At 32.3% G+C, this 65,367-nt stretch overlaps 5 protein-coding genes across 8 annotated transcripts; 2 read left to right on the forward strand and 3 right to left on the reverse strand.

Moving 5' to 3' along the window:
- Positions 1–1,066: 1,066 nt before the first annotated feature.
- Positions 1,067–19,376, reverse strand: LOC127067011 (metabotropic glutamate receptor). Of its 3 annotated transcripts, none has more exons than XM_051001440.1 (6): positions 18,871–19,339; positions 13,737–17,124; positions 9,846–10,669; positions 5,961–6,073; positions 3,318–4,449; positions 1,067–1,471 (listed from the first exon to the last, which is right to left on the reverse strand). In XM_051001440.1, the coding sequence occupies exons 2-6, from the start codon at positions 14,327–14,329 to the stop codon at positions 1,323–1,325; spliced, it is 2,811 nt and encodes a 936-aa protein (XP_050857397.1). In that variant the 5' UTR covers positions 14,330–17,124; positions 18,871–19,339; the 3' UTR covers positions 1,067–1,322. The 3 variants fall into 3 exon arrangements, with proteins under 3 accessions (XP_050857397.1, XP_050857396.1, XP_050857398.1); XM_051001439.1 differs by having other exon boundaries at positions 18,751–19,339; XM_051001441.1 differs by lacking the exons at positions 1,067–1,471; positions 3,318–4,449 and having other exon boundaries at positions 4,465–6,073; positions 18,751–19,376.
- Positions 19,377–23,167: 3,791 nt separating this feature from the next.
- LOC127067014 (cysteine protease ATG4D) lies at positions 23,168–26,334 on the forward strand. Its single transcript, XM_051001451.1, has 6 exons — positions 23,168–24,222; positions 24,519–24,692; positions 24,767–25,111; positions 25,185–25,466; positions 25,561–25,961; positions 26,129–26,334. Exons 1-6 carry the CDS (start codon positions 24,186–24,188, stop codon positions 26,327–26,329), a joined length of 1,440 nt encoding a protein of 479 aa, XP_050857408.1. The 5' UTR covers positions 23,168–24,185; the 3' UTR covers positions 26,330–26,334.
- Positions 26,335–26,758: 424 nt separating this feature from the next.
- Positions 26,759–33,082, reverse strand: LOC127067019 (GTP:AMP phosphotransferase AK3, mitochondrial). Its single transcript, XM_051001458.1, has 4 exons — positions 32,284–33,082; positions 29,178–29,297; positions 28,902–29,074; positions 26,759–28,631 (listed from the first exon to the last, which is right to left on the reverse strand). The coding sequence occupies exons 1-4, from the start codon at positions 32,453–32,455 to the stop codon at positions 28,425–28,427; spliced, it is 672 nt and encodes a 223-aa protein (XP_050857415.1). The 5' UTR covers positions 32,456–33,082; the 3' UTR covers positions 26,759–28,424.
- A 148-nt stretch (positions 33,083–33,230) lies between these two features.
- Positions 33,231–38,106, reverse strand: LOC127067017 (inactive selenide, water dikinase-like protein). Its single transcript, XM_051001454.1, has 6 exons — positions 37,486–38,106; positions 36,514–36,618; positions 36,109–36,370; positions 35,788–35,978; positions 35,402–35,646; positions 33,231–35,166 (listed from the first exon to the last, which is right to left on the reverse strand). Exons 1-6 carry the CDS (start codon positions 37,769–37,771, stop codon positions 35,014–35,016), a joined length of 1,242 nt encoding a protein of 413 aa, XP_050857411.1. The 5' UTR covers positions 37,772–38,106; the 3' UTR covers positions 33,231–35,013.
- A 2,371-nt stretch (positions 38,107–40,477) lies between these two features.
- Positions 40,478–56,975, forward strand: LOC127067013 (ceramide kinase). 2 transcript variants are annotated; one of them, XM_051001449.1, is made up of 9 exons: positions 40,478–41,294; positions 49,860–50,111; positions 52,722–52,915; positions 54,734–54,914; positions 55,150–55,344; positions 55,700–55,852; positions 56,051–56,247; positions 56,367–56,536; positions 56,777–56,975. In XM_051001449.1, exons 1-9 carry the CDS (start codon positions 41,168–41,170, stop codon positions 56,859–56,861), a joined length of 1,554 nt encoding a protein of 517 aa, XP_050857406.1. In that variant the 5' UTR covers positions 40,478–41,167; the 3' UTR covers positions 56,862–56,975. The 2 variants fall into 2 exon arrangements, with proteins under 2 accessions (XP_050857406.1, XP_050857407.1); XM_051001450.1 differs by having other exon boundaries at positions 49,864–50,111.
- Positions 56,976–65,367: the final 8,392 nt, after the last annotated feature.

The raw sequence follows: 65,367 nt of genomic DNA on the forward strand, positions 1-65,367 counted from the left end.
GATTTGTATTGCTCGTTTTTCGATAATTTCTATTCTTCTTTTTCTCTCACAGTATAAATTACAAATATTTTGTAATATTAAATAAATATATAAATAAATAAATAAAAATAACTGTATAAAGAAGTATAAATAAATAAATAAATAAATAAATATTTATAAAGATTATCACTCGACTATGTATATCTAACATAGATTAAATATCTAGAACATTGCTTAGATTAAATTTCTAGAACATATCGTAAAACCGATAACATTCGAATTAATTAACATTTGAATTAATTAAAAAGGAACTTTCACACCACTCTTTTCTTTCCTATCAGGATTTTACTGTCTTCCGATAGTTCTGAAAAGTATTTCGAGATTGAATTTATCACATAAACGATCGAACGAAACTTTCGAGTATGTACTTTTATATTACATTTTAATAGAATTTCTTTAAAATAATGTAAAGTATTTCGATAATAAAACGAAACACGTTGGTTTCGTTCGTTATTTCCTCGTTTATTTATACTCGTTTGGTTGAATCATTCGTTTTTTTTGCGAATTATTCGAATATAATTAATCTTATTTATGAATTTTTTGTAATACAACACGATCGTTTTAATGCATACTTTTTACGTACATAGATATATATCTATCTTTTTTTTACATACGCACGCATATTCATATTCATATATATATAAATATATATATATATATATATATATATATATATATATATATATATATATTTATACCAAGGACAACGTTAACAGTAACAATAACGACAACAATGATCGTGGTTGATTGATCGATGATCTTGATATACATATATATACACACGGTGTTTTGTAATACATTGATAAGTATAGTATTAATGAATTTAGGACGCAAAACACAACAAAGCATTTGTACGAACGTCGTCTGTTAAGTTAATCGATTATGCAAATTATTGTTTTAACATTATCTCGATAAAGGTATAGTATTTGCACTCCAACACACACGCTCGAAATATTGTATATTATGAAATATGTACCTTGTACATGATTCACGAATGAAATAACATCGATCGATATTGTATCTGGTCTTTTTTTTTATCTTCTTTTTTTATTTTTATATTTTTCTTCTAATGCACACAGTCTCGTAAAATTTCTCCATCCTTCTTTCTATATTCTTCTTACTCGAAAAAATTAATCTACGATGGAATATTACATTATTATTTTTTTTTTCCTTTTTTTTTTCCTTCAGTAATTCACACTTATTCACTTCGTCGAATATGTCTCAAATTTATCGAATGTGTCAAAGATATTATATTCGTACGTAGAAGTAATTGGCGGGTCAATTTACAATTGAGCCACCTGTTCGTTATTAGTTGTCATACTAGACGAGATCGGTGCAAGTGAGATCTCCGTTACGCCCACCGAAGTTTGTACAGCCGCTGTGAGTGCACTCTGCAAAGGTATACTTTCACTGACTAATTCACAGGCAGTATCTGAAACATGAAATAATAATATGATAACACTGATTTTTAGGTTTTCAATGATACACACCCACGTCGATATACATATGTATCGGATATTATATTATATATATCGGAATCGAGTCTTTCATTGTGATATAAATAGATGAGTTAAATTCGTACGAATGATTCATTTTATATCAATGGAAATTGATAAAATTAAGTAAATAATCTCAATTTTACCAAATCATTTCTATCTTACAAGATAACACTCGGACAGCTTTAAATTATCTTTCACCTAAAAAGTCACCAGAAGATCCGATACATATTCATGAAATCTGTGATGAAGAAAACGATGAGGTAGAAATCCTCTCTCTATACATGTGAGTATAATTTAATAAATTCATTACTATCACATGTCACGATTTCAACCGAATATTTCATTACACCCATAACGTCAGTAGATAAATTATAATAGAAATTGAATAGTATCTAATATTTTATCTTCGTTGATGTAAATAAATAAATTGAATCGAAGCGAAATTAATAAAATTTTATAAAATTATTATTAACTATTTTTGTCCATCATTACGCTACTTTTTCAATATTAATGTATATTCAACGTGAACGATTAGAATTAAAAATTAAATTGTACAAGGGACCTAAGGGAAGAAGATTACGAGCCAGATAAAAAAGAAAAGATAACTTTGCATATTATTGTAAGTTTCGCGTAAAACCATTGTCATCATTTTCTCTTTACTTTCTTCTTTTTCCAAATTTTTTCAGCGATTAGAATAATTTGTCAATGTTTATGAAAAAAACTTAATGAAATTGCGATCTTGATAGAGTGAACGTATCCTTCGCATTTAACTAAAATTATCAATGCGTATACGTCGTGGCCGCATTTTAACGAAGAATTTTACATCGGAATATGAAATGGAACGCGTAGAATGCGATCGCGATAATATACGAGCTGGCCAAGTACGTATGTACATAGTACGAGAGCGAATGTACTCTGTACAGTCTAATTAAAGAGTGCCAGTTACAAAGCGCTTTGGCATCGTGCCGAGTATTCTCATTACCGTTTCTGTCTCCTCATAATTCGCAATTCATCCTACTAATTTTTGTCAATGTCTTCGCTTTAAATCGCGTCCATTACATTTTCCCAATGGCGATAATTATTATCAAAATAAATATGAATAAATTCGGTTTAAGAAAACGGAAACGAAAAGGAAAAAAAAAGAAAAAGAACTTTTGGAAGACATTATAGAAAATGCGCTAGATTTGTCTTGACAGAAAAAAAAAGAATCGTTGAGTCTAAAGCCGCATAAAAAATGGGTCACGCTTATTGACAAAACCGTGCGTCGTAGCAAGGCATTAAGATTATCATTCGTTGTTACGTTTTAACACAGAATGTGATGTTTCGTCATTATTAAAATTCTCCTTCTATGTACGTACATATTATTATTATCATTCATGTATATTTAGTTTAAGACGAAACTTCAATATTTCGGAAATACTGCAAGGTATTATCGTAATGAAACGAATTTGAAGGAGTGATCGTAGAGTTTATAATTATCCTGTCACACGTAGAAGTCTGAGTTTATTGCGACGTTGTAAACGTCGCTGTTCTTTGTTAAATCGAATAATTGGAATAATAAAAGATTAAGCTCCCTCAAGATAAACGATCGATTGACCTAAAATGGCTTTGTATCGCGTATTGCGATCTCGAATAAGAAGAAAGGATATTGGATAGCGATGTTCGTATGTCTAATTCGAGATAACGAAATACGAATAAAAGGTGAAAATTGAATCGAGTCGATTTAAATCGAATCTAATCTAATCTAATCGAACAACTAATCGATCTATATTCACTCACATTTCGTGACCGAAGAGGTTCCAGCGCTGCTACCCTGTTTCTTCAAAGTGTTGCCCTTGATGAAAGTTTTGCCTCGTATATTTTTATCCGGTTGGAAGACGATAATGTAGACTTTGGGTGCGTAGAGACATACGAGGGTAACCGATGCGCTAAGACTAATGGCGACACAGAGCGTCGTGATTTGGGTCTCGTGAGCGTTTCCAGTTCCGAAATAAATGGGTACAAAGCCAAGCCAGATGATACAAGTCGTGTACATAGTGAAGCCGATGAATTTGCTTTCGTTAAAGTTTTCGGGTATCTTTCGTGTTTTTACGGCATAAACGGTGGATACAAGGATCAGAATAGCGTTGTATAATTGAGAGAAGAGAAAACTCATGTCTTGGATGTTACATTTCAATATGACTTGTTTGCGATCGGGATAATAATATCGCGTGCCTGGTGGCTCGACGACCATCCATATAAGAGTCAGGACAATTTGGAATGCTATCAAGGCGGCCGCTATACAAACTTGCGAGGTTGGACTGATGTATCGAGGTCTCACCGCAGATCTCGAAGCTGCATCGAATATCCTGGCGATACGATTGGTCTTGGTAAGAAGGGCACCGTAGACGGCGCTGAAACTCACGCCTACGCCAAACCTTTGAAGAACACAGGTAACCGTCGTTGGTGTTATCAGTAACAAAAACGTGTTCAAGTAGCAGACCAAAACACCGGCTAAAAGAACAACGGTCAGCTCTCGTCCAGAAGCACGAACTACTGGAGTGTCTCGATGTTGAAAGAGAAGACAAGCCACTGCCAAGGTCGCTGCTATTCCAAGACAAGAAATCACAGCCGGTGCTATCGCAAAGGCGCTGCTCCACTTGATATGCTTCACTGGTAAATGGTAGCAACCTTTTTTGTCTGTGTGAGGCCACAAGCCTGGCCCGCAATCCATGCAGGTATACTCATCGTACACGAACTCGTACTCTTCGCACTGATCGCACACCCAGCAACAAGTGTCACCCTGTTGCTTCTTTATCATACCTGACTCGCAGGGTAAAGAGCATGCTGAGATCGGTATGTCTTTTGTACCTCGTGCCCAAACCATCTCGTCCGTCTTAATATCCAAGGAGTTGTACCATTTGCCTACGACCTGAAATCTTTTGCGTTTTTATTTTCTTTCTCTCTCTCTCTCTCTCTCTCTCTCTCTCTCTCTCTCTCTCTCTCTCTCTCTCTCTCTCTCTCTCTCTCATATATACAAACATACATACATATATATATATATATGTATGTATGTATGTTTGTATATAACTCACGCCTACGCCAAACCTTTGAAGAACACAGGTAACCGTCGTTGGATGTATATATATATATATATATGTATGTACATACATATATATATATATATACATACATATATATATATATATAACTTGCAACATGTTTTTCTTTCAAATGCTTTTAAAAGATACTTGCAATTTATAGTAGATCGGATATATGAAATTGAAATAACTACATTTTCTCGTGATGCAATAACGTTAAATGGTCAGATAACTATCTGTTTCTCTCTTTCTTTTTATCTCTTTAAATCCAGAAATGCAAATATTCGATTTTACGTCTCAGTGCAATTATAAATTTATCTTTTCGATGATATTTTATTTAAACAAGAATAAAAACAAATAGAAAAAAAAAGAAAGAATCAATATATGAAATAAAACATGGGCAAGTTCTGATCCGATATCTCGCATAAAAAGATATTACAGAACGTTTATACTATAAAATATGCAAATAAAAAGGATTCTTGTGCTTTCAACATCACGTTTTACTAACGAAGCTTGGTTCTTCTCTGGAAAATCATTTGAGGGCTAGTTAGTTAGATATATTCCATTCGAGAGTATGACTAATTGGAAAAACGAAGAAAATTTTGTCCATGTTCTTTGCTTACATGCTTTTGTGAAATATTTGTTTCAACTGTAGCAACATTTAATTATAAATTAATTGATGCTAATTCAATAAAATAATCAACAGATCTGGGCCATGCACGGTTTTAAACGGAGCTAGAGGAAGAAATCTGATATGATTAAACGATTCATCACCGTTCACGGTGAGAACATTTCTACGAAATATTGATTGAGGCATATTTATAGATATAAATATATATGTTAATAACGTATTATTGATACACACGTTAATATATATGTTATAGCATTAATATAGATGTTAATAATATATTTAGAAATTATTATTTGTCGAAAAGAACAAGAATTCGTAAAAAGATGGTAAGTGAGAGAGAAAATAAAAGAAAATAAATGAAAAAAAGAAAAGAAAAAAAGAAAAGAAAAGAAAAAGAGAGAGAGACAATTTGTGGAAAGTTCCCGACGGAAACAATAAGAGAGGATGATAGCTTTCGTGACGGTTCGAACTTTTACAAAAGTAATTCGAAGAAAGCAAATTAAACGGAGGTTCTACAAATGCGATTTTTCTTTTTTTTTACGGATTTGCACAAACGTTAATTAATTGTGTAGAAAAAAGGAAGGAGTGAAATCTGAGAGAAAACTCGTTTCTTTCTTCTCCTTTTTTCTATGTTATTTTGTTCTTTTATTTTTTTTCCTTGTTCTTTTTCTTTATTTTATTGTTTGTTTCTCTTATTATCTTTGTACTTGCCCGATAGTGATAGCCATCGGTACCGCTGAGATTCGACTTCCGGAAATTCAGGATCTCGTATCTTGCCAGGCCGTCACCATGTTCGTCAAATTTCACCTCGCTGCCAGCGGAGTCTAGAAAATGACTGAAAATCTGAATACCCTCGAGGCTTGGCCCGTGAAATGGCTCGTAATATCGCGAAGGTACACTCGGTGAAGCTGCAACGAATGGGTTTTGAAAGTATATCGGTTGGGAGGGCCGTGAAAAGTTATCCTTTTCCAAGAACCTTCAGTAGAGATAACTGCCACCAAGAATTTCCTTTTCGAATTTTGTTTTCGAAGAAAATGCATACAATTGGTCCTGAATTTTTGCTCTTATAATTTTGTTCTAATCGAATATCTCATACGTTAGAGTACGCCCTAATCTCAATCATTTAATTTCAATTTCAACGACATCTATTAGAAAGTTACAAAATTCAACAGATTTTTTTCTTCTCAATGTATTTTTCTCCTAGAAATCTTAATAAAACAAATCAATATGGAATAGTTTCGTAAAAAAATTATTTTCAAATTATGTGAAGTATTAGAAATAGAAAAAAGTCGTCAGAATTGGTCGAAAAGAAATTAAAAAAATTATTATGGTAAAGAGTTGATGAGTTGTATTTAATTACACGAAGAAATCGAAATTTTTTAATTGTAGATAACAAAGCAAAATTTAATCAATAAAATATTGTTATCAAATATTCCAAATTTCTTAGAAAGAGAAAGATCGTATTTTTCATTGACATCATCATATCGTTGGAGATACGAAAAGACTCGAATTTTTTTCCAAACGGTTAAAATTGATTAGATGATTTTAACGAATTTGAGAGCACTAAGATGAATTTATATTCGACTTAGATCATCGTTTCAATACTTGATACAAGTGTTGAGAACAAAGAGATATGAAGAAATACTTGCGTGAATCGAGAAGAATTTACTAATGTATATCAGCTACTATCAATAAGATATGACGAATTGGTGATTAATCACACGCGATGAATGCGCGATGAATACATGAAAAACGTTTGATCATTGAGACTATAAGTCTTAATTCGTTTCTTATTGTCGGACAATATCTTATCTTACACGTGCTATAACCTTCGATCTTCTTTGTAAATAAAAAGTGATAACGTACTCTTGATACTAGGTATTATTAAAGTAATGCGTTTTGTTTTACGTTATTTTCGCCTCATTTAAAAAAATAGAGAATAAAAAAAAAATAAAAGAAAGAAAGAAAATTTCATTTAATCCATCCATTAAAAATATTATAATTGTCAATTAATTTTGTGACGAGAAGATGAAATAAGATCAAAAATACAGATATATAAGTGTATATTTTAAAAATCACATGGCTTTATGACGAAGAACCGATGAAAAAGATGAAGATCACCTGTGTTTCTTTGGAAATTGTACGATTCTGATAAAAAAATAAAAGGAATAATAATAATAATAATAATAATAATAGTATTAATAACAATAATAAGTTTGTAGAATACGTAGATCAGAAAAGACACGATCGTCTTCGATGGCTCATGGAGTATTCTCTTTATTCGAAAATATCGTCGAGAGATCTTCTTGTTCGGTGACCTAAATAGACGGACATCGCGTAACGCAATTTCCTCGTTCTATTGTATTACCCGTGAAGCTAATATAATAGCGAGCGAGTCACGCTATGGGACTCAAAGTAAATCGTCGCTTACTAATTAATCGGTGTGAAATGATTGGCTGAATTATGTATATAGGTATACATTTCTATCTTATTCTTCGATTAATCGATTGAGTGATCGATCGACACGCTTCTCTCCTAATTCCCAATTATCTTACATAGTTATAACGAATGATAAAAAAAATGATGTTGCAAATTTCAAAAGACCTGTGTATATGATTGACGCCATCGATCCATTAGTAATTTCGGAATTTTCTTAAAAAATGATGACCATTTTAAATAAATATTTTTTACGAACGAGACTCAAGATATTGTCGCGATTCACATTCGATGTATGTAAATATATCAATACTACCGACGTTAAATTTATCCTCGAATATTTTTTCTTCTCAACAAAGATTTGTCTGAGAAAAGAAAACAACAAAGGAAAAAGAAACGTTGCTCAACATCGTCTATTTAAAATTTATTCGTAACCTAAATACTAAATACTAAGAAAAGATTTCACAGTACATTCCCTTTGTAACTTAAGTAGTAAAATACATAGATATTAAGAAGATCCATCTGTTCGCGAAGGAGATTACCGAGATTGAAGTTTAATAATAATAATATGAATTTCAACGCAGTTATCGAATCGGGAAAGAGATCAAAGAAAAGAGACTCCACGAAGAAGGATCGTATTCCCTTTATCACCGAAAGTACCTGCAACGGCGTGACCTTAATATTTGAGCCGATGTTCTAGGCTGCCGCTAGCCTAAAAACGCAGCCGGCGAGGAATAAACGCGAGAGCCATTATCTCCTGCGCATTTCGTGCGATATCGTCGCGTGTACGTTCGTGACACGAATCGATAGTGGTACGCCCGTCGGATGAGTCCGATTCAATTCGAGATATTCCGTTTAATAATACACGTATCGTCTCATCGCGAACTCATAGAATCAACGAAAGTTCTACTTCCTCCTATCTAAAAACAGTCCCCATCCCCAGACCCCTACCGCCACCCTCTTCCTTCTCCATCCCACAGTTTCTCTTCATTCGATCTTTTTCTCACTCAAGAAATAAATTCGAACATGCTATAAATATTTCTGATATGTGTTGCGTCTATCTATCGAAGTTCTGACCTCGATAAATGTTTTTCTTAATCTAACCTCGTCCTGGACTGTACCTTTCCCCTTATGATATATGAATTCTACTCTGTCTGCGATAATTTCCATTCGTATCTATAGAGTATTTCCTTTAACGACTCTACACCTTCAAGGACGAAATGATCGATTACTAACGCAAAAGGAACTCGAGGGATATCCAACTATGTATACGTTCGTTTTGTTTCTCTCGCACGTGATCGATCCATCTTTCAAAGTGTTCCTTATGATTTTCGGATTATCGATTATAGAATGCGTTATTGTGATACAAGTTAAATGCAAATCGATGTCACGTTGATTCGACTTAGAAAATTTCGTTTGAAAATATTTTTATCCTTCTTACTTTATCCTCGACTAAATGTCATTTTATCGGAAGGAAAAGAAAAAAAAAAAAAAAAAAAGAAAAAGGTAACTTCGCTGAACTAAATGCTTTCGATCGATAGTCGTCGCGTTCTGCGATATACAGTCAGTCGCAGAAATATTCGGACAGTTTTTTTTTGATCGAGTAACTTTTTCTATATCGAATTTTTAAAGAATTTTGAGATTTTGGTAGAGAGTATGCGAAGAATCGAACGTTTTGTTTTCAACGTTCGTTATCAAGTATTTTCCACTAACAAAACAAGAAAAAATCTATAAACAATTTTTTCGCATCGATCTTGTCTCGTATCTCTACGTGGATACAATATTTATAATTAGAATCGAGCAATCAATAAGGAAATTGAGAATTTCTAACGATCCTTTCATCCGTACTTTTATATTCGATATTCGATTGTATAAATTCTTGAGAATTTATCGGTGTTACTTAGCCATCACATTCAGTTTACTGCGTCTGAACCTATTAAATAGTCATTGCTTTTCTCGCTCGCATAATAACAAAAAATAAATTTGATTTACGTTGGATAGGATGATCGTTTCGTAATACTCGAATATATAAACTACGTACATAGGTACGATACATTTCGTTATAGACAGGAGTTAGATCAACGTGATATCGATCAAGACCCATTCGTTCGAATAAGAAAATAAATAGAAAAAATGAAGAAATATAAAAATCGAACTTACCTTTGAAGGAAACGTTTAAGAGATAATTTCTGTAGAAAGCACCGCGATCATAATTGGCCATCGCAGGACATACTCCAGTCTTACCACAAAGATCACGCTGAAGATTATGAAGAGCCAATGCAAACGCATAAACAGCATCAACAACGAATTGGACTTTAGATTCTTGTTCGTATCCTCTGCTCGGTGTTAATCTATATTCAGGACTACAAGTCTTTCTTGCACCATTCGCTGGTGAAATCGTAGTATGTGCTTGATGTTGAGTCCTAGCGTTTTTCTTTAAATTGCAACTAAAAACCTCTTCCCAATATTCGGCGAACCAAGGATTCCTATGGTTGTTTTCTGGCGTTAAGGTTGCCATATATTCGTCGAATCCTGGAATATTTTTCGATTGAAGTTCAACGGTAATCGCTCCTTCAGCTTCTTCTTCTAAACCTTCGACGAGCTTTATTTGTCTGCCCCAACCATCGCTGGCTAACCACTGAAACGCTTGACTGAGGTTCGATCTCCTCGTTGCTTCGAGAATTCCTCGGGCATCTTCGGCTCGAGTGAAGAGGACGACTGCTCGAGCATTCGACTTCTTTATCAATCTCTGAATAATATCGTCAAAGACCTTGTCATCTGCTGCACTCGGTACCTTTACTGCTGCTGCTATGCAAACGTTTCTCTCGATTGCTTCACGCGTGAACACTTCGATCCCATATTCGCCGTAGCTACCCTCTGAATAGACGGTCGATACGTAAGACCAGTTAGCACTTTTCACCACATCGACCAGAGCAATCGACTGGAACGTATCCGGTGGTACTGTCCTTGCAAAATAATCGAACCTGTACAAGAAGACAATTTATACGTAACAATAACAAATATTTACATTCAACCTATCAACACGATTTATAGTATATCGTATATATAAATGCCTACGCATACTTATATACTATAAAAGTATAAATTAAGAATGAAAAGGCTTGAAAATCATGAAAACTTATGTATTGTCCTATACGTCATTTTGAAAACTAAAAAAAATGTCCTCATCGGCGAAACTTTAATTAGAATACGTTTCTGGAGCACTGATTACGTAATCCTTTATTTTCTTTTTTTTGTCTCTTCAATTTTAATAATACCAGGATTTCAAATGTTTCACTGAAATGGAATAAAAGTTGTAAGGCTCAATTTACCAAGAGAATCCCATGAGAAATCAAATAAATCAACGCGGCTTTCGTTTCGGAAAAATAAAAATCATTAACATCTGAGAATCGAAATAGTATATCATCTTAATGATCAACACGTGCCGAAAGTATCAACGGTCTACACGCAATTCCGTTCGATGTCTCGAGGGTCGACATCGAAGTTTCTCTAGAGAGATCCATAATCGAGCCCTTGGGACAAATTGGGTTACGCAGGATACAGATAGAAGCCAGTATCTCTGCCAATCGATACACTTCGACGATACTCTCGATTTCAGAGAAAAAGAGTCGGTTGTAAGAACGCAAGTTTGCAAGCAATATCGTGATTCTAAGAGGGAAGGAAGACCTTTCCGGGTATATCTTTTTTCCTTTTCAGCAGAAAAGACGACATTACAAGTTTTTTTCTTTTTTTTTTTTTTTTTGTTAATGAACTGTTTAGATCTAATAATATCCGACATTCGTCGAACGATCAATGACTTCTTTTATTCTTTCATATTTTACAGATAACGAAAAAATTACTTGGAAATAAAGAACGAGAATAGACAAAGAAAAAAGAAAGAAAAAAAATTGGACAGAGAAAAGAAAGAAAGAAAATATGGCTAGGAGAATGAAAGAGGTGGAACGGTAAAAGCAGAGAAAAAAATATTACAAAAGATATGTATGTACGAATAAAAATAAGTGGGAAAAAGAAACAATGATAAAAATGGGTGCGAAGAGAAAATCTTCACCTTACACAGATACACGAGAACACATGCACACATTTTCGTTTAACTAAATACTGCTTGGTTAAATGAAAATGTTCTTTCTTTTCTTTCTTACTATTACATATTTAATATTACTAGTGACATATATACACATACATCTTCCTTTCTCTTTCCTCTTAACTATTCGTTTCGAAACAAAAACCGGTAGAAGTACAAACGGAATAGAAACAAATGGAAAAGTTGGAGGAAAAGCTTTTTTAAGGAATACCTAATGAAACCGAAAGCAATATCAACGTTACAAAAGCAGCCTTTTCGGGACTTGCGTTGAGACGAAAATGACAATTAAGTGTGCTCCAATTGGGTACAAAGCATAGGAAAAAGAATATAAGCGAACCAAAGTATGTAGTTATTCTTATTTCTATTGTGCTATCGCTACTACTACTACTAATACATCTAAATGCAAAAACAAGTATAAAATTTCGATTTCGTCCTCTCTCGATCAAACGAAGTCCTAAACTTAATCCTTGAACAATCGAATGTAACATTGAAAGGCAACTTGATCGATTTACTACATGTACCTTCCTGATTACTTACCACGATTCGAGAGAATCCTTTGAAAGAATATTCGTTGTTAGTATCGTTTTCTAACAAGAACTGTAACTTCGTACGAATGTTTGACTCATTATGCAATCCTTTCTAAAGGTAAGTATAGTTACGCAACAGTAGTAGTGGCTCTCTCTTTCTCTTTGAAATTGGTCATGGAACAACGTAACTGTTCGTAATTAGTTCGAAAGTTTCACGAATCGAGCAATTACAAGATCTTTTTCATTTTTAGGCACGTGACCACAGGAAGTTCCTTATGCACCGAATAAAACGAAAATTTTGCCGGATAATTATCTCTGAAACTATTTGAAATATCCGAAAACCTTAGTTTTCGATCATATAAAAATCTTAATGTGTATGTGTGCGTGCTTGCGTGCATGCGTGCGTTCATGCGTTCGTGCGTGCGTGCGTGCATCCACTCTACCGTTGAAACGGATGGTAGAATTAATTTAAAATTTATACCGAAAATAAAATTACTTTCAACAAAATATTTCGATTCAATACGATTTCTGCTTTTAAAAAATAGCGGCAATTTTAAATATTTATAAATTCAGCAAAAAACGCACACATGCGACAAAAAATATTCAAACTCCGAAGATATATTGAAAAAATAATATTTTTAAACATATCACGAATTTTTTTCACAATTTTATATCAAGAATAGTGGGGCGATTTAAAATTACAATTTTTGAACTTAGTTTCTTCTATCAGAACTTATGTGTAATATATTTCTACCCATATTTCTAAACATACAGTGATTCATACCTATCATATCGTATTCACATATCATTTTCGCGATCTAGATGGTTAAGCGAATTAATTTGATATTCATACCAAAAATCGATGTACCAAATATGTGCTAAATATATCAAATATACGTTATAACGGTTCATAAATAATTCTAGTTCAATCCAGTTTTGGAAAAATTAAAACATTTATAACTGATCATAGACGCAATGGAAAAGATAGAAATTGTGCAAAAATATTTGAGATATCGTTAGCCGTTAACGCAAATAGCGTTAACGAAAACGTGCCTAATGCAAAAATGCAAAAATATTCATTCACACGGAACTGGTAATCTTTCTTCAACCTTCTATAACTCAATTTAGTACTTTTTGTCGTGTCTAAGAGAAGAAATGATATTATGTAACATGAAATTTATAGTATAACTGTAATGTACCAATACAAATATAATCTTCGAATCGAACTATCGATCAATTTTATGGAAAAAAGAAAAATGAAATAAAAGAAAAAATGCATACAAGGTACATGGTCTTATTAAAGATTAACATATCTGTGGAAAAAAAAGAACATGAAAATTGATCTCGTCATCTTCTTCTTATTTACCTTCGTATTACTATAAACGAAAGAAAGAGATAATGTGAAAAAAAAAGCAAACAAACCTGGTTTTGTCACTAAGAGCCTTGGCCGTGGACGCTGGTGATATTTGTGGTATGTGAAAGAGGCGCAACAGATTGGCGACCTGAAGCGATACGGAACTGTAGGATCCACCGATGACGCCAAAGATCGGTCCAGCACTAGCCGTCTTCTTTACTCTGGGCGTCGATTGATCTGCACACTCGAGCACGCTTATATCCAAATTTGAAAGTGAAGCGCGAACGAAGTGTAGACTTTGATTGAGAGCATAGGTGTCTCTTCCACAAGTGTCCAGGATGTGTACACCCAACATAATGTCCGGCAATATCCTGGTCTCTCTGTTGATTTGATCGACCGCAAAGAGCATCGCCTCAAGCCGTTGAACGCCACGATTGTAGACGTTTGGTCCGCAAGCGGAACCGCCTTTCTCGTGGACGGGAAACAAACCACCGAGGACGATATCGCCTGGTATCAAAACGGACTCCCTCTCACTGTGTATTCGAGATCGACTGATCGACGGTAACTGCTGAAGCGTCATCAAGAGGATCACCGTGTGTAGCAAAGAGCGTTTCATTTTGACGAGAATAACAAAGCGTCGAGCGCTACTTTTCCGAATCATATGAAGATCGCATCTTTTAGATCAGCTAATTCTCTTTCGATCGATTATTTATTCGTTGCTTTCTCTTAAGATTAACATTTAGCTTCTCTAACTTTCGTAATGCTCGTTATCGTTGTTTTCAACGTTTTTAGGCCTTTCGCACGTTCTACAACTCGTAGGCATGTTCTTCGTTTATTCACTTATCGAATAAAAGTTCAAAAAGTTATTAGGCGAGACACTTCAAAGACACGTGTCGAGTATCTTGAAATCTTCGTTGAGTTTCCTAAGAATTTATACCTTTCGATCGATCTCGAAACATTTTCCTTCCGTTCTAAACGGAGGCAAAGAACGATCCGAACTAGAGATCATCTTGTTTATTCGTTAGTTCGTATTCTTCCGTCAAGATTGCGCAGTCGATTTTCTTTTAAAATAGATCGAAACGCACGCAAGATGCCGCCTCGACTGGCATATCTTAAAATTCAACCTTCTTCCGTTATCTTTTATCGAAAAATTTGAATTTGTCGATCGTTATAAACGTCTTTCATTGATCAAATAAATAAATACAAAGCGTTTCTATCGATCGATAGATCTTGATCGAGATATAACTTGTTCGTGAAACTTCGAATCTGATGTATGAAGCTTATATAGGTCGTGGATGCATTAGCTATATCCAAGTTTCCAATCACAGGGCGGAAGTTGTCCGCAAAATTATTCATCTAAAAGCCGGATATGCGGAGCCGATACGTTCGACGAAGAACGACGTTGTTAACTTGCCGATCGCTTCTCGAAAGCTCCAAGCATGAAACTCGATTGCCGTTGGACCAGCGCCATAACTACTGAGCCATCGTTTGCCATGAATTTTCTATCGATCTCGATCCCGAATCGATTGGATCGATTACTATTCGAACTAGCCCTTTACACAACTAAATCTTTCTCGTTTCTAAAAACTCGAGATACGATATACTCTTCGTCTTTCTTCTTCGATGATTCGAGTTCTCGTTCACGATCCCTGCATTCTTCGTTCAACTCCGGACGTCTAATTTGCAAGCAACCTCGGCATTTCCGTCGCCGCCGGAACTTTTTCTTCTTATTCTTCTTTTTTCTTCTCCAGAGTCGGAAGGAGCCGTCCTTTCCTTCTTTTCTTTCCGTCGCTTCCCTTACTTCTTGAAACTACGTCCTCTTCCTCCGAATAAAACTTTTGTAGGAATGTTGAACTTTTATCCAAAGTCGGGCCACCCACTCGATGTCGTATGGTTCACTTCGATTCGCCAAGAAAATGTGTTTCGTTTCCAACCTCTTCTCTCTCTCTCTCTCTCTCTCTTTTTTTATACATACATACGTACATACATACATATACATACATATATATATAAATATATATATATATATTGATCAAAAAGTGTTGCTTTCTCGGGTAGCCCGACGAACCGACCCGTTTTCTTTGACAGAAAGCTCGTAACAGTGAAGTGGCGTTCTCTTCTTTCCTTCGCTTCCCTATTTCTCTCTTTCTCTCTTTCTCTCCCTTTTACCCCCAACCTTTATCTTCTTCCTCTCTTCTCCACGCTGCAATGGATTTGGATTTCCGCGATACGTTTCAGCACTTCCTCTTTTAGCGTGCTTTCCTCCTCCTTCGACGCTTCCTCCCACGACTTTTTCCTTGTTCCCTTCATCGCAAATATCGCTTTTAACTCTCAACCCTAATTTCTTCTCGTTTAAACGAAAAACAGCATCATCGCAAGCTCCCTCGTTGTGGTCCTCTTAACGTTGCTTCTCTTCTTGGTCTTCGGTCACTGCAAAGCCCTTTTTCGATGTCGTTTCTCTCTTTCTCTTCTCTCTCTCTCTCTCTCTCTCTCTCTCTCTCTCTCTCCCTTTTTCTTTTCAGTACACGACCCCTTCAAACGAGCGACACTTTACTAAATGAGTTCTAATTCGTGTCACGTTCCCTGTGATCCCTCAAACTCGGATTTTACTAGCTTAACGTGCTCGAGCCACTTCGAGCTCAGCTCGAATCCTAAACGAAGTACAGCTACGGACGTGTACCGAACAATTTTTTCTCACAGTGCTCGCTGTATTAATGGCCTCTTTCCCGTCGAAAATTTTCGTCTCGACGAAATTATTCGGTTAGAAGCAAGTTCTTGGGATGACGATAATAGTAATAATAATGATAATAATAACGATGATGATGTTAATAATAATTTCTCGGTGAACTCGTGGCTTTGAGTAACGTCAATCGTAAACTTCAAACTGATCGATCGTTCTCTTGATCGAAGTTTGAAAGCTCGAAGCAGAAGAAAGAGAAGTGTCTCCGAATGGGTTCGGTGATGCGAGAACGAGACAAGACAACGAGAATCGATAATCGTCGATCGGTTTCCTTCGCGGTGCTCGCAAATCGATGTTATCCTGTCGAGATATTTCTTTCTTGGTTTCGTTCTCATCCTTCGAATTTCCGGCTAGTCCTGACGATAGCCGGGAAGCTAACGTTCTTCTATTTTTTTCTTCTCTTTCGTCTTCTTTTCTTCTCCAGTCAACGTTCGAACGACGCAACGCAACGTATGTAAATACATGTCTCTCTATATATATATAAATATATATATATATATATATATATATATATATATATATCTTTCTTTCTCTCTCACTCCAACTTATCCTTGGTCCAGTCACGAGAGAATCGTTGAGTATCGAGTGTCCTGACACACATTCCTCTTCGACGTGCTACTCCCCTCTTCCTGGTTTTTTTTATTTCTATTTCTTTCTCTCTCTCTCTTTCTTTCTCTTTCTCCCTCTCTCTCTTTTCCTTTCTCTCTGGATTTTCTCTGTGTTTCAACAAAAACAAATCAATATCACGTCACCGTGTTGAACCTCCTCGTGGTTCACTGGAAACTTGTTATTTTCCCATGCAAGGAGAAAGAGAGAAAGAAGTCCTTTCAAACCTTCCTTCTCTTCTTTCCTTTTTCCACCACAGAAAAAGAAGAAGAAAGGAAGAGAAAAAGAGAGAGAGACAGAGAGAGAAAGAGAGAAAGAAAGAAAGAGAAAGAAAAAAGAGAAAACTTCTTTCCGAGGATAAAAGTCTCACATCCGTATCAGCGCTCGTTCAATCCGCTAAATTACCAGCTAAAGATTCAAGCTCGAAAGTCGGTGCTCGTCGCTGCGATATTTTCTTCCAAAGAGAAGAACGAGAATAAAAGAGAAATCTATATATACATACATTTATATATATATATATATATACATACATATGTATGTATATTATATGTGTGTATATATATATACATATTATATATTTGTAGATAATATATATAATATATATGTATATATACAAACACACACACACACACATATATATATATATAAAGAGAACGGTACGTTTTAATTGTGCTACTTTTGATAAATCTCAAAATACACACGTGTATGCATATCAAATTCATCTACTTCTACTTCGAGATATGTACATACGTTATAACAAGAAGGTGAGAAGAGCGCATCGTGAGGCGTGAGAAGAGTGAATGAAAGTTCGAAGGTCACTCTCTAAAAGAGGAAGAGAGAGATAGAGAGAGAGAGAGAGAAAGAGAGAGAGAAAAGGGCGATAACCACAAATGCGAATTTCTAACGTGCGCTACTGCATCTCTCTCTTTACCAACGTCCAGCTTCTTTTTTAAAAAACACCGTTCACTTCTATCTTCGAGTTTCTTTTACTAAAGTCTCGCACCCTTTCTCCTTCTCTTTTTCTCTCTCTTTCTTCGAAGGGTGGACGTTCAAAGGCTCGGGCACGAAAATTGCTGACTGACCTAAATAACGCGTTCCCTTTTCATCCATCTCTCTTTCTCTCTCTCTCTCTCTCTCTCTCTCTCTCCCTTTTTATCTCTTTTTCTCCCACCCTCTCCCTTTCTCTCTCTCTCTCTCTCTCTCTTCTCTATTTTTCTTCTTCTCTTTCATATGTCAGAGATGTATAATACTTTCTATTGCCTAATAGATCTACACACGCACGAAATCACACACGTTAAGTTACAAGAAGAAAAATGAATCGTCGAACGAACACACGCACTCACGCATGCAGAGATTCGAAAATAATCGTGATTTGCTCTGCCTCTCTCTCTCTCTCTCTCTCTCTCTCTCTCTCTCTTTCTCTCTCTCTCTCCATCTCTCTCTCCCTACATATCTATCTGTCTATCTATCTATCTTACTCCAAAAATGAAAGTCGAAATAACGAGCTCCGACGATAGCATGTTGGAATATGATACGTATCGAATCGATAATCTCGACGATGCTTGCGCGAGGAGATGACTCGACGCTCGGAAAAACAAGTTACTCTCTTCCTCTCTATATATACATATATAATATATATATATAATATATATCTATATATAATATATATATTTCTATATATCATATATATATGTATATAATATCTTTTTCTCGCTCGCTCTGTTTTCTATGTTTACCAAGCAAGCCGTCGCGGAAGGTAATCGCGCGATTGCCGTGCAACTGCAGTCTCTGCGAAGATCATCCCTCTCTCTTTCTCTCTCTCTCTCTCTCTCTCTCTCTCTCTCTCTCTCTCTCACTGTTTCACGTAGGCGTGGACTGGAAAATCGGCAACCGAGATTGCGAGAGAATAAGATCGACTCGAAAAGACAGAGAGTCGTTGTTCTCTTCTCCTCGTCGCGTTATTCTCTCTCTTCCTCTTCCTTTTCCTCGTTCTCCTTGTCCTGTCTCCTCCTAAACGGCGACAGTAGAGAAGAGGGTGGCTGTTCGGTGAGGCTCATCGAGCGTCCATCGAGGTGCTTCATCCCTCGTGATTTCGACGATCCGTCCTCGAAAACTGTCGATAGGACGAACCAAAGAATCGTTGTTTGAAAACATCGTCGTTCGGGGTAGAGTGCGGATAAGCGACGATCTCCAAGTTGCCGCCACAGCACGACTGGCCGGCCGGCCTTTCCTACCCTCTTGCCCCTTTTCCATTCCCCACTACTGCTCTATCCTCTTGCCTACCCTCTCGGCTACCCTTTCGGCTACCCTCTCGGCTACCCTCGTCACTCTCGACGCTATTTTATCGTCTCTCTCTCTCTCTCTCTCCCTCTTACCTCTCTCGTATTCCTTCTTCTCTCTCTCTCTCTCTCTCTCTCTCTCACCCTCTTTCCTCTCTCACCCTCCCTCATTCCTCTCTCTCTCTCTCTCTCTCTCCCTCTTTCCCCTCTTTTACTCGTTCTCTATCGCAGTACCGAGCTCACTCTCGCGCCACTGTTTCGCGCTTCTATCTATCCCCACTCCATTCTGTGAGCTACTCTACCCCCTCTTATCATCACCACCACCACCACCACTAACTCCGAGTGCCAGTGCCATCCAACGTATATCTCTCACATTCGTACGAACGATAGGTTAAACGCCGTGACGTGCCTCACCGTCGAAGAAGAACCTTCCCTCTTTCTCCTTTCACCCCTGTTCACTCGTTTATTCACTCGCGCTTCTTTAGCTCCAGTAAGCGCAAGGATAAACGTTCGTGCCGTGGCGAGGACGATACCTTATCGAAACTTCAAACCTGTTGTTGTTACAACCTTTCCTCTTCTTCTCCTACAAACAATAAAAAAGGAACAAAATAAAATTGATAAGATCAAAGATTGATACAGTCCTTTTAAGAACTTTCAGACTTGACAATTTTAACGGTTGTTACCTTACGTTCAAAATGTTTGCCTGGATCGATCGGAATGAACTTACCTATTTGTAGTACATACGATCCATCAAATATCGATCCATCGAACTTGATTTAACGAGATCAGGCAGCCGTATCGGTATTTATCTTGCAATAGAACAGAAATATTCCCGGATCGTTTTCGAAGCGTCCGTTTCATATTTCTTCTTTCAAAGCATATTTGAAATTATACGAGAAATTGAAAATTCGTTTCTGGCTATGCTATCTAAATAGGAAAAAGGGATTCGCGTATTTTTATATCATATTTTTTTTCGAGCTTTAAAACACAGATATATGGAATTCTAATTGTCGTCGAATTGAAAATATTCCATTATCGTGTTTTATTTTTTTTTTCCAGTCCTTGTTTTCTTTGGAAAAGAATTTCTCGTATTTTTAGCATCGATTTTCGAGTACGACGCTTTGACGTCAGCATATCCGAGCGCGAAGCGAGTTCCTTCATTGACATTTGAAAAACGAAATTCCACTCGGCCCATCCTTAAAAGCTCGGGTATATTTTTCTTCTTCTCCAAGTGCTTCTCTACGTTCCTTTTTCTTTATTGTTTTCTTTTTTCTGTTTCCTTTTCTTTCCTCTTCTTCTATTTTCCATCAAAGTTCTGTTCGTTTTCTGTGAGCATATCCTCGCTTCTATAAAATAACCATAGCAATCATTAGAATCTGCCTTATTATACGATCGACCTTTGATGTCTTTGATGTCTTTGATCTGATCACGTGACTTAAATATTTCTAGTATCTTAATCCAAAAAAAAGAAAAGAACGAAAAAAGAAAGAAGAGATTTCTTTCATCGAAGCGATATGAAAAGCGATTTCAATATGGCATCCTCGAATTTTTTTATCGTACGTGTAAAGCGTGTGCATCTATGTGCGTAAGGCTGCTTCAAAAGTGAATATCGTACTTGAAAAGGAAGAATTAGTATTATGCAATACTAAAGTTTGTAATTATTTCAAGAGAGTAAAGTGTTTAAACACATAAAATGTCATTTATAATTATTTATAATTAGATATGCATGAACAAAGAGAAAGATAAACAAAAATGTATTGATCGTTAATGTAAATTCGCACATTTAAAAACGTAGATATACATTTCTACTGTGCGAATACTTCAGTCCACACGCTACATATATGTATATACGTACGTGTATTGTGTGTACACATCGATGATACATACATATTTTTAACTTTACTCGTTTGTTCATTTGTTCACATACGTAAAAACCTATTGTTGACATCGTACAAAACAAATTTGTTGATGCAACTAAGCACACTTTGCATACGCAATTCAACAGACTTTTCTATTCATTCACATCTTTTATATGCCTCTTATATATAAGTATAAAATAAAAGATATATGTTGACCTCAAATTTCTAAAATATTCAATTGCGAATAGTTACATATCTGAAGTTTTTCTAATAGTATGGTTGAACATTTTTTCCCATTGAAAGTTGAGATTACACTTGCAAGGTACTTTCATTGTTTATGATCGTACATCGGGATATTCTCATTATAAAGGTACAGCTTTATTGTTTAGAAAGTGAACGTTTCCTAGCTTATTTTATTATACTATGTCAACAAATATTAAATTAAATATAAACGAAGAATATAACTCAAACCTACGAGCAAAATAAATTTCGACCCAACAGGATACTTATGCCTACGTATTAGGATAAGTATACCCATAAATTATAATGAACACAAAGGCGAGCCGAAAAATTATTGTTATACCTAAATTACTACGATTTCTCTTTCTTTCTTTTTCTCTCTCTTTCTCTCTCTCTCTCTCTCTCTCTCTCTCTTTCTCTCAATTTATTTATATATAAAAAATAAGTATAAAATTGATTCCGAAAGCAGAAAATTATAAAGTAAGACGGATATTATCTATTTTGAATTTTGATACGTCATTGATGCAGTCCGTTTTTGTATATTTTTATAGTATAAATTTTCTAAGATGTTTATGTATTCAGACGCATGCATACGTATATATAGATGCATGTGCATAGAATTTCTATTGCGATATTTATTAAACGGGGGTTAACTAATATAGCCTTCGAGCTTTCAATAAAGACCGGTCGTCCATTGTCGCGAAGACCGACACGGGCATGGTGAAGACGATTATTGTCCGCATGATTACACCGTTCCATTTCCTTCCATCAATCTCCTTCACCATGTAATGTCTCGTATAAAGCTGATTCATATTTCGCATCAGCCGCGGCTGCACAATGCGAAATTTAGAACGAGCGCGAGCGTGGGTAATCAATGAGGTAGGTGTGAAAGAGAGAAATAGGAGAACAGTGGGAAAGAGAGAGAGAGAGAGAGATATTCTGGTGAGAAAAGCTTACCGGATATTTCGTGACAAGAGGCACATGGTAATTCTAGATTCGTCTCATCAACGAAGACCGAAGTAAGTAGTACTTATATATGTAAAATTAGCAATGCGCAAGCAAACATGAAGAACTCATATCGTTTGCTTAACATTAACATCGCCTTTCTTTAAAGTCTTTTATCAACAAGCAGAAACCTTCGATTTTGTTTTTCACATTCTAAGAAAACGTTGATCTTTCTTCTTCCTTTAAATATTACAAATATTCATTGTGTGTATGTGTAAATATTTAAACTATACTTAAAATTTCTTCTTAAGAAGTTGCACCGACTTATACTCCATCTTTTTATAAAATCGAAAAGATTTATGTGACATTAGAATCACATATAAACACTTTATAAATATGTAGATATAAAGGCACACGGAAAGATCGATAGTTATTCGTAAGATTGAAGAAAAAATAAAACAAATAAAGTAATCAAATTCCCATCGAATAAGTTATATTAGCGTCTGGAAAATCGACAAGAAAAAGAGATATATATTTACCAACCTTCTTGGCAAGTTGCTACGAAATTGCAAGTACACGTGCATTGAATACAAATGTGTGATGTCGATGTTATCGTAAAATTTATCTCACGTATTAACGAATTTTATTTCTTTCCGAAAGATAACGTGTTTACTTCTTAGCTGCACGAACGAAAAAAAAAAAATTAAATAAAACTGAATAAGTCATCTTTCTAACCGTTTTGAAACATCGTTTTTGAAATAAAAAGATTATAAAGAACATATCGTAATTTAAGATAAGATAATAATCATAATGTTATCGTATGGTCATCGATGTGAAGATCATTGAAACAACGAAGGATTTTCGTATTACATATGTCTTATTATCGTAAAACGTCCCAGAAATCCATCAGTTGCGTCAATTACGTGGCGCGCCAAATGCATTACGTCCTGTCGGTCTTTATCTCGAATGATTAACGACCTTTGGTAAAAAGATATTTCCGTAACCAAGGAAAAGGGGGTCAACGGTACGTATTTTTAAACTGCGTTATATTTCTTCTTTCTCGCTTCTCCCCTACCACGGCACAAATATTTCATGAACTGACTCGACTAATTGGGGAAAAACGGGTGAAGATGTCTGGTTCGTCGAACTTATAAATGTCTTCCTGTTTTCTTCTTATTGAAACTAATTTTATTTTTCACATACCGGTCATCGATAAGATAAAGTCGAAGATGTGTCTCCTAAGATCAAAAATCCCGCGTTTTCTTCGTTCGGCTTGGATCGGCTTCGATCGAATATAACGAAGCGCTGATAGTTTCCGAATTAGCTACAAGGTGGCGCATAACTCGAAATAACGGACACTTTAAATTTACACGGTTTCTTTGTAAGAAGCGTTCCTTCAATCAGTGCGCTTTTGATCTGTAATCGGAGAAGTGTGGCTTTGTGTGTCTCCAATTTCGATCGCGTCTATGCGACCATTTAGCGGAAGGTTTATTTCGAAAATTCATTGTAAGAACTGCTTGAATATTGCCCATTGGTTCCTATGTACCAAGAGAGATATAATAGTTCATTGTTTGAATTTTTCTCGGTATTGTATTCCTTCTACGAGCTATTATCTATGTGCTAGACGCACATTGAAATAATCCTTTTACTGTTAATTTCCCTTTTGTCCTTGACAACAAAATGGCATTTTCCTTATAACAATGCGATAAGAAAGAATGATACTTCTTATATAAATGTCAGTTGTCAGTGCTTATCAATTGAAAATGTAAATAGCTGAGTGCTAACAAGAACACAGAATAGACACGATTTTTTGGTGTGTGACTTATCAAAGAGTTTTGCTTCTTGGATATGAAGGGACAAGTACAAGCCGCACGGGAGAGGTTAGGTAAGTAATCGAATAGAATCTTTTATTGATTCTTTTACTTGATTCTTTTAACGCTTGATTCATGCTCGGTGCGTCGGGAAAAAATTGTATACTTTTTTCTTTTTTGTTTCCTCAAGGAAAATCTTTAATGTGACGATCCGATTTCACCAGTAATCATACATAAGAAAACAATTTTTTGATTAATTCTGTGTAATATGTTGGTTACCTTATAATGCGATTATCAAAGCTTTCTTCATACGATCCAAACTATGCACCTTTTTAACTTAAATAAGTAACTATATTATATTGTTCTTTAGGTGGCTTCAGCAATAACAGCTACTATCCTAGTTCAGCAGACCATGTTCCTGATATTCAACGTATTGTCCCAATTTCCAATTATGAACTACAATTAGATGATTCCGCAGTTGTAACAGAGGTCGATAATAAAGTTAAAACAAAATTGCTCTCTATTTGGAATAATGTGAAATATGGTATGTATTTAAGAAAATAGTCAAATAACGTATTATATCGTTCGAAGTATTATAAATTTCTTTTTTTTTTTTAGGATGGACTGTGAAAATAAAAACAAATTTTTCAAAAGAATCTCCAGTATGGTTGCTCGGACAGAGATATCCCAAACAGTTGGAAGATACTTTAGAAAAAGCGTCAGAAGCTCTCTCTGGATTAGGAACTGGAAGCGAAGTGTCGTTAGCAATAGATGCTGCTAGTTACGAAGAAGGAATTGAAGGATTTAAGAGAGATTTCGTCTCTCGCCTATGGTTAACTTATAGGAGAGAATTTCCAAATTTAAGAGGATCCACTTTTACTACAGATTGTGGCTGGGGTTGTATGTTACGTAGCGGACAAATGATGATGGCACAAGCATTAGTTTATCATTTTCTAGGACGAGGTATTGATTTTATTTTTATTAATATAAATTTCTTATTATAATTCAAACATTTAAATAAATATGTTCTGTACAGATTGGAGGTGGTATCCGGATCAAACAATTAAAACAGATGAACAGAATGAAGAAGAGAAAAAACATCGTATGATTATAAAATGGTTTGGAGATCAACCGGGACCTCATTCTCCTCTTTCTATTCATAAATTAGTGTCGCTTGGCGCACAATCAGGGAAACAAATAGGAGATTGGTATGGGCCTGGATCAGTTGCACATCTTTTAAGCCAAGCGGTAAAATCTGCAGCTGAGATTCACAAGGAATTTAGTAATTTGTGTGTGTATGTTGCTCAAGATTGTGCAGGTAATGATTAAATATCGTATTTATGATTCTACTCTAGTGCTATTTATAATCGGACATGTTATCTTATCATTGTATTTCTATTTTTGTTGTACAGTCTATCTGGATGATGTTAAAAAGTTATGCGAAACTCCAAATGAAAGCTGGAGATCTCTTGTACTATTAGTACCTTTAAGACTTGGTACTGATAAGTTAAATCCAACTTATATACCATGTTTGACAAAGTTGTTGGAGTTAGAATTTTGCATTGGTATCATTGGTGGACGTCCGAGACATTCTCTTTATTTCATTGGTTATCAAGAAGATAAATTAATACATTTAGATCCACATTATTGTCAAGAAAGCGTAGACATGTCGAAAGAAATGTTTTCCCTATCGACATTCCATTGTACTTCGCCTAGAAAAATGGTACTTTCCAAAATGGATCCTAGTTGTTGCATCGGATTTTACATACACGATAAAAGTTCCTTTGACGAATTTGTAACTAAAGTCGAAAATGTAAGTTTAATTTAACAAGTTTGAAAGAATGTTATGTAATTGCTTCATTTATAATTACACTCTTATTCTTCACACATGAATAAACAACAAAAAATAATGAACTTAAGAATAGCTGGAAATATTTGATATGAATTTGTTTGTGCTGAGTGACTTTCTGTTTATTATAGATATTGATACCGCAAACCCAGAAAACGGATTATCCAATGTTCTTATTTTGCGAAGGAAGTGGGGAGGAATTAAGAGAAAACATAGAGGTCGGAGAAAATCCACTGCCCTCGACAACGCTATTTGTACGACCCGATGCATTCGAAGATCATTATGAGTTCGAGGAATTTGAACTCATATGTATAGGAAATAAAAGCAAATAGAGAAACTCAATGTACTTATAAATACTAACAACGTATTTCTTACGCAATGTACGTACTACGTTCAACATTTGTAATCCTTCGTTCATTCGTCCAATATTCGTAAGTGAAAAATTCAACAATACTAGATTACTTACAAATCGAACACACATACCGTTGTGTTTTATTATATAGTTAAGTGTTATTAAGGTTTTTAAATGTAATGCGCCAAAAAACGTGGCGAATTTTTGAAAAAGATCTCATAGTATGTCTTAATGGGAGACTGATGTCAATACGTTGACTAATTATTTCTAAGCGTGGAAAAGATAGAAGTTTAAGCCGACCATCTTTTCTGTGATGGTTACGATAACGATGCAGTGATCTTTAATAAGTATTAAACGAAGGCACAATTTTTTTTTTACTTTGTTACATGATCTCAAAATCATTGCTTCCTTCTTATTTTCGTTTTTTTTTTATTTATTTTTTTTTTTTTTGCAACGAAAGTAGGACTTAATTTTGTAGGAGAATTATAATCATCGAAGTTGTATTAAATATATGAGAGAATATTTATTCATTTCGTTGTTATAAACAGATATCCTCAATCTTGCGTAGATCGCAAGTACGAATACATTTTGCTATTAATAGCAATTTGTATGCATAAGCGTTTCTCAATTTCTTGAGTAAACTGTTCCTGTAAAATGCAACACAAGAAACATACATATTAGCTTTTAAGTCCACACAAGTAAATACACTTGTATATATATGTATGATTTCTTTTATTGTTCTTATCTTTTTTTTATCGATTATTAAGTAATTTCTCAAATATCAACTATTTAAAACTATTTATTTATTTATTATCTATTATTTATTCCAACATTGGAAGTAATACAATTAATGATTAATTATTATTATTAAAATCAAATCATTAAATAATTTATAGTGTATTTTTAAAATAGTTTGTCAATGATTAATAAGATCTAGAAAGAAATTCATCAATAATTAAGAAATTCACATATTGACGATATTTCATATATTTATTTTCTATAATTCCAAATTTTTATTCATTAATCGAATTAAAAATTGGCTTAGGTCAACTCATTATGATAATTAATCTATACATAGCACTAGTTTTAAGTTTTCATTAAGATTTTGCACGTACCACATTTCGGTATATAGATTAAGTAATTACGTTATGGAAAATAAATGATGTATCAGGAGAGTCTGTTGATCTTTTATAATGTTGAGGTGATGGCTGAGAAAGAGAAAGATAAGTTGTACGCGAGATTAGAAAACTGTGTGCATGGTATATATATATATACATATATATTACACTGTTGAATATGTATATTCATTGGAAATGATTTGTTAAGAAGATTATAAATAAAACTGAGCGAGACATATAAACTTTGTTATCTAATTTTTTTAATGGCACTCGTTGTGTCGATAATATTAAGTTTCTACGTAACTATAAATTTATTTTTATCATATCTCATGAATACAATAATACACGAGTGTTAAAACTTATATACATACATACATACATCATACACATACACACACTAGGAATAATTTTAATGCTATATACATAATATATATATGTGTATTCGGATGTATAACATATATATATATATATATATATATATATATATATATATATATATATAAAATTGTCATCATCATCAGTTTATTTACAATTAAAACTAAAAAAAAAGGCTTACAAAAAAGATTCTAGTTTTGACGCAGTTGACAATATTTTTCTACTTGTACTTGTGTGTTTAAATCAAATTTGGCAATGTCAAGGCGCACGACTTGCTATCGACGCACGACCTATTTATCTCATCTTTCAATCTATGTTCATTATCAGATGATAAGTGACATAAATGAAAATATATATATATATTATATCGATAATTATCAACGATATATAATATCGAGAATACAATTAATTTGTCATAGACGTATGATAAATGTATATACATACATACATACATTGGCAAATATTTACAAATGTGCGTATATTTTTTATCGAATGTAAAAATGTTAAAACGTAATGGAAACTACATTTTTCGATGCAATTATTTCACTAAAAAGTCCCATTTTTCTTTGGTGTCAAGGAATATTATAAAAATTGTTCAATACATTCATTGATCGAAGGCCATATTTTATCGGTAGTGTTACCCCGAAAATTCTTTAGTATTCCAAGATTACTATAAAAGTCTATCACCGGTTTGGTCTTTGCAGAATATTCTTCTAATCTTCTATGTACTACTTCCGGTTTGTCGTCCTCTCTTTGGCTAAGTGGTTCACCAGTCACATCGTCTTTACCCTATATATACATACGCACGCGCACACACACATACACACATATACATATTAGAAGATGTTAATAATAGATCACCTTGAGTATTATTTCGATGCTAAACGTACGTATGTGTAGATATACGACAAGGAAAAGCATAAAATCTCTTCTTATATAATAGAAAGATAAAATGATATAAAAACAAGTGTATACTATGATTATTATCTTTCTATTAATACTATTAGCACGAAAGCAAGATCCATTTTGGATGTACGGCTTTTTCGTTGTTTAACTTACCGGTACTTTGGGATCATTAAATCCTATATTGTAAATTCTTCCGCTTGGCAAATGGACCCACCTATTCTTCACACGATTTAAAATCACGGATGTAGGTACGATTAGATTCAGGACAAGATTCACCGGTTGAATTCTATGCAGCATTTCCGCCTGAGTCAACGTTCTTGGGAATCCTGTAAGCAATGCCAAGCCGTTGTTCGAATTTAGATTTCATCGAAATTGCTAAAAAAGTACGATTAATTTCAAGGAACATCTAAGCTACTATGTTTCACTCACCGTCTAACAGCCAATTACGATTTCCTACAACTTCAATTTCTTTCTCGATTAAGGAAATCATCGTTTTGTCTGGCACGAAACTTCCACTGTCTAAATATTTCTTCACCTCTTTGCCCAATTCTATTCAGAAGAAAATATACAATTTAACAGTTAGCACGTTCGTAGAAATTAACTGGCGATTATGAAGTGAGTACATATATACATAATATTATATAAGTATATATATTTGTATTAAATCGATTTACTAACTGTTAAAACATATATATATATATATATATATATATGCTCTAATACTCTTTATATATTATTCTATCCTATACAGATATGCTCCATATAATTTATATACAATAATATAATATATATATACAGGATAGTTCATAAGTCATTTGACAAAAATGTATTATTATTGTAAACAGTTTTAATGTACACACATACACACACACATATATATATATGATAATTATATAATTATATTATATAATTTTATTATATTGTTATAGTAAATATATATAACTTTTTATTAAATAAAAATATTAAAATTATTAAAAAATATAATTATTAATTACATATTAATATTAAAACAATTATATATAACAAATATTATAGAAAAATATTAAAATTATTAAATAAAAATATAAAACTATTAAAAGAAATATATATAACATTTTTTAATGATTTCATAATATTATAACCTAGATCGATATAACAAAAATATTTTGTTAACTTGGATCACTTTTATTATTACTCAGCTTATACAATACATATGTATTGTATAACAAGTACCCTTATACAAGTAGAAAAGTCACGCGACATGTATGACGAGAAGTAGAAAAAGACGTCGTATAACCAGCCATCAGTATGAAACATAACCACAATACGTTAATCGTTAAATCGTAAAAAAAATATGAAATAATAGACGATTATTGTTAAATATCATTATTAGCATAGAAAAGTTTAGATTTCTTATGGATGATCTAGCTTTGTTTTTCACAATGAGATGATTTCGTAACGTTATAATAATGAATTATATTTTTCCTCCATTTCATTTGAAATCATCGATATGTATTTTACGAAGGTTTTTATACGAATTATCAAAGCGACCTTTGCTATCAACTTTTTATTTTCGTCGACAGCATGATGCGGTACAAAGTATAAAAAAAAAAAAAAGATAACCAATCGTACGAATATTCTCTTTCTCTTTCTCGATGTCAATGTCATTTCATTTCCTAGATGGGAATGATTAATGTCAAAGAAATCTCGAAAACTGTTACGAAACGTTTTAATTAACGAATATACAACGACACGATTTCAGTTTGTCGAAATCGAATTCAATTCACGTGTGTATATATATACTACTGTATGTGTGTGGCTGTGTAGTACACACCAAATATATATATATATAACACACACAGGAAATATATCCGTTCACATGCACACCGTACGTCTCGTGTTACATTGAAAATAGATTGACATGCTGTGCCATTGATTACCCTCTCGCAACTTTTAATGAACGAACTTGTTACGATCGAGAGCGCAGCATTTATAAGGGCGACGAGCTAACGAATAGGTATCTATATATAGAATATTAAAAAAAAAGATAAAAAGGAATATTGAAAAAAAGAAAAGAAAGAAAGAAAGAAAGAAAATATTTTTAATTTCATATCGAAAATATGGAATAGTCATTAAGTCGATCAACAAAATTGTTTATCGTTTACAATAAGTGGATAACTTGATATCTAATTTTTATGCAAACGAACGAATGGGAAATCGATTACATCATCGAAATGATTAATTATTATTCACTTTGTTTATAAACTTTTTAATTGTCAATTTACAATTACAGCTTATATATGTTTATTTTTTTTTTTAAACTTACACAGAATATTAAAACACCACTACTACTGTACTGTTCAGAGCTGGAAAGAAGTTCCGCGGAAGGAATATGGATCTAATTGGTCAGAATGAAAGGAGACGCTCTTCTCGTAGACGCATTTTCAGCTCTATCGTGCTATTTGCGGAAAAAGTCAAACATACTAATTAGATCGGGTGTCGATAATGACGTAGCCAATGAATAAGATGTATCAAGAACAAATGTAACAGAGTGAACGATGAATTGAACATCAAACCATTGGCATAATCCTGAATCATATAGTTATTAACATAAGGAAATGATATTCTTACTTTTTTCTTTGTTTTCATTATTTAATTATAAATACGAGAATCTTACTACTATGTCGTAGCGTATCGTAAAAGACGAATAGTAGGGATTATGGGAGTATCAAAGGTGCGTATGGGATGGACTTCCAAAGTACCCCTCTTGCCCCTGTCACGTCTCGCGAGCTTCTTTCCAGCTCTGAACAGTACATAAAGCTAGAAAAAAAATGATTGGTAAATATCGACGATCGCGTTATGTAACAACGAATAGTTAAAATACCCACGTGCGAACGAATAAAGATGCAATTTCTTGATCAAAAGCCAAGATCAACGAATAAAGATCGTCGTCCATCGACCCACTCTTAGCTCATTAAACATTTCATTCCTTTAAGGTATGTATTGTTTCTTACGATATCTCAAGGTTACACGCTCATTGATCTTGCGAATCATTTCAGTTCGATTCAAAAGATTACGACGAACGACATCGATAGTAACGTAACGGTAAAAAAAAACTTATGTTATTTCTTATGATGATATATATGTTATAGATACTATAATGGCCATAAAGAAGAAATGAATGATGCAATATCATAATCGACTTTTTTCCTCCTTAAAGAAATGTTTTCGAATACGCAAGAGTCGATAGGTCGATGGTTAACCTCCAAAAACAAAAATGAGGAAAAATTAAATTTTCTAAAATGTCCAATGAGAGGAATAAAAAAGATTGATTAAAGAGAATTCGAAATACGAAGAAGTCAATATAAACTCGAGTCGATTCGTATCCTTTGTGATTTCAGTTGGTAAGGAAGGGGATGAACGATCGATACGAGAAAAGTAGTCGATGGGGGTAGTTAGAGCGGCTCGACGATTGAACTTTATTTTTTCGTTTCGTTCATCTCATTTATTTTTCCTTTTTTTTCTTCCATATACACAGAAACTTACGGATACGTACCTGTACCATTCTTCACGTGCAAACGTAATTTGTCCCCACTGGAAATATGTATTATGTTGAATTGTTCGATGATCCTTAAGGAGATCGTACCTTTTCCGGAAGCAGGGGCACCAAGTATGACGGCCCTGAAGGCCGCAGCCTTGGAAAAACAACACGTGGATAACGCTACCATTAAATCTATCCTCTCGAAAAGTCGTTCCTAACGTCGACGTTCCTTCTCCTTCCTTGTTTTATAATACATCGTGTCTTCGCGTTCGCTACGGTTCGTTCATACTCGTGAAAACTCGGTCCATTTCGTTATAGACTCGGCTCTAGCTTCGTATCGTTATCTTCGGCTAACCTCGTACACGTTCCGACATTTTTTCCTTCTTTCTCTTTCTAACCTATGATATGCATGTTTTCTATATAATTCGTTGTTCGATCGGCATCGATGAGCTCTCATAAACGCGAAACACGATTGATGGACGTAGTAAAAACACATATTCTCACCATTGACCAATTATTTACGAGAGTTAGAGTTTAGTGGTATAGAGCAACAATTCATTCATACGTAATACAGTTGTTACGTATCGTTCTCTCCCACATCGTCGTCGATGTACTATGATCAAGTATCGTCTACAAATTTTTTTTCCCAGGAATAAGATAAACGTGTACATTTAATTATGACGTATTTTGTTTTTTCTAATTCGTGATTTCTTTACTATCGATATGATCATGATCTTTGTAATATTTAAACGTTGAATATTTTTTCTCTTTTTTTTTTAATTATTGGATTTCTGTTGTCACTATACTTAACTCTTTTTATCATTATCATATGCATGGTCAAGAATTCGTCTTTGAAATATTTTGGATCGCTGCAAATAATTGCTATTGAAATATAAACGAAATAGGTAAGATAACAATTCGAAATGTGCCATCTGGGAAATATTGCAAAAATATTCGATCGATTTATTGACAAAGTAGCACTTTATTCATATGAAAAAGTAATACAACGTTAGGGCCTGTGCCGGATTCCTCTTTTTTCTTTTTTTTTATTTTTTTTTTTTTTTTTGAATTTATCAAAAGCGTGTATGTATAACGAGACAATAATTAAAAGGCCTTATCCATTAGAACAGAGGTCATTCGATTGGCCTTTCCAGGGCCGTTTTTCCCAACTAACACCACAGCGATCGTCTCTCCTCAACTCAATGATGCAAATTTTTTCTTTTTATATTCTTCACGTACTATGTTTATATACGTGTTTAAATTTATTCTTCATTATTATTGAATAAATTTTATATATATAAGAGTACTAGCGAGCAAGGACGAACGTTAGTGGGAGAGGGGGAAACAAATTTCTCCTCTTCTCATAAGAGAACCTCTCTTCGTATTTGGACAGAGACGTTCAAAATTAGCTTGCGAATTGCTCCTTTATCTTCACCTTTTTTTTATTATTCCTTTCGCTCTCATCGTATCAACATTTTCCCTCCAGCGTTTATTCACTCTCGTTACATTGTTCATGATAATATTTGAAAACGCTGGAGACACATATTCGAGTAAGGATCAATCGAATAACAATAATGGGAACAGTATCCATCATTTTTTCTTCGACAAAAAGTTTGCACGTCTCTGCATTAAAACACCATATATGTATGAACCGGGCATACTTATTTATTTATAAACTCTCTCTAACTTTGTAAGCCCATCCTCTGTATGCTACAAGAGTAGTATGTCCCATCATTCCAAACTTCTTTCTATATATCTATTTTTGTAAGATTCTCTTACAATTTGCCAAGTACAAACATGTACAACAATCTACGAATATAAATTCTTACATCGCAATAGAGACTCTAGGATTTAAGTTTTGATTTTAAACCGTATCTCGGCTGAGGAGGATATCTTCTCCTTCAAATTTATTATTCATGTCAGGATCATAATTATTTTGAAACCTGGTCATCGAATAATTTCTCGAACACGATGTTTGAGAGATATTATTACCATAAAATTTTCCATTTAAATATCCCATTATATAAAATAAGTAAATTACATTACAACAGCCTTTCGTCTTATATTATCGAGTCTCTATTGTATTTTATCAATCTTAAAATATACATATCTATACATTCTGTGATCGTGATTTATCATTCGTGTGCTTTAAGAATCCTCTCTAACGAATACTCAATATTCCTCTTTCTTTTCACTCAATATATTGCCAGTTTGATCAAATGCAATAAAAGCATTGTTAATCTAGTGCTACCTTAAGCTATACTTATGTATGTATACTTAAATGTAAACTAATTATAGCAAAGATGCGTTCTCTTTTGTCCTTAATTTGTCTTTTTTTACTTTTATAATAATCCAATTTAAAATTAATTATTTTCTCAGCAAGTATTAATGATAAGTCTGGAAATGTTATTTATTGAAACATTTGGTCGACTTTTATTTAAAACAAAAATTTGAAGGAAGCTTTGCTTCATTGCTTTATAGAAAGAAACTATGATTTATAAATAAAAAGATAAAAAAAAAAAACCCTTTTATCATATTTATAAAATGCCATTATCGCAACAACGAGATAACGATATTTTTGTCAAGCAAAAGCAAAAGTGAAATAAATTGAATAAAGTGGAGGCTTAGATTTCTTAAATCCTGCACATGTGATTCGATTGTGTTATTAATTGTATGTCGCGTGTTCCTGTGTGCCATCTAAATATATAAATGTATAGAAAGAACGAATGAGAATCTTCGGCCATTTTACCAGAGTTCTCCATCCTTCTCCTTGGCTGGTACCTCGATTACTCGAGGTTTGTCGATTATTCTAGCAGTACGATTTCCTTTTTCCACAATACCAATTATCCACGCTTGATATCCCTCTTGTTTCTCTATATCTTTGCAATATGCAGCCGCCTAATAAAAGAAGTAATTTGTAAAAGTTAAGATAAGTCAAAAAATATATAACTTACTATGCAAAGAAAAATTATGATTTAATTTGTAAGAGAATTGACAACACTAAAATGCTACAATAGCAAATTAGCATGGGTATCTCTAAACGTTTATCTACCTGCCTTTCTTTAGAGTATTAAACGAAGAATAAATACTCTACTGTATTAGCAGGTATATGAGAAATTCTATATAAACATACCTGTTCTCGAGGAAGGCATATAAGAAGCCCGCCGCTTGTTTCAGCAGAATGTCCTTGAAGTAATTGGAACATGTTACCACAAGCTTTAGCCACCGCTGCCATCTTCGCAATAACAGGTAAATTATGAATAACGAAAGAGACTTCATTTTTCTGGTGTTTCGCGAGATTTTGTGCATGTCCTAGAAGGCCAAAGCCTGTAACGTCCGTTGCTCCATGTGCATTATATTTATGCATTAATCTCGCCGCTGTAATTAGTTTCAAATATATTTGTGATACATTCTTACTCTATAAATATTTTAAATAAAGTACATATGTGTGTGTACATACATAGATAGACATCATGTATACAACATAATACAATAAAATATATTTTGTTTGTAATATACCTATTCTGTTTAATCGAGCCATACTATCCATTGCTCGTTGATAAGCTTTCCTTACATCATCTTCACTAACAACAAGTTTAATTCTATTCCAACGATCAGGTTGGTCCAGCCATTGATGCGCATTTACAGCAACTTGCGTACCAAGAGGTTTTGTTAATACAAGTACATCGCCAACAACTGCATTATCTGGTCTACATATTTTATATGCTTATAATTTTTGTCGTGGGATATCTTTCAATATTATTTATATTACTTTATCTTTTCGTTATAACGGATACTATAAAAGTATAATCATCGCAATGATATAAGTTCTAAACATACACAATATATTCGTTTGGTTGACAAACGGTAGAAGCAACACCACCTATCGTACACCAAGGATTAACAACTGTTTGACCACCAGTAACAGTTGTTCCAGCCTCTAGTGCTGAATCCTTAAAACCTCTCATAATTAATGGAACAACAACATCGCGTTCTTTTTCTGTCATTTTTGTACTGACACCCAACAACATTAACATATTGTCACATTCAGTGACTCCCATGGCATATAAATCACTGATGACATTGGCGCATGCAATTTTTCCTGAAAAAATACTCCAATAACAATAATAAAAGAAATTACAAAGCAATATTCCTAGAATGTAAAATAAAATTTAAGTATGTCATAAGGCATGATCATAAGGATAAATCAGAATTCCATGTTACTTGTACTGATGTATGTCTTACCCATCATATAGGGATCATCGACTAGTGGGTAAAAAAAGTCTGTTGTTTGTACCAAGCTAAGTCCGCCGTGTCTCAAAGGAGTTACAGAGGAATCCATACCAATGCCTGAAACGATATTAGAACAACGAATTAGAAACAAGCTCATAAACTAAAATAAAAACATAAAGAAAAGACTTGTAAAAGAGTTGACATATAGATTGGAATGCATATCAATATAGAAAACCTTTAAACATTTTTCTACCTGCTGTTCTTCAGAGTACTTGACACACAAATTATTTTACTGTATTAGCAGGGATTAAAGAAATATTTCGCTTATTAATTAAAAGACGAAGCATAGGAGTTATAAAGATTGATCATAAACAGTATTTCAAGATATGACTTCTATGTATGATATCATATGGACATTTTATAATATTCAATATATTTATCGCGCCAATAATTCATACAAAAAAGTTGAGAACATCTGTACTTCCGGTAGCGTGGGAGAAAAGAGGCGGGAGATGCGGTTGTATCAGCCGCCATATTAAATAGGGCTGGATCGAACATACTCGTGCCCCTAACCCTTTCTGTACAATGGAATTTTCCTATCACGATCGATCCGTTAATGCGAATTTTCGAAATTTTCACGACACTCGAAATAATTTTTCCCTTAGATCGGAACAAAACTTTTCGCAAAATTTCTAGATTACGATAATAAAACATCGAAATATGAATTTCACATAGAAAAATAAGAATCGATAAAAGACCGAATATAAATTCGTTATAAATGCAGTTGAAGAAAAAGTAAATTGCAAATAAAACGATAGACGACGGAAGAAGATAAATGGGGAAGGAAAAAAAATAAGAAAAAGAAAAAGAGATCTTCGCAGAGATGCAATTCTTACACAATCATGTTCAGCCGCGTGTATTCACAAGTGCACTCGGCGCGGGCGCGCGCTCGCGTGTGTTTAATTACGCATAAGCATAACTCACCGATGCGCGGAATGGCCATATGCATAAAGTGGGCATGTTCATGATCCTGTGCGGCATTATCGTCGGCCTGTAGTCCCTCTAGGAGTTTCCCAAGAACCTCCTGAGGGACTTTACACCCTCATCCTTTTAGGTCGGCGAACCGCGTTAAGCGGAAGGTCGCATCGAGATCATGTGCCACCGGGTCGAACGGCCTGCGCAACGCCAAGGCATTTGGATTACCACCAAGTTCCAGCTGTACGACGGACAGGGCGTCCTGAGCTACCGGGGTTCCCTGTATCTCCGCCATCTTGTCCCAAAATCTCGAAAGAAGACGCGATAGACGGAAAAGAAGAAAAAATCTCTTGATAGGTCTATCACGTTTTCGAGTTTTCCTCGATAATCTTCTAGGCGATTGCCCTTCTACAGAGTTCTCACACGCGTTTGCAAACAGACCTTCTCAACGAATCGAAAGACGTAAATTATATGATACGGTACGCCGCCGACAGACAGCCACTGCTCGCGATTGACCCTACACGACTATAACCGCCCCGTGGCTGTGAACTCACATCGAACGTGAATTATACTCTACACCGGCGTCGACTAACCGGGATCGTACGCGTCGACAAAATGGACGCACTTCCAACATTCACGGAGCTGAGAGAACGCGCAAGGCCACCGTGAGCCCCCACGATGCCCCTACCGTGGCGTTACATCTTTCTGATTGGTCCTTTCGAATTGGCGCATGCGTATTAATCGTCGATCCTTCAGGTCCGTATCTAAAGTATCATTTCGCCACCGGAACAAAGCCTCCTCACGCTTCATTTTAACCAATATTCTCGACGGTGTTTCTCTCTTTCCTTCGTACATATGCTTCGCTCATCCAAAGTTCGAGCGACGACAGTCAAATTCAGAGAAAGACGCTTGATCTTACAATAAATATTTTCTTATCGGATAAAAGCATGGAGATATTTTTCATTTCGATTTATTTCATTTCATTTCGATTAATGAATAATCTCCGACATAATAAATTGAAGAGGACCCATAAAATATAAAATTATTATTCTGATCATATTCCAAACGAAATATTTACCATCATATTCATTTTATAATAATGATAAAGATTTTCTTTTCTTGCATACGTACTTATTGATACAGATGTTGATTTGAGACTAGAGAAAATACGAAACGTGTAAACGTAAGCTATTCTTATACGTTACGATTGCTGATTCGTATTCAGATATATGAGTAACACCGTTCGATCAAATTTATCATGGATTGACAGATTTATAAAATGCTATATACCGTAATTAATTTACATAGGTTCAAGTGTCATTTACCAAAAATGCTAATAAGCTCATATTTTTTCATCGTTATGACCGATACTTCATTTCTCTTATGAATATCACGCCAATTACAAGTCCGACGTCTTTGACAGTGGTTCTCAATAATGAACATTTTTCTACGTTTCTTATTAATAACCGTAACATAAACTATAATATGAAATGATTAGTATTCGAATAATCTCGGTTTTGGGAATATTGACAAAGAAAAGATTCGTCTGATCGTTCTTCTTTCTTTCTTTCTTTTTTTTTTGTTTCATGAAACGTTCCATATCAATAAAAGTTTTTTTTTTATTAAACGTTTCCTTTATAAATGCCATCAAAGATACGTTTAACTTATTTTTTAATTTAGTCACCTTAACACGATTACGATATTCATTGCCGAACTGTCGTTGGCAGAGTGCACTATGCGGGCGATGGTCGTCTTGGAATGCTGTTCGTTCGCCAAGCGATCGTAGAACTCGTCTCTCTCTCTCTCTCTCTCTCTCTCTCTCGCTCTCTCTCTTTTTTTCTCTCTCTCTCTTTCTTTCTTTACAATGTTTCCCGCGCAAAATGGCAATAACACTCTGTTCATGCAGAGTTCCAAGAGTTCCAAGAGTTCTTTCCACCATATCGAAGATTATTTACAGTCAATTCGATCCGTTAAAAGGAATTCTCTTTCATTAAGATAGTCACATTAGACATATCGAAAATTGATGCTTAAAGAAACAAATTAAACGTTTCATTCAATTTTATCGAGCAATATAAGAAGTATTTGCGTTTATTTATGACTGAACGAATTCTTTACAGCTTGATAGTTTAATTCTGTCGTCATTTCAACGAAGCAAATGCACAAAGAAGAATAAAGTATATCTATGTGTACAAGCTTCCCATTCGGTATTCTTCTGAAATTGCTAAATCGCATACTTTCGATTGATATTTCTATCACGCGACATCGATTTGCGATATTTTTGTCGAACGAGCTATGTAATTTACAAAGTACATTAAAAATAAAAGAAAAATAGTAAAAATGAAAAATTGAACAGTCGATATTACGCCGGCAGCGATGAAGAAAATATCCAAAGTATATTTATCTATACATACTGTTGGCGTCAAGCATAAAAATTCTTTTTTCTTACGAAATCTACCTTATCGATACGAGTAAACTGATCACTAGCGAGATCTTTCGTAGCTGACATTTAGCAACATACGGTCGGTCGATAAGGTAGAAAACTATAAATTTTTTTTACTAGAATATTATGAATATTTAAACAGTTTTGTATATACATATATCTATATATATGTAAATATAATACATATATAATATTTATAATATATATGATATATATAATATATTATATATAAATATATACTATATAATCTTTGTTCTCCCTCTCTCTCTCCCTTTTTCTACATAACCCGAGAATATAATAATATAAATTAACCATTCTATCCTTCTTAAAAAAAAAATCTATAAATCCGAACAAAAAAAAAAAAAAAAAGATCAGGATCATCGTCACTCAGTTCCTTTTTTCAAATCCTAACAAAATGATTCTAAGAACTCTTCCTTTTTCCTTATTCGAAGATTCTTTGAATCATTGTCATCGTTCAATCTTACTGTTTATATCTTCCTAAGTGCTGCTTACGTATCGCGAAAGGCAAAGAAGGATAAAGCCAGTCGAGTATTCGTCGCCGCAGTGGCAGCAGCAGTGGCAGCAGCAGCAGCAGCAGCAGCAGCAGAGTAGTAGTAGTAATATCAGTAGCAATAGGAAAAATAACGTTACGCTGGGAGAAGGAGGAGTAGTGTGTGGTGGACTGCTCTTGTCGTCGTGCTCGAGCGCAATCGTGCGGTAGAGTACTGCGAAACGGTGTGCGCGAAAGGCTGCATTCTCGCGCGTTTGCCTTCCGACCTAGTTTTCGCACGACGCCTTCCCGATTTTCGACAGTCTCTTTAGTTCTCTCTCTCTCTCTTTCTCTTTCTCTTTCTCTTTCTCCCTCCCTCCTTTACTCTTTCCATTTTGCAACGACGACTCCTCGTAGTACGGCCGGCCTCGCTCGGTGTTCGTGCGGATCGATCGCACGACGGAATGATGTCGCTTTGTACTCGTTGAGAAGCTCATGTGTTTCCGTGCTTCTTATTTTTCTTCATCGTCTCCATCGTTGCGTTGTCGCAGTCGTGTGTTTCGGCCTCTGAAACTTTTTCTTACTGTCTCTTTTTCTGATTAAAGAGAAAGGTTGATATAGGTAGATAAAGAAAGAAAGAGAAAGAGAGAGTGTGTGTGTGTGTGTGAGAGAGAGAGAGAGAGAGAGAGAGAGAGAGAGAGAGAGAGAGAAAGAGTGAGATAGATAGAGATTATAGACAAAGAGATAAGTTCAAACGGAAAATGCAAGACACAGCAGATAATTCGTCCAAATCGGTGCTTCTAAACACCTTCGTCGTGAAGAAGAAAAGATGTCGTGTGTATTTTCATCGTGGCACCCTCATCTGGGAAACGGAAAGACCACCTTATAGTAAGTCAGAAACGAAACGCGTTTTATTTATTACGACGTATTAGAAATAAACAAACGTGGACATACATATTTTCAAAATGTCATTACGTACCTTTCTTACTCTACTAATTTAGCGAACTATTTCTATTTCCGAATACCTTTATGTTCGACTTTTTTGCCTTCTCTTTTTCTTCTTTTTCTCTTTTTTTTCTTTCTTTCTTTCTTTCTTCTCCTTTTTTTTTTACAAGTTGCTTCTAATATCTTTTTTTTTTTGTACTTTCTTCGCTGACCTTGAAATAGAAAGATGCACATATAGATACACAGTCTTTTTTTTTCTATCGACTAGATGATTAATTTTGCGAATTTTGTGTGTTTACAAACGTTTAAGATCTTTCTTGATTTACGATACTAGTTTTTCTTGCGTATATACTTTAGAGAACAAATAAAATGTAGAACGTTATAAAGGAAAGAATGGACAATTCTTAAACTCGAGAACATTCAATATATTTTCTTTTCTTTCAGTTTTCTTATCGAACTTTTCAATCGCGATATTTTATCTAATTCGATGTCGGAGATTAACTTATGAGAGATAAGACAAAATAACCAAGAGTTTGGAGTTTTCGAAATGGAGTTTCGTAAATTAAGATATTGGAGATTAAGAGATACTAAAATACAAAGACTAATTTCTGATTAGATTCGTCACTTTCGTTCATTTACGATTGGATTATTTATTTTGTAAGCTCAATGTTTTTTTTTTTTTTTTGGGGGTAAAAGATTAAATCGTAGAATTGTTAAATAAAAGTTTGTATTTCGAACGCTCGCGCGACGACCGTTCTTGAATGAAAGGAATGGTGGAAGTGGGTCGTACCGAGAAAATGCTACGATGCTTGACCTTGCCCTTTCATTTGTATGACACTGTTAGGAAGAAGAGCGGTAGTTGTCCATTGAAATCATAGATATAGTGACATTACCATGCTCCCATTTTTTTCTTTTGTTTTATTTTCGAAACGATTATGAGCATTCAACGTTATGAGCTTTTATTTTTTTTTCTTCTTGGATTTTTCTATCTTTTCAAGAAAGAAAAAGTTAATGATTCTTCTCTCTCTCTCTCTCTCTCTCTCTCTTTCACTCATTTACTCTTTTTTTCTTCTTTTTTCTTTCTCTCGAGTATACTTTATATAATTTTAAAAGGACTCCTTAGAGACTATGTTTCGTTTAAGGAGAGTGTTTTCTATTTTGTAATTTAATATGTCCCCGTATATTTTTATGATATTTATATTGATTACAAGTAAAATTGCACATATTAATAAATAATGATTTTTTAATACTTTTACTCAGCAAACTTTAGTATTTATTTTATCTTTTGCCTGTGCATATATATGTGTATGTATGTATACGTAATCTTTATATTAACGAATCATATAACATAATTAACACATATAACAATTCTTATTACGAATCATTCTCTCTCTCTCTCTCTCTCTCTCTCTCTCTCTCTCTCTCTCTCTCTTTCTTTTTCCTGAAATAATATTATTATTTATAACAAATTTCTTTTCCCATAATTTTATCTTATAGCTTTCCTTTAGATATAAATAAAGATATTCGTATTACATGGTTCACTCAATATATGTAGGAAACATAATCTTTATAATCGATCCTGTTTATGTGAACGTACGAGTGAAGAATATTTAATGAGATTACTATCGTAAATCGATATTGTCAGAGAAAAAAACAAAGACAGAGAAAAATTGTCCAAAAATAAGTAAACTGTTTCAATAATATTTAACTTTTTATTAGAGAGAGAAAGGAAAAGAGGAAGAGATATTCGAGTTCTTGAAGAATATCGATAGCTTTGACTGTCCAGTCACGTGGACATCAAAACATGTGTCGATACGTGCACGCGTTACGTCCTTGGATACGATTTGCATATCGTTCTACTTCCTTCTAATCAATAATACATACAAACTTATTTACTTTGTGATAATATTAATATTTAGCGGAGATTTAAATGAGTTTTATTGCGTTTTTTATTTTTTTGTTAATAATAATAATAATAATAATAATAATAATAATAATAATAATAATAATAGTATGTAATTATTATATTCATTCGTTATGTAGAGTTTTAACAATAATATTAATAAACTATATTCGACTTGAAAGAAATTAACAAAACAACAATATTACATTCTTATAAACAACTAGTATATTCTTCCATATTCAAACGTGACAGATAGTTCAAGTTCCAGAAAAACATTTTTATACTTTCTTTTATCAAAGTAATGTACAATATCTAGCATTCGTATTACTTCAAATCATCAGTGATGATTTGATTTGTGAAACAATTTTTCCGCTGGTTAAGTTTTATCGTTGTTTATTTGTGAAAGTGCAAATACGTGCTTAAGATGCTATCGGTGCATCGGAAGATCAAGAACCATTGGAATGAATTATGAAACATTTTTTGCTGCACCCGGATTTAGAACTCTGGCCGTCGGATCCGATAGGAAACACGTTACCACTGCGCCATCCGTATATATAGCATAGAATTGACTATAGAACACAGAACATGGAACACAGAACATGGAACACAGAACATGGAACACAGAACATGGAACACGGAACATCGTTTTCTTGCAAAGATTGCCGAAGATAGCCGAAGATGCTAGACACTACCCTAGACTCAACCCCAAATGTAATCCAAAACGAAATTTCAGATACAACTCTAGACACAACCCTACCAATTATCGAAAATAACCAAGAATAGTGGTTATCTTTCACTATTTTCGGTTATTCGATAGAAGCTGATCTCCTATCCTTTCTTATCTTTGAAATTCGGCGTTCAATTGGCATTAACATGCTTCTACTTACATATCCTTCATTATTAAGAATGAATTTGTACATTTTAGGTCCATGTAATTCAATTCAATTATTTTTCGTTTAGAAGCACATAAAGTCCGACTGAATTTGTCTCTTCGTGAACTAAATAAGACAAGGCTAAATTTGAAGCTTAATAACTCAACAACGGCCTCTGTAAAAATTATATAATGTTTTGAAAACAATTTGATGTAAGATACAAGAATATATATTAAAGAATATAGTATTTCATTTCAAAATATAAACGTGATTTTGACAGGATTCTTCAAGATCATCACAAAGTTAAATAATTATCACTTGCGACGTGTTCCTTTTGACACCATACAACGTTTGTTTGGAATATTTTCTTTTTTGTATTTTTAATATTTGGGGAAATAATCGTGCGTATACATATAAACAGAATTTACTATACCGAATTATAAAATTATATAATAAGCGAATTATAAAATCGACATCTTGCCTTCAACGTAAAAGAAAAGGAAATAAAAAGAATTACATAAGGCATAACATTTAAATATTTAAACAAATTAATAAAGCAACAACGTTTTTACAAACAATTTTCATACACACACACACACATATATTTTTTTTAAATAATTGTAGTTTTGTGTGTCTACAACAAAAGAAAAAAAAAAGAAAATAAAAACATAAAAATTGCATAATAACATTTAATTAGCGAGACTATAATGAAGGTATATATAAGATAATGAAACATTTGCATTCATGAAAGGTGTGTCAACCTTTCTAGGTTTTTTGTTGTTGAGGTCAACTTATTGCTCGGTATTATCCTCACGCAACACGGAAAGAAACATGGACTCTGAAACTTGTTTAGTCACGTAGTAGTGAGTTTCTTGTCATAGGAAACCGTATGAATCGTTGATTCGCATTTCGAGAATCATTCGAAAGAGCACCGAAATCTATGTTTGTTTAAAGTTTTGAAACGACAGTGTTTATTATATTAACGAGGTACTTACAAATGTATTAATAAATTCGTCTTTTCCTTCTAAGGTTGTTCACATCGTTCGAAGATCTTTACGATCCAAGGTCGTATTAATTGTAAGAGAATTTATTCCTCTGTGTGTGTGTGTGTGTGTGTGTGTGTGTACGTACATGTTGCTTGGTATAGGGGCCGAGGTCGTTGGGTGCTTGAAATCGACTGAACTTCCTCTTTTGCGGATATAAAACCAGTTAAGTGATAAATTATTATTTATTAGACTTCAAATTTTTCTTGTTTTTTAATTTTTTGTTCGTTTGTTCTTTGTTTCAAATCTCAATGATAAGGAATACTGAAATTAATTTTTTTATTTCTTTTTATTTTCATTTTATATCTTGTTTATTTTTTCATAGAAAATACTAATTTTTCGAATTATGATTTCAGATTAAACAGATTTTTTATTACACGTATTTATTGACATAGTATAATTCTCTCACAGAAATTAAATCAATACAGTGACGATAACTATTTGCTATGTAAAAGGACAGCTAGTTAGTTAGGAATGGAATGTATGACCCGAAGAAAAAGGCCGATTCACTAAAGGATTTCGAGAGCGAAAGGCTGTCGGGTTTTTTTTACAAGGAAACTAGTTGTTACGGCCTTCTCTACTGCATTCATTATCATCTATTAAAATATTAACGATTAATAAATGTAGTTAAAATATTATACTACATGGAAATTATCAAAAAAGAAGAAAAAAACAGTCAAAATAGAAAATAAAAAATAAAAAAGGTGACAAAAAAAAAGAAAAAAAAAACCGAAAAGAATATAATTTCGATAACGATTGACGTTTATCAGGATAGAAAGTGGTTAAATAACATCTACGATAAATCTTTGTATGTATAGAGTGTCCAAAAATAACATACTTACGTATTATACTATAAATTGATGATAGAAAAGAGAAACGAAAGAAAAAGAATATTTACTTTTGCAAATAGTTAGGATCTATTTTGCAGATAATATATCAAGTTATCCAAACGTTAAGTATTTTTAATTATCAAGTATATGTGTATTGTCATTTGAATTACGTTAGCATTATAAAAATATTTGCTGAGGTAATTTCGTCGACGTACATTTATCACTTATTTTATGCATTCTTTTTTATTCAATTTAATGATCACTGTACGTTTTATTTTCTTCTTTTTTTTTTCTTTGCAATTCAACATATATTTTTGCATCGATTTGCATTTCTTATTGAAGTTATGCGAGGTTGATTGAAACGCGAGACTTTTGGTTAAAGTTCCTTTCTCTCTTCTAGTTTCTTTTTTTCTTTCATTCTGTCCTCTATAGTTGATTCTACATATTATAATCGACATAGAAACACACACACAAGAAGACTATCCAATAAAACAAATTCGAAAGAAACTCGTTTTTCTTTTCAGTGGAATGTTCATTGAATTAATTATAACATTTATAATAACACGCATTCATATTATAAAGTCATATTAAAATCGCGATGGTTGGCTCACATTTTCTTCCCTCGTTCATGTATGTATATCTATGTACATATGTTACATATGTGTATATGAACATAATATATTTTTATACGATAGAAATATTTTTAAATATGCATCGGTGTCATATAAGATTTAGGAGTGTCACTTCTAATTTTTCCTTTTTAACTCCTAATTTCACTCTCTTCATTTTTTATAACATTCTTCATTCATTTTTTTTACAATTTGATAATAATCTTGTTTAGTATACAATACATACGAAAGAATTGTAATTGCATCTAAGTGTTCTTCAATTTATGATATCGTCATAAATAATGGTGATTGATTGATATTGATCGAATATAAACATAGATTGAGAACCACTGAAATATTCGTCATCTCGTTTCATTCCATTACGTTGGTTAATATTCTTGAGAACCACTGAAAATTTTCTTTATCTTATATTTTATTCACTTCTTGGAACGATACATATGTAATGAATCTAATGAAAAGATTATGTAATAATTTTATAAAAGATGAAAGAGAAATATATATAGGTATATAGTAGAACTACAGATAATCTGAGTTGTTAATGTTCTATGTGATAATTATATCGAGTTTACAGTTAAAGATAAGAATATCTATAATACTTATGAAGGTATACTTTAGTGCGCTTTCATTTAAAGATAGAAAGTAAATTAGTAATTTTAACGATAATGACGACTAACATATATGCCTCATTGAACGTGGCAATGCCTGCGTTCTGTTGTGTTATTGGTGCTGGTTCTGTTGCTGTGCAGACAAAGTATTTTAATAAAATGTTTGCATTCTCTGACGTATTAACGTGAAATGACGACGATGAATCTTTTTTCTTCTCTCTCTTTTTTTTCTTCTTTTCTTTTTATCCTGCTTTCGAATTTTTATTTATTGTCGAGATTAAGATCGTTTTACATTTTTTTTTCCTCTCCTCTCTTACGTTCTTAATAATGTTGAAATTTTGTTCAATTAAAAAAAGAAAGGAAAAAATGAATAAATAAATATATAAATGAAAAAGTTTTATGAAATATGAATGAATATACGAGAGAATAGATAGTACATGTTGTAATATGCATTTATGTATTTTAAAAACGATATCGTCCACAATTGAATTTTGATCAAACACTTATTTGTTTACATTCGTATGTATTACGTCGAATATCAATTTCGATTTGTATTCGTTGTACGAACGAAAAGAATACTTAACGATAGTTATGTCAGCACGTGCATAATCGACAGATGTTACTGAACCATAAAACGATTATGGTAGACCTACAACGTCGTTTGACGTCTAATAAATAACGATAAATCGATTGAACGTTTTCTTAGATAAAATCCATATTTTATGTGTATATTATGTATATAAATAAATCACTGACATTTCCAGTTCTATTATTCGGATCTGAATTATTTTATTTTAATATCAAAAAATATGAACCCGGAAAAAGGCAATTTTTATTCTTTCTTGAAAGAACGAAAATGTTTGAGAAAAAAAAACAACAACAAAAAGACTTGTTGTTAATTTAAGTACAATTTACGAATTTGAGATTATGTATTATTTGTTTGATATTTCGAGATAAACGTAACATTTTATTGATAACGAATGTCATTCGATCCAGGTTATTTTTGATCTCCCTTCTCTCGTCTCTTTAAATAACTGTATTTGATTTCGATCGTTTCTGAATCTATATATATATATATATATATATATATATATATATGTAATAAATAAATATATATATATATATATATATATATATATATATATATATATAAGAATTCGATATCGAAGAAACTCGAATTCTAAGATCACTTACAATTATTTATAATAAAAAGACGGATAATAAATATTAGTTAGCTCGTGCTTGCGCAACACGTTTGTATTTTTAAGTTGTTCTTTAAAAATTTTTCTCATCGTTGTTCATAAACAATTGTTCTTTTATTCATTCTGATTGGTTACCAAGAAATGCTCTTAGCTAACAATAAGTGCAAGTTAAAGCTCTGAGCACGTTGCAATAGTATGTTTGTATGTATGTATGTGTGTGTGTGTGTGTGTGTGTATATATATATATATATATATATATATATATATATATATATCAAATAATTTTGTATATATAAAAATATATATTATATACAAAATAAATTTAAATAATTAAAATATCTTTTGACTTACATCTATTCACTTATATTTCATTTCAAGTATTTAACCCTATTTAAGTTCATTTAGAGCTTGTCACAATGTACTATTTATCGAATATCGTAGCTTATCGGTACGATATATATATATATATATATATATATATATATATATATATCGAAGCTTTTATGGTATACATATGAATATTTTTACATAAAAAGTTATTTTCTTTTCCTTTTTATGTTCTTTTATCGTTGTTTACTTTAAACCTGACTTTAATGATATTCGTATCTCTCTTGTCATATACATTTAACTTGAATAAGAAATCAAGTATCGAAAATTTTCATGTTCATATATATGTATGTGTGTGTGTGTGTGCGCGCTATTGCCTTTTATTACTCGGTCTAATTGTATAATTATTTTTTTATTTGTACTTAGAAATAATCATTTATGGTCCCTTTTAAAATTAATTAACATTTATAGAATTTGTATATATATATGTATATACAAGTAGATATAACTTATAAGTACGCAAATATTTCCAAAGGAATTTATTTCTTTCCATTTCCACGTTTAAGAATCGTTATTTAAAAATTGGTTGATATTGCTAAGACTAATCTAATCGTCAGGAATAAAATCAGCGATATTAATCATTCGTTTTCATAAAACCGTGAGTGTTTTCAAGGAAATCGATTCAAGAGTACGTACATACTTATAGATAAGATACGTGTATTATAACGATCGTTTTTTATATTTATATTGTTTTCAAAAATATGAAGAAAAGAAAAGAAAATTATAGTCATTTATATATATATATATATATTTTTGATAAAAATTTAATCGTTATATTATCTTTTTCAAGAATATAAAAGTGAAATAAAATTGTGATTATTTCTTTATCATCACATTGAATTTAATCGTTAAATTTAATCATTATATTATTTTTGCAGGAATATTATAAAACATTAATAAGCAAAATTATGATAGTTTCTCTATTTCATTAAATTTAATCATTAATTAGTTTCATTTCATTAACATCTACGATCATTGTATGCTATCCCGAGATGATATATTTTTTTCTAAAAATGATATGAAATTTACTTTCTCAGCAAGATGGTCGCTTCCAATGACGGACGTTCTGGCGGTACGGTACGGAGATGATTGGATTCATGGCGTTAATGTCAAGGAAAAACAAGCGTCGACCTCGCCCACGTCACCGATAGTATGCCCAACGAATTTCATTTTACATTATGCCGTGAGAGGACCGAAAAACAAATGGAGTCATCACAGTGTTACCATGAGCCATACTGACCCTCGGCAGATTGCTTCTTGGGTGAAAACCATTCGAAATTATCTTTTAGGTGAGTATTTCAATAATAGAAAGGAATAAACATATACACAAATAGAGAAAGAGAGAGAGAGAGAGAGAGAAAGAGAGATGAAGAAAAAGAATTAATTTACGTTTAATCAGAGATAAGAAACATTTTATTTTTCTTACCATTGATTAATCAAATGTACTTGATGAAATGTTAATGTTTAAATGTTTAAACTTAACTTAATTGATTACACACTTTTCACGATTTCCTTGGACAGACTCCTGATTAAATAAAAGTTTATCAAAAAGAAAAAAAAAAATATGACACAAGGTTTCGAAAATTTCCATTGATAATTAAACTTGTGAAACTTTTTACCTGTATAATTTTAAAACAAACATTTTAAAAAGAAGAAGAAATGAAGGAGAGAAAGAACGTGACTTTTCTTGAAATGACGGACTTCAAGGACAATTATGTATCGAAAATAAAGATAATTGTTGTCAAAGCTGAAATTAAAAAACTGACTTACCAGACTATCGATAACTTAATTGCTTGTTTCTTTTTTTTTTTTTTTTTTTAATTACCATTCTATGTTACGGACAATCAAGAAAATAAGAGAAGAATAAAAAAAAAGAACATGAGATTGAATGTCTCTGAGAATCTTAATTAACCCATTAAATTTTAATATCATCTAAACGTGATTACATCATCGATGAATAGTAGTTATTTGCTGTGCGAAAACATACTTTTCAATTTGTTCTTTATTTCTCTCTACTATTTATTCTTATCTCTCTCTCTTTCTCTGTCTCTGTCTTTTTGTTTCTGTTTTTCATTCGTTAGAAGAATATTAAGAGACAGTTGATCGTTTCGTTCGTTTATTATTGGCTCGAGCGTACGACATTGCACGCACGTAGAAAAGAGAAAGAGAGAGAAACAACGAAACGCGAATGCATTTTATGTAAGCATATCTCGTAGCGCACGAAACCATTCCTTTCTTGCTTTATAATTCATGCATTTCATAATTTTTATTTTGCTAAATATATACATGTAATTACTTCTACCTTATGTTTTCTTTTACAATGCACTTATTGTAATTATTATCTTTTAGTATTCGATTCTTAGGCCAACTCTAATTTGACCTTTGTTTAGTTTTTGATGTCTCATGTATATACACGATGCACACACACACACATACACACACACACACACACACACACACGAAATACTTGTAAAATAATTAAAAAAAAATTGCTTTACTATTGACTTGATTTATTAAGCGAATTAAACGTAGTGCCACTTTAGAAATGATATCGAATTGTAAGAGAAAATACTGTTGTCACGTCAGCTTGTTATTATAACCTTGTAGTAAAGTATGTTTAACTTTATACACGTGCATATACATACGTGCTCGTGCTAAGTGATTGTTAGATAAAAAAAATTGTTACCTACTGATTTGTTTTATTAAACGAATTAAATGAAGCGTAACGTCAATTCATGGGTGGAAGATTTTCAGGGAAAAATACTATTCTCACGTTAACTTGTTATGACGTCATAATGCAAAGGATTAAAATACATTTTACGACATTGATCATTTTTCTCTGTCTCGATTTATTTCTTGTATTTTCGGTGTCGAATATGTATAGTTTAGTGGGGGATAAAAAACAAAGAAAAAAATGGCCACCATTAAAATGGCTCGTCGTTGAGAAAAATGGATGTAAGTAAATATAATACTTACGAGTAACGTGATGATTGATTTATGTTGCACGTCAGATGTTATGTCTAAACTGTATAACCGTACTGGTTTGCCCGTTACGAGTAGTCGTTTTTCTTTACATTATTCATCTGCTTTTTCACCTATCATTTTGCGTGTCTACTGTTAGGTGTTATTTAATTCAATTAACGTTTGACAATTAAGAGCGAAATATCTAATTATCGGTACTGATTAACGATTGAATCTTTATTCATGACACAATGTCGATACTACAGGATTAAATTAGTTATTTAATCATTCGTTAAATTAATGATTGTGGATTAAAATTTTCATTGAATAAATTAATAATAACGAAATATAATAAATTGATAATCGTGATCTGCTGAATAAATGAATTTAATGATTTGCGGCTTGATTATAAATTAGTTCGTCAATGATAAAAAGGACCATGATTAAAAAGATTTAATGATATACGATGAATTATTTATAATTTGTAAATCTCAATCATTGACGAAAGTTTTTTTTTTTTTTTTTTATAAATACACTGCAATTCATTAAATCGTTTTATTCATAATTATTTGGGAATCATTGATGAACTAATCTGTAGAAACATAAATCACGGAATCGTTAAATTCTACGTATGATTACAAAACAGATATATTGTGTAACTATACTGAAGAATTATTTCCATATTAACTATTATTTCGATTCATTTCGAATCGACAATGATAAGAAAAACTATGAAATATGTTATGACGCTAGATTATTGAAAATTAAGAATGACAAAATAAATTTCCCACGATATTTATTATTTTATATCGATATAATTGTTGTTTTGAAAACAATGTGTTGTTTCTAATTCTTCTAATAAAATGATGTTATTTGTATCGATTTATTTTATTTCTCAAAAAATCTGTACGTTAACAACAGTGAAATTATTGCTTCAGGTATGACGTATCGTCCGCGGAAAGTGATGTTATTCGTGAACCCCATAGGTGGTAAAAAGAAGGGCCTGAAAATATGGGAAAAAGATGTACAACCTTTGATGACCATCGCTGGTATTGAAACGAAGATGATGATTACCGAAAGGGCAGGACATATACGGGAAACTCTGCTTACAGCCGATTTGAGTGACCTTCACGTAAGAAATGAATTTTTCATGTTATAAATTTATTTATTTTTATCCCTCTATATCGAGGACCTATAAGAACAAATTATCTTTTTCATTGTACTTGATACTTTCTTTTAAATATTACAATTGGATATCAGTTGCTAAAGTAGAACATCGAATAACTGTAAGTTATATACTTTTCATATCGAGTTAAAATAATTGCTGTGGAGAATAAATAAAAAATTAATACGTATATGTCGAGCGAGAAAGAGAAAAAGAAATATAAAAGTAAAAAATTGAGTAATATTTCTATATCAGTGTATATTCAGTTTGTTAATAAGTCATGTATTGAAATTTCTAGAAAAAAATATTGACTATTATATTGTTTATTTAAATATAAAATATTACAAAAATTCTATCATTACTTATTGATAAACTAGATACATTGCAAATTAAATATATTTCATATCTTTTATTATATACAGTATTTTTTTTTTTTTTTTTTACAAAAATTCCTTGATAAACCTAATACAATGAAAATTAAATATATTTCCTATCTAAATGAGTATTATTATATTCAATATTTTTTTTTTTTAATTCCCATATCACTTATTGATAAATTAAATACGTTAAAAACTAAATATATTTCAAATCCAAATGAACGTTATTGTATTCAGTATTTTTTTTTTTCTACAAAAATTTCTTATTGATAAACCTAATATATTATAAATTAAATACATTTTATATCTAAATGCGCATTATTGTATTTAATTTTTTTTTATAAATTCTAGCATTACTTATTAATATTTTTAATTTGTGGAATATTGACTAATTAACTGTCAGAAAATCATCATGGTTGAAAAAGAAATCTTTGTTCCAAAGAAAACTCTCGATAGCGTTTTAATAGGTTCTTACTGTTTTTATTTTGTTTAAAGTAAAAGGTCTGTTTTAATCGAAGAAATTCGATTCACCCTGCCGTGATAAACAACTTCAATACAAGAATGTCTATTCTTCTTGAATGTGGTAAGACTCGAATAAACATTGAGAAATCGATTTCATTGTAAATTAATCGTGTTCTACTTTAGTTTTTCATTAAAATTGAATAATGTCACGAACATGCACGCTATTTCTATCGACATATTCATATCGGATTTCTAATCGTTTTTCTTTTTCTCTTTGTCTTTTTTATTCTTTTCATAGCAACCACGTAATTATCCTATAGCCATGCTATAAACGTAACGTTGATGTATCTATATTCTTCGAAAAGTTTATTGAAAAGTGAAAGTTCGTTTACTTAAAAGTAGGTACATCCAATCGATAAATCTAATGTTGACCTTGACATAGGATACGATTAAATTATAAATATTCTTGATTATATAAGACGATTAAAAAAAAGCCACATTGGGAAAAAAGAAACTAGAAAGATTAACGAGTCGATTGCTAAGTGAAATTTATCAAACTTATATATTTTTTTTTCAATAATTTTACTAAAAACATGTTTACAATGGAATTTCTTAAACCTATATTTTCTATATTTTATTTTCATGCAATATTTTTAAATTTATATTCTATTTTTGTATAATATTTTAGAATTCATACTCTATTCTTATATGATATTTGAAAAGTTATATCGTATATTTATATAATATTTTACGATTTATATATTATTTCTATATAACGTTTAAAATTTTATATAATACTAAATTCCTTACTATTATTATGACCGGTGATATATCTTGATAAATGTTACAAATATTTTTAAAAATTATTAGCGAAATATTAACAAAATATTATCTCGAAATTTAAACGTCCATGAAAAATTATTATTGAGTAAATTTTTTCTTTTAGGCGATCGTTTGTATCGGTGGTGATGGTACCTTCGCTGAAGTTTTTAATGGTTTGGTCTTGAGAGCTGCCAAAGAACAACAAATCGATCCAGACGACCCAGAGGCAAGATTGCCATCTCCCACCCTACCTGTCGGTGTCATACCTAGCGGGAGTACAGACACTGTGGCCTATAGTTTGCATGGTATTGTTTTGTTTACTTATGTATGTACCTATAGCTGTATACATACATATATACGTGCTACTAACATAATAAACTTGCGTTCGATCAAATAGTTTGAAAGTGGAACAACAAAAAAAGACTGGATGGTTATTCTTTTTTTCTTTTTTTTTCTTTTACTGATCTTATAAACAGATTATCTTACAGTATAGTTACCTTATAAATATTCTCTTTTATTTTGATTTTTTTCCATTCTTAGGTACGACCGACGTGCAAACAGCGGCTATACATATCATTTTTGGCGATACCACTGGATTGGACCTCTCCTCCGTCCATAGTAATCGTTCTTTATTAAGGCTTTACGCGAGTGTCCTCAGTTATGGATACCTCGGTGATGTCATACGCGATAGCGAGAAATTTCGATGGATGGGACCTCAGAGATACGATTATTCTGGTGAGAAAGAAAGAACGAAGGAAAAACGTTAAATATGTCATGTCAAAAATGTCTTTTATTTCAATTGAAAATAATATTTATATTTTGCATATAATGTAATCTTCTTTGGGTACTTATAAATAATTTATGAATTCACACTGGAATCGATAAATATTTTTATTCAAAATATAAAAGTGATAAAATATTATATTGCGAATGATCTTTGACACATATTCATAATTTTTTCTTGATAGTTACAAAAAAAAAAAAAAGATTGAGATACGATCAAGTTTGTTCGAGACAGCACGCCAGCAGTATTTTTTGACTTTAAATTTAGTAATTTTTTATTTGAACATGATAAAAGATTTTTTTGCAGGTTTCAAAAAAATTATTGCCAACAAAGGATACGAAGGCGAAATACAATTACTTTCGGATCCCTGTCATCCGGCGGCAAGTACGAGGTGTATGAAAAATTGTTCGAGATGTTTGCAACATATGCACAATAGCGTTCCTGATAAAGAAATTTCGAGTAAGCGACAGAAGAATTGTATTTTTCTTATCAATACTGATTCCGTTTAAGCGATCAAGCCGTTATTATATCTGATTTTCATAATATGATACGATCTACATAAAAGTATTTTTATATATAACTTATTTTCATAACAATACATGATTTTCAATAAATTTGTTTTTTCTTATTACATACTTATTTATTCCTCATTTATAGGGTGGCTGACAGTTCAAGGTAAATTTTTTATGGTTAACGGTGCGAACGTTTCATGCGCCTGTTCGAGAAGTCCAATGGGTTTCAGTCCACATTGTCACATAGGCGATGGTTGTGTCGACATCATTTTGGTTCGGCATACGTCCTTCATAAACAATATTAGAATGTTGCTGAGACTTTCTAGCAAACAAAAAACTCTGGTAAGTTTAAGCTTTATCAATTTGTATTTTAAGGGTAACGTAGGAATCTGAATGACAGAAAAAGAAAATCCTAAATTTGTTGAGACACGATCATGTTGACCTCATGTTTCTTTCGACAGTACGACTTACCCTTCGTCGAGGTGTACAGAGCAAGAGAATTCACATTCCGTGCCCTGCCAACGTTGCATTTGCAGACTGAAAACAATGTCCAAAGGTCACAGAAAACTTCAGGCCTTAGCGTGTGGAATTGCGATGGCGAAGTGATCGAAAATTCTAATGTCAAAATAAGGTACGAGAAATGTCACGATTAAATAAATAAAAGAAATATTTCGAAAGATCAAGGAAAAGATAAAAATAAAATAAAAACAAAAAGATTTCTAATGACAATTTTAATGACCAAAATAATAAGAGATGAAAAAAGTAACGATTAAGAAAATAAACAAGAGACATATTACATAAAAGAAAAAGAATAAGTTAAAGGAGAAAAGTACAAAATTATGACAATTAATGATAAATTATTTTTGATTAGGGTACACTGCCAGTTATTGAGCGTTTACACGAGACGAGCTCAAGATTCGGTTGCAGACTCGTCGTCTTGTTTTTGTTCCATATGAACATTGAGTTTTACTGCTGGTACTAAAACAAAACGAAGGAAGAAGAAGAACAAGAAACAAGAAGAAGAAAAAGATGGAGAAGAAGAAGAAGAAGAAGAAGAAGAAGAAGGAGAAGAAGAAGAAGAAAGAAAAACATCGCAATGTAAAACACGAATAATTAGGAAAGAACACGATTGCAAGATTAGTAGTATAGTAATTCTTTCGGTGGCTTGCAATGATGGCATCGAAATCACAAAGTTCCTTTTCAAGCTTGCCCTCGAAAATGATATATCGTCATTAACGATACCCATCGAGTGAGCTATTAAATCTTTGTATCGTTTGATGATGACAAATGACCATCGAATACGTCCTCAAGATAAATTTCCAGAGTCATTCTTATGGCTCCTATTAATTCGGGAAAGAGATAGAGAGAGAAAGAGAGAGAGGCAGATATAGATAGATAGATACATAGATAGATAGATAGATAGATAGAGAGAGAGGGAGAGAGAGAGAGAGAGAGAGATAGAGAGAGAGAGAGAGAGAGAGAGAGATAGAGAGAGAGAGAGAGAGAGAGAGAGAGAGAGAGAGAGAGAGAGAGAGAGAGAGAAACAGAGTTATTGATATATTTCTTTTAGTGAATTACTTCCCAAATATGATTCTATGTCCAAATAGTCTTCTTGATAATTATGTTATATATTATAATATTAATATTGACCCCATTATTATTATTATTATTATTATTATTATTATTATTATTATTATTATTATTATTATTGTTACTATTAAGACCGTCATTAATATTATATTATCATAAGTATTATTACTAATGAGTTATGCATAGGCTGACTTATAAAAAAAAATCGAACACATAGAACGTGATAGTCGTTGTACATAGAAAAAAAAAGAAAGAAAGAAAAGAAAAGAGAAATCGATTTGCATTTATAACGATTTCATTGAATTTACAATGAAGAAAGATTGAGTAAACATTAGTCGTACTGTGATTGAGCCTGTGTTTAACTGTTTTCGTACTTAATAATAAAGATTCGATTATTTATACTCGCTGGTAGATTCTAGAGCGTGTCTAGATCTGTGAAAATTTCCTTTTGAATACAAAAAAATACAAACAAATTGAGTTTGAACAGTTCATGTAACTGATATGAAAAGTTAACGAGTATCGTGCTCTCTGCTTTTTCTTTTCTTTTTTTTAGGACTCTCTCGAGTGATTTTGAAAGAAAGAAACAAAGAAAAACAAAGAGAGGGAGAGTGAGAGAGAGAGAAAGAATATGCACTCGTTTTAGATTGGCACATTCTATTATTTACATGTTAATTTTCGATTTAAACCATATCTTTATATTACGTATGAATCAAAAAAAAAAAAAAAAAGAAAAAAACAAAACAAAACAAACGGCATTCCAAAGTTAATAATGATTAATATTAATGTTCTTATTATTATTATCATTATTTTCATTGTTATTTTATACAAGTATTTTCTTAGAAAACTATTTTTTACCACTATTACAATATCGGTATTAATCATTTATAGAGAGCTCTTCCGAATTAAATACTATTACTGAAACTCAGAACCGGATTTTTTTTAAATGTAATATACTCTTGTCGTTATATTTTTTTATTTTATTCGTTTTGTACGAAAAGAGTGAGAGAATCTGAAATAAGATTCAAGAAAAAAAAAAAATTCAAGAATGTTGATGGTTGTGAGAATTGTAAACGACCAAAAAAAAAAAGCTTTTAAACGACGTTTGTAGTTTATATAAAAGAACGTTCGAACGTCTCAAACATTCAGACGCATTTATTTATGCTTTAGGAAGGATTTTAGAAATGAAAGAAGATTATTAATGAAAGAAACGTAGGAATCATATTGTATTCGATCTCTCAAGAAATAATCGAATTATTATCGAAGGTGCTATACACGAGCACTTGAAAAAGTTTTAATTGCTCGTTATTCGATTAGAGTGATACGAATTGTTTTTTCAACTTTGGATGGTTATTAATTATAATTATAATTATAATTATGTATATATATACATAGTTATTAATTATACTTATTTTTATATATAAATACACACACATATGAATTTTATTTTATATTTGTGTATATATATATATATATATATATATATATATATACACATAATGGTTATAATTATTAAATATATTTTTTAACGTCGCGATTATATCGACTTTAATAAAACTAAGCCGACAGGGTAAAATCCAAAGCTGAAGAAGAGAAGGACACACTAATAAGGATTCATATGAATATTATGTATAACCTGTGTTTTTTCTTTCATTTTTTATTTTTTTTTATTTTCTTATTTCTTTTTTTTTTGATTTATTCGAAGATAAATTTGTATTTTTGACGCTATGCACATTCACAGATTTTAGACGCGATTGCTTCAGTACGTCCACAGAGAAATCATCGTTAAATCGATAAGTCCAAGTATCCAAACAGAGAAAAGCGATAAACATTTTTCTAATTTGATATTGAACGACGAGATCGTTTACCATTCGAATCTCGTTTTGAAATTGTTGCACGTACGACAGTTTTCACCCCTCTCCCCCTTTTTACCGACATATCAGACCAAGTATTATATTATAAATACGTATAATTTTTGCATTCATTGCTGAAAAATACCAACGATAATTTTTACTTCTCCATTAATGCTGAAGTGATATAATCGGTGTTAGACGATATTTCATTCAATTAATAATTGCAACGATTGTAATAGAAATACTTTATTATTAATTAATGATTCTATTGTTTTTCCTTTTTTCTTTTTTTTTTTTCTTTAATCTTTTATCTCAAGATAATCGAGATGAAAATAATTTAACCGAATAATGACTTTCGATATGTAGATGTATTTATGTATAAAACGATTTAATGATTCTTGACGTATCTACAAAGATAATGATTCAATGAGTCATAGCTATATTTATGAAGAGGTTCGTCAATACACAATTAGTATTAGAACATTGACAAATTACATCGTAGATACTTTGCGAGCTGATTGAATCATTTTATTCTAATAGGAACTATTGTGAATCATTGACGAACTATTCTGCAGAGATACGTTCTATATCATTGTATCATTTTATTCGTAGACAAACCATAAAATATTGACGAACTGCTTACTCCATAGAAATAGTTTAAAATCGTTGAATCGTTTTATCTAATTTACAATGAGAATTTCAATTGTTAATTATTAATTCAATTAACTATTAAGTAATTAATTTATAATGGTGAAATAAGAATGAAATATTCACTAATACCGATAATAATTTTATAGATAGTTAGATGATCAACGTATCAATTTTATTTGTTTCTTTTCTTTTCTTTTTGTTTTTGCGTGATTATCTAGAATTCTTACGTCTTTTTCTTCTTTTATTTATTTTGTCTTTTTTTTTTGTATAATTAACAAACAGAAAGGACCGTTTTAACGAACGCAACGACAACGCCTCTGATATTATACTTTGATACGCTGATGATATTTATTGTGCGTTTTATCCGCGCGAGGACGACGACGATAAAAAGTTATTATTTTTTAAAGAAATACAACTAAGAGAAACAAACACATAAGAAATACATGCATATATATATATATATATTTGTATGTGTATGTATGTGTGTGTATATATATATATGTATGTATGTATGTATGTATATATACATACATACACGCATATATTTATAGAGAAACCTAACGGACCTTTTTGCGCGATGAGTTGTAATAAATCACGAATAATATTATATAAATGTATATTGATTTCGATTGTACACGATTAGTATGATACGTGATTAAAAATAAAGCATCTATTATAAAAGAAAAAAGAAAAAAAAGAAAAAAAAAATCGATGCGCATAATAAATTATACTTCACTTTTTACCAGAGCGTTGTTGTTTATTTCTAATATTTTTTTTTATCTCCTTGTGATATCAAGATCCATCCATGTTCTTCGTCAATTGTCCTTATGAGTCTTTATTTTTTTTCTCTTAACCTTTCTAAGGGAACTGGAAATAAATTTGTGGGAATAGAGAGACACGACTTTTGGGTTTTGATAAGTGGTGAACGAAGATAAAGAAAAAAGAAGAAATGTAAAAATAAAGAAATAAAGAAAGAGAAAAAAGTCACGGTGATTTGTAACATTCTTTTAATCATCGCCATTATAAAAGCACCGAGTATGACCAAGTATGAGTGCTGTGTATAAATTTATGTATGTATACATACGTATGTACATATACGTACGTACGTACGTGTGTGTGTGTGTGTCTGTGTGTGTGTGTGTATGCGTGTGTGAATGACTGCAGGTATAAATAAACTAATAATTGGACTTTTTTTATAGTCCCGCTCGTTTTCTTGTTCTTGTTATTATTATTATTATTTTTTTGTTCTATTTTGTCTTACTTTTATTACTTATCTTGTTCGCGTACTCCCTTTTCATAAATCATGCATACCTTATCTACAGTCTCTACACGATCGTAAGATCCTTACCTTCGATCGATCATAAGATCTCTCGTAACAATCAAAAGATACGACACGCACGGACGAGATGATGATAATATAATAATAATTATTTCGAAATAATTAGGTTCAAACATAAACGAGAAACAAACGAATCGGAATATTCGTCCTTATTGAAAATGTTTTAATGTCCAAATTCGAAGGATGCGATCTTCTAGGAGATCGATAAATTTTCGCAAAGAGAAAGGTTTATGTATTAAGAATTTTTAATAATCAATATTGTCGGATATATAATACATAATGTGTTAATTGAGACAATATGGACACAACGTATATAATTGGCGCAGTAAGATGACAAAGAAGCCTCCCACTTCGTCATTTTTCTAATCTCGTCGTTGACTTTTCCTCTCGTTTAAGTTTTGAATTTCTTTTTTTTTATTATCATTATCATTATCATTATTATTATTATTATTATTATTATTATTATTATTATTATTATTATTATTATTATTATTATTATTAATATTAATAGTATTAATATTATTTATTATTATTATTATTATTATTATTATTATTATTATTATTATTATTATTATTATTATTATTATTATTATTATTATTATTATTGCTTTCGCTACCCTTACAGTAGTAAACATCGTTCGATACTCAATCGATCGAACGATACTTAATATCACTGATCTTTTTTCATTTATTTATTTCTTCTTGGTGTTTTGCATTTTATTTTATTTTTTCTTTTTTTTGGATTTTCGGATTTTGTCCCTTTTTTTTTCTTTCTTTCACATTATAACCTCGCATATGAGGTACGTATCAGACGCACGCGTGCCAGGAGGCTTTTTGACAACTCTATTTGTTATCACATCGTTTGATCTCTTCTTTGCTTCTTCTTTCCAACTCGTCTCTCTCTCTCTCTCTCTTTCTTTTTAAGTTTCGCTATTATCACTACCGTGACCCCTAGATTTTATTTATTTTTTTATTTCCTCTCTCTTTCTCACTCTCTGGCAACTCTCATCCCCCTTCCCAATATCCCTTCAAAAAAACCATCCCTTTTTTCTTTTTGCTTGCCACCTCGCTCGCAGCGTATTATACTATTTAGTCTAATCCCTGATATATAACATGAACCTCGTTCACAATCTCGTAAAAAAAAGGATCGTGAGACGAAAATACAGTGTCGGACGTCACGGCGAAAAGCGTTTGTTTTAGTTTTTATTTTCTTTCTTTCTTTTTTTATCTTTTATCTTTTTTTTCTTTTTAATTATCATCCCTATCCCATTGTAAATCCGTTCTTTCTCTAAGCGATACGTGTTACATGTCCTGCCTTACAATTTTCTTTTTAATATAATATTTTCTTCGCTCGTGTCGTCCGTGCGCACGTCTTTCTCGCGTTGCCTTCTTCCCACTTTTCTTTTCCTTTCTATCTTTACTTTTTTCTTTTTTTTATTGCCCTTAATACTCTTAGTATTGCCAGCCGAGTTTCCTTGTTCTCTGCTTTTTAATACGTATTATTGCTTTTGCCAGAATTCCTCTCTCTCTCTTTTTTGTAATCGTTTCTTTTTCTTCTTCGTCCGTCCGTCCATCCGTCAATCTGTTTATCTGTTTGTCTGTCTATCTGTCTGCTTTTGTGTGTCTTTCTCTTTCTCTTTTTCTTTTTTATTACACTCTCACTTTCACTCTTCCACTTTCGCTCGTACTCACTCTTTCTCTCTCTCTCTCTCTCTCCCTCTCTCAATCTACTTTGTACAACCATACTACACGATACGCTAATGCTCAATAAATATTCGATAAATATATCGTTGTATTTCATATAATATATGTATATCATCGTATTGCCATATTAATATAGTAATAATAATCGCACTATGTCATCATCATCATCATCATCATCATCATCATCGTTATCATCATCATCATCGTTATCATCATCATCATCATCGTTATCATCATCATCGTCATCATCATTATCGTCATTATCATTATTTTCATCATCATCATCGTCATCGTCGTCGTCATCATCATCATCCATCATCATCATCATCATCATTATCATCAGCAGCAGTAATATCGACGTTATCATAATTGTTGTTATTTTTGAGACCTTTATTATTCTTCATGTGTATTGTTAATGTTAACGTTAATGTTAATCGTATTATTATTATTTTTTATTATATATATTATTATTATATATATTAATATTATTATTATTATTATTGTTATTGTTATAATTTTTAGTATTATCATTATTATCAGTATTCTCGCAGCCATATTTGCAATTTCCTTACCCGCACGCTATATGTACTTCTATAACAGTCTCTTGGCTAATATTATAATTTTAATTAACGATTGACGATTTTACGAGTGAAACTTTACATTATTAATCGATTTTAACAATTAGATTTTCACCCATGCCAATGTTAATCACACGATACTATTCGATTAGTTATTTTATTATTAGTCGGATTAATATTTAACAATTGTATGTAGAATATAAACGATTCGATGATTTCAAGGGTTACTACGAGTAGAACGATTCTATGATTTACAAAGTGTTTGTGGAGTAATTTCTCAATGCGAGGAGTTTCCAATCATTGACGAAACTTCTTGTAAATATTATATGTCGTAAATATCATCGAGTCGTTCTACGCACAGATGTATCACGAATCATTGATGAAATGTTCCATATATAGACCGTAAACCATTTGACTCTTTTTGTAAAACATTGAATCGTTTTATTCGTAGACGCATATTGAGTCATTGACTAACTTCTTCGTAGACACACTAAATTACCAAATCGTTTTATTACAAAGCAAAATAATTGACTAAATATTTCGTAGAATCGTTTTCATCTAACTTATCGTTTCGATTCGTTTCTAAACTATTAAGATAACAACGAAGCAAGAAAAATAATAATCCATTTAACGATTAAATAATTTACTTAGATTAAAGTTTGAACTTTAATTCGTGCGATACGATGATTTAAATATTTCTATTGTAATATCGTTAATCGTTAATAGAATGAAATATCGCCGACACACTGTTCTACGATTAATATCTAATTATGTATCCGCATTTTTATTCCCTTTCTTTTCTTTTTTTTTCTTTCTATTCATTCTCTCTCTTCCTCTCTTTCTCTCTCTCGCTTTTGAACAGCTCCGTTTTTTTAATTATTAACCTAATGTCCGCAAACTAATATACGCCGTGTCTATTTTTATATTGTAAATATATCAGTCCCTCGCTATAGTATTGTTATTTTAATTCTAGCTCGTTTTTTTTTTTTTGCTTAATTATTACACATTTTATCCTCTTCGCCGTCGTTGTCGCCATCGTCGTTATCGTTCTCGTTCTCATTCTTGTTTTCGTCGTCGTTTCCGTTGGAATCAGAAAAAATTAATTGAAATCTCTCGATATTAATTTTTCCATCTTGATTAACTTGAAACAAAAATTTTTAAAACGATAGGAGAGGTCTATCTGCTCGCCAATTGTGATTCGCCGTTCGATAATAGATCGAAGAGTGAAGTATTCATAAATTAGGCTATGATTATGGTAAACTGGTAAGGAGCGAGAATAGCGAGGAGTATATTGTCTTAAAATTTTCACAATAAACCTCTTCATTTTCTTGCTTATCTATCTATTAATAGGATGGATTGACTGTCTCGTTTTTAATCCCGTTTCTTAATTAATCTAAGGAGTTTATACGCGATATTTAATTACGATATTTTCTGCTAACACGAATTATTTTTCTGATACATTTTCTGATACATTGAAGAAAAATAGTCCGCTGTAGTAATATCGTTTCACATTGCTCTTCTTCATTTTTACCACTATAAACATATATAACAATGATCTTTTACCCTTGTAATTCTCCTCTCTATCTCTCTCTCTCTCTCTCTTTCTCTGTATTTTTGTCTCTTCAACGCTTTATTATAATCGCGTACTTACATGTAATACGATGAAAGAAGAAAACAATGAGGGACCAACGAGGACCAACGAGAACGACAACGTCAAACAATGACACGTTCTTTAATCGTTCTTCTACTT

Source organism: Vespula vulgaris, chromosome 10 (assembly GCF_905475345.1).
Source record: "Vespula vulgaris chromosome 10, iyVesVulg1.1, whole genome shotgun sequence".
NCBI lineage: Eukaryota > Metazoa > Arthropoda > Insecta > Hymenoptera > Vespidae > Vespula > Vespula vulgaris.

What these genes read in the sequence shown, in the direction of transcription:
- LOC127067011 (XM_051001440.1), bottom strand. Translation starts at nt 14,329, where the DNA reads ATGATTCGGAAAAGTAGCGCTCGACGCTTTGTTATTCTCGTCAAAATG. An exon ending in GCTCTTAGTGACAAAACCAG is followed by an intron (nt 10,670 to 13,736) that starts GTTTGTTTGCTT and finishes CTTCTTGTACAG; the next exon opens with GTTCGATTATTTTGCAAGGA. An exon ending in CCGATGGCTATCACTATCGG is followed by an intron (nt 4,450 to 5,960) that starts GCAAGTACAAAG and finishes AAAAGATTTCAG; the next exon opens with GTCGTAGGCAAATGGTACAA.
- LOC127067019 (XM_051001458.1), bottom strand. Translation starts at nt 32,455, where the DNA reads ATGGTAGCGTTATCCACGTGTTGTTTTTCCAAGGCTGCGGCCTTCAGG. An exon ending in GCACGTGAAGAATGGTACAG is followed by an intron (nt 29,298 to 32,283) that starts GTACGTATCCGT and finishes TCTTCTGAATAG; the next exon opens with AATTGGGCAAAGAGGTGAAG. An exon ending in TCGTAATTGGCTGTTAGACG is followed by an intron (nt 29,075 to 29,177) that starts GTGAGTGAAACA and finishes CATTGCTTACAG; the next exon opens with GATTCCCAAGAACGTTGACT.
- LOC127067014 (XM_051001451.1), top strand. Translation starts at nt 24,186, where the DNA reads ATGAAGGGACAAGTACAAGCCGCACGGGAGAGGTTAG. An exon ending in TGTTGCTCAAGATTGTGCAG is followed by an intron (nt 25,467 to 25,560) that starts GTAATGATTAAA and finishes TTTGTTGTACAG; the next exon opens with TCTATCTGGATGATGTTAAA. An exon ending in TTGTAACTAAAGTCGAAAAT is followed by an intron (nt 25,962 to 26,128) that starts GTAAGTTTAATT and finishes TGTTTATTATAG; the next exon opens with ATATTGATACCGCAAACCCA.
- LOC127067013 (XM_051001449.1), top strand. Translation starts at nt 41,168, where the DNA reads ATGCAAGACACAGCAGATAATTCGTCCAAATCGGTGCTTCTAAACACC. An exon ending in TCAGAGATACGATTATTCTG is followed by an intron (nt 55,345 to 55,699) that starts GTGAGAAAGAAA and finishes ATTTTTTTGCAG; the next exon opens with GTTTCAAAAAAATTATTGCC. An exon ending in CTAGCAAACAAAAAACTCTG is followed by an intron (nt 56,248 to 56,366) that starts GTAAGTTTAAGC and finishes TTCTTTCGACAG; the next exon opens with TACGACTTACCCTTCGTCGA.